This window comes from Dermochelys coriacea, chromosome 9, assembly GCF_009764565.3.
Source record: "Dermochelys coriacea isolate rDerCor1 chromosome 9, rDerCor1.pri.v4, whole genome shotgun sequence".
In the NCBI taxonomy this organism is placed as follows: domain Eukaryota; kingdom Metazoa; phylum Chordata; order Testudines; family Dermochelyidae; genus Dermochelys; species Dermochelys coriacea.
Window position 1 is genome coordinate 100,228,647 of NC_050076.1, and position 63,587 is coordinate 100,292,233.

Consider the following 63,587-nt stretch of genomic DNA (forward strand, 5'->3'; position numbering starts at 1 on the left):
TCAGGGCTGAAAATTTAAAATTCAAGCTGTTTCAACTGGACACCTAAGTCACACATTTTCTTTCCTGCCAAGGATACCTTGGGAATGTTTATGCACAAATTTTCACTGTTTTAGTTAAACTGGTGCAACCCTGTATGGGCACGTCCATTTCAGTTTAAAGAGACATATTTAGTTTTCGCTTAAACCAGTTCCTAACCTACTTAAACCAACTAGAGGAAGCTTGGTTTAAACCATAACAGGAGCATCCATACAGGCTTTTGCACCAGATTTAAAAAAAAAATCACATCTTTAATTGAATCAGTGCAATTCTGCATGTAGACACCCCCTTAGGCTCAGGTGTCTGGTGCAAATACTTACATTTAAGAATCTAAAATTCACTTCCATTAGTAGTCTCCAATATTCACTTTAAATTCCATGTTTTTGACAAATGGTCCTGCAAAGTCATATGCTAGAATATTTGTGGAAAAGGTGAAATTCTCTCTCTGCAGAGAATTAGCACAGGTTCTATGTACTAGTTACACTCTATTTTGAGTGGAACTTAATTGGCCTTTTGCAGGGGTGAATTACACCCAAAGTGAACACAGTAAGGATTCGTACAGAACATTGTTAAATACTGCCTGTTTAAAAATTGGAACATGTATTTTCAGAACACTTTTGTTCGGGTTCTGGTCAGCTCTAGCAATGGCATCTCCCCAACCCTGAACCTGTACAGCCCCATGCCAAACCTAACGCAAATCCACGTCATTGATGTTCATGGGACTGAGAGAGAGAAACAGTTGTTAGCTGTATGCTGCTCCTGGCCTAGGGAAAGTGAGTAATGCCTAAGCTTTCTTGAGTGCTGGCTTGTGTCGTAATATTACTGGCATTTCATGCTCACGTAAAGATCACAGTTGGACAAATAGTGGAAAAATTTAATAATGAATTATTATGCAATGAAAAAAAATGCCAAAATGTGCAAGGAGCATTAATCACAACAAATTATACAACCAGCTCTAATCAAGGTCGGATTCTAGAGGCTTTTCTATTGAAATTCACACAATATTCCGTCTCTGTTCATTGCACATTAAATGAGCCAAGACTTCTTTGCTGTATGGATTCCACAGTGTCTTTGGAGACAGTCACTGCTCTAGTGCACCCAGAGCAGACCTTTCTCTAAATAAGGAGGTTCACAGGAAATAAGAACACAGTTTGCATGTGTCAGCAATTTTATCTTTACTGTCAAATCCAAGCATGACTCATGCATATTCCTCACATGCCATTCTCTCCAAACTGCTCTGTTAGTTCAGTCCTTTTCCTTCATGAGAAATTTTAGATTACCATGTGTGTCCTGCTAAGACTGGAGTCACACACGTTGTTTAGTTTTTGCTTACAATCAGTTACACTTTGTCTTCTTTTTTCATGCAATGCAAAGAGGGCAAGTGTCAGTGTGTACCAGCATTGAAACACTAGCATACCAATCTCAATGTCCTAAGAAGGATGAATTAGTCTTCAACCTGCAATGGTAACTAGTAAGTATTTGCAGTGTGTATTATCTAGAGGAGGGCCCAAACCAATGCCCTAGATCTGCATACCCTCACACTTTGGGGAAGTTTAGATCTTGATTGCATTCCCTGTCCCTAATCCCAATTCTGAACACCCCTGAACTTTAGGGATGTTTGGACTGGATCCAAACTTTGTGACTTAGACTCATCTATAATGTTATCTAAACTCTGTAAATACAGAATGTTTTGGGGTGAAATCATCATATAGGAAATATGAGGAAAGGGTATGATGAGCACACTGCATAGAACACATTGATTAGGGAAGCTAGAAAGGCGTGCTGGTAAACTGGTAGCTGAGGGGAAGACTCCATAACTCTAAACTGCATCTGAGTCACATAGAATATGAAGAGCTGGTCTTGTAGTTAAGACACAGGACTCAAGAGATCTGGTTTCAATGACGATGTTACTGTGAGCAAGCCACTTAATCTCTCTGCACTTCAATTTCTCGTCTGTAAAATGGGGACAATATTTCCTAACTATGGCTGTTTTTGTTTAGTTTGTATTTTGTTCAGGGCAGGGACTCTCCCTTCCTATGCGCCTAGAATAGCAATCTCAGTTGACTAGTTAATCATCATTGTGACAGAGCTAGAAGGAGTCATGCTAATGTCTCGATATAATTTAATTCCTGGTCTGGGATGAACACCACCCTGTTATGCCAGTTTCGCCGCAATAGACTCTAGATATCTTTCCATGGAAATGAGAGTCAAACCGTGCAGCGGTTCTGAAAGAAACATAATTGGGACTAGGAGGAAGCCATCAAGCACGTTTTATTTTTGACTTGCACAAGGATTTTAAATTCCTCCCAAGAGGTTGAAGGACAAGCTAACTATGTGCAGGTCTGCTTTTGTAAGCACTACTTAGCTTAAGCAAGGGAGTAGCTAAACCGCTCTCAGAGTACTTTTTTTTTTTAAGACAATTCTGCAAAACATTAGTTGGGACTATTTGCATATTTTATTTGTTCAGCATTTAGGGAAGTCAGTTTTAATTGCTCAGTTGGTTTAAGATCTGTACAAACTAGGGACCCACATGCAGGTAACCTCAAGTGAGTAACGACTGCAAAATCAGGCCCTACACAGGAATCACATTACAAAAGGAGTACTACATACCGTAGTTAATAGAAACACAGAACCACTGCAGTCTACATGCAAGAACAGTTTTCCTCAGTGTGAATAACCCAATAGAAACCACAACATATGGAATCTTTGGTTCTTGGAGAACAAGCAACACATCAGAGAAGGAAGCTGCTGATTTCTCTGGTCTATGACACAGCACAGAGAACGGCTACACTCTTTTCATACAATTTGATGGCTTGTCTGCTTCCATTCAAACATAGTATGATATATTAACACTTCATTATGACACATCTGCAGACTGAGCCGCCAATGAAAGCTGTTTTCCCATGTGTGGATACTGAAGCCCTCTCTGCATGGTGTAGGTGGGCTACACTGTAAGCACATCATTTCTGACCAGCAGCGCAATAAGCCTGACTTGTTACCTCTTTCACTTCAAGTTCAAAGGCATAGACTGGAATTGTGTTAGGAGGGGATTATTTGTTCAGCCCAACAGGGCCTTTAGCACTGCACAGAATGAGGAGAGACAGGCCCTGTTCTCAAGAAGATGACAACCAATCCAAAGAGCCAGCCAACATCACTCCAGTTTGACGCTGATGTAACTCCCCTGAAATGCTTTACAGTCAGAGAAATACAACAAATTCACTAAAACATACAGATCATTTTCCTAACACACAGACAGTACAGACAATTTTCAGAGTAGCAGCCGTGTTAGTCTGTATTCGCAAAAAGAAAAGGAGTACTTGTGGCACCTTAGAGCATAACAAATTTATTTGAGCATAAGCTTTCGTGAGCTACAGCTCACTTCATCAGATGCATTCAGTGGAAAATACAGTGGGGAGATTTATATACACAGAGAACATGAAACAATGGGTGTTACCATACACACTGTAACCAGAGTGATCACTTAAGGTGAGCTATTACCAGCAGGAGAGCGGGCAGGAAAAAAACCTTTTGTAGTGATAATCAAGGTGGATCATTTCCAGCAGTTGACAAGAACATCTGAGGAACAGTGGAGGGTAGGGGTGAGGGTGGGGATAAACATGGGGAAATAGTTTTACTTTGTGTAATGACCCATCCACTCCCAGTCTCTATTCAAGCCTACGTTAATTGTATCCAGTTTGCAAATTAATTCCAATTCAGCAGTCTCTCGTTGGAGTCTGTTTTTGAAGTTTTTTTGTTGAAGAATAGCCGCTCTCAGGTCTGTAATTGAGTGACCAGAGAGATTGAAGTGTTCTCCGACTGGTTTTTGAATGTTATAATTCTTGACATCTGATTTGTGTCCATTTATTCTTTTACGTAGGGACTGTTCAGTTTGACCAATGTACATGGCAGAGGGGCATTGCTGGCACATGATGTCATATATCACATTGGTAGATGTGCAGGTGAATGAGCCTCTGATGGTCTGGCTGATGTGATTAGGCCCTATGATGGTGTCCCTTGAATAGATACGTGGACACAGTTGGCAATGGGCTTTGTTGCAAGGATAGGTTCCTGGGTTAGTGATTCTGTTGTGTGGCATGTGGTTGCTGGTGAGTATTTGCTTCAGGTTGGGGGGCTGTCTGTAAGCAAGGACTGGCCTGTCTCCCAAGATCTGTGAGAGTGATGAGTCGTCCTTCAGGATAGGTTGTAGATCCTTGATGATGCGTTGGAGAGGTTTTAGATGGGGGCTGAGGGTGATGGCTAGTGGCGTTCTGTTATTTTCTTTGTTGGGCCTGTCCTGTAGTAGGTGACTTCTGGGTACTCTTCTGGCTCTGTCAATCTGTTTCTTCACTTCAGCAGGTGGGTATTGTAGTTGTAAGAATGCTTAATAGAGATCTTGTAGGTGTTTGTCTCTGTCTGAGGGGTTGGAGCAAATGCGGTTGTATCGTAGAGCTTGGCTGTAGACAATGAATCGTGTGGTGTGGTCTGGATGAAAGCTGGAGGCATGTAGGTAGGAATAGCAGTCAGTAGGTTTCCGGTATAGGGTGGTGTTTATGTGACCATCGCTTATTAGCACGTAGTGTCCAGGAAGTGGATCTCTTGTGTGGACTGGTCCAGGCTGAGGTTGATGGTGGGATGAAAATTGTTGAAATCATGGTGGAATTCCTCAAGGACTTCTTTTCCATGGGTCCAGATGATGAAGATGTCATCAATGTAGCGCTAGTAGAGTAGGGGCATTAGGGGACGAGCGCTGAGGAAGCGTTGTTCTAAGTCAGCCATAAAAATGTTGGCATACTGTGGGGCCATGCGGGTACCCATAGCAGTGCCGCTGATTTGAAGGTATACATTGTCCCCAAATGTGAAATAGTTATGGGTGAGGACAAAGTCACAAAGTTCAGCCACCAGGTTTGCCGTAACATTATCAGGGATACTGTTCCTGACGGCTTGTAGTCCATCTTTATGTGGAACGTTGGTGTAGAGGCTTCTACATCCATAGTGGCCAGGATGGTGTTTTCAGGAAGATCACCATTGGATAGTAGGTTTCAGAGTAGCAGCCGTGTTAGTCGGTATTCGCAAAAAGAAAGGAGTACTTGTGGCACCTTAGAGACTAACAAATTTATTTGAGCATAAGCTTTCGTGAGCTACAGCTCACTTCATCGGATGCATCCGATGAAGTGAGCTGTAGCTCACGAAAGCTTATGCTCAAATAAATTTGTTAGTCTCTAAGGTGCCACAAGTACTCCTTTTCATTGGATTGTAGTTTTCTCAGGAAGTCAGTGGTGTCTCGAAGATAGTTGGGAGTGGTGGTAGACAATGTTGCTGACTCCTTTGCAAAGCACTTTGAGATTGTGGATGAAAAGCGCTATATAAAAGCTCTCATTATTATTAGTGTATATAATATAGCAGGAGTAGGGTAGAAAAGGCTTTATTTGCACTCATTTTGCATGATCTGCATCACTTTCTCATGGCTTGTGAATAAGTAGCCATGATAAATGTGTGCCAGCAAAACAGTTATATACTAAAAGGAAAAGGAGTACTTGTGGCACTTTAGAGACTAACAAATTTATTTGAGCATAAGCTTTCGTGAGCTACAGCTCACTTCATCGGATGCATGTAGTGGAAAATACAGTGGGGAGACTATTTTCCACTGAATGCTTCCGATTAAGTGAGCTGTAGCTCACGAAAGCTTATGCTCAAATAAATTTGTTAGTCTCTAAGGTGCCACAAGTATTCCTTTTCTTTTTGCGAATACAGACTAACACGGCTGCTACTCTGAAACCTGGAGTTATATACTACATCATCTTATATTCCATTTTACACACACACAAAGACACACACACCTGCCTCACTCAGACATTAACAAATCACAAAAAACAGCTGACTCACTGTGGATCTGAACTGCAGGTCTTATGCAGGCAAAAGTCCCTTTGAAGTAAATGGGGCATTAGCCAGCATATGGACTGTAGGACTGGGTCCCATATTTATAAGTAGCTACGCCTGTTGGATGTTTTGTGCTCTCGTGCTCCCTCTTGTGCTCTCATAGTTTATTACCACACTGCAGCCAGCCATCATGGATCTCAGAAGGCTACATATTTCTGCTGAACTCATCTGTGATGCAATTGCATTCACAAATGGCGTAGTTAAAAAACAAGAAGTTAATTTCAGAGCTATTAGAGAATGCAGGAGAAAATATTAATATCTGCGAAACAGGAAAAAGACAGAGGGGCATATCCTGGCTTCAGTGCGTGTTTCACCTAACAACTGCAGGATTAGGCCCTAAATCAACAGGGAAGGGTTTCTATTTCCAATCTTTCTAGAAGGGCTAAAAAGTGAGCTAAAAAAATTTAAACTGGCAACGTCCCAGGAAGAAGTGTAAGTATGAAAATTAAACAAACCTCAAAATATTGGCTGGAGAATATTTGCATAAAATTATATAGCTTAGGGACACATACAGGACACTGGTTACTTATTGACTAGTAACATATCAAGCCCAAATGTGTACCGTCTCACAGCTTATGTTGTCTAATATGTTGCTGTGTTAGCATGGAAGTGCTTTGCACAGGTATAAGGGACGCTATAAAGGCACTCGAGTGGAGAATCAGGCCCTTTGTATGTAAAAGTAACAAAGGCCCAAATTTTGTTCAACCCCCCAGTGAAGTCAATAGGAGCTGACAGAATTTGGGCCCAAGAATTTGAATACAAGGTCTAATTTGAAGGAGCACAGATTGTACTCCCTATTCTGCACCTTCTCATTTTGTCCATGCTGATGAAGTCACTTGCTGATAAAGTCCTGCTGCTTTTTGTTCTGAATTAAATATTGACCCGTTTTAGCTGTTAAGTCTAAAAAAAAAAAAAAAAAGAGCTACTTCGCTGCAGACACCGTTAACTAGTGACTGACCTCTGGGGAGTTCCACTCTCCGTTCAGCAACAGACAGCTGCCAAGATGCCTCGTCTAATGACCAAGGTAAAGCGCTTTTATTGCCGGAGTTCCCTTGCCTCAGCCAAGCATTCAGGGAGGGGTGAGTTGGAAATGGAGATTGATCTCATGGCTAATTCTCCCAGGCTAACGTGCTTTTGAAAAATGCTTCTGTTCATTTTCCATTGTACTGTCAGGGTCTGACTCTCCAGCTCCTCCGGGTGCTGCCATTCAGATGTCTAAGCAGTCCCAGAGCAGACATATGAAGACTGTTTGACAGGACTGATTGTCTGACAACACACACATCATTAGCAAGGCGGTAAAAATAATACCTGTGTGTTTCCTCCACACACACACTCATTCTTCCCCCAAACTGGCAGCAAGCCCTAACTAGGGGACTGGCTGACACAAAATGCTGTTGTTCTAAACTCATCTGCTGCTAGCTTGTGCTCTAAGCCCAGTCCTATAGTAATGACGAGGTGCAGCGGGACCAAGAGGCAGGTGGTGGTGGGGACTGTCCCTATAAAATCGGGACATCTGGTCACCCTACATCGTGGAGCTGTGGAAGCCAGCAGACCTAGGTCAATTTATGCCGGCTGGCCCCAGGGGTCCCAAGTCACCATGAGTAGCTGTAAATACACATTTCCCCTCATTCTGGCAGTATTCCCATTTGTTGAGGAAAGGGTTTTCATTCTCCCCCCCCAAGAAAATAAAGCCCCCATCACAACCTCTCAAATGTGCAATGAGAACCACACCAGAAATGGCTTCATATTTTCTTTAAAAAAAAAAGGACCTGATCCCACAAACTCCCCCACAAATGAGCAACCCTGACTCTGGTGAGGAGTTCCAGAGAAACCAATGTACACCATCAATAGGCTACTCAAGGGCCTGAGCTAAGGCCACTAGAGTCTGTGTAAAAACTCCCATTGGCTTCGGACCAAGCCTCTAGGGAGTAAGGACCATGTGGGTTTGCAGCACTGGGCCCAGCAAGATTACTGCTTCTCACTGTTAGCCTAATCACATGCCCATTGAAATGAACAGGAGTCCTGACACTGACCGCTCGGTGTAGGGTCTGGCCCTACGATGGCACAACAGAGATTTCCAATTTGCAACGTTTCTGAGTAGCAGCACTGGCCTGAGCAGTTGCTGTTAATGGTGGCTGCACATGCTTATGCTTAACGATTCATCCTTCTACCCACATGCATTCCATTTTCAAGCTGTTTTTCAGAGCATACGGTTTATCTTTCAAACAAGTGTGGCGTGCTCCGAAAATAACTAAATTCAATGGTTCAACTGCACAACAAAGCCTGCTCTTCCTGTGCACTCATGGCTACCTGCCCACTGCACTCCCAAGGGTGGAGAAGCAGAGGCTGCCAAAAAGGAGGTGAGTAACTCCAGTTTGTCAACTGCAAGTGCTGGAACAAGAAAAATAGAAGGCTTTTGAGAAGTTACAAACTCAGCTGACGTCTCTGCAGACGTGGGCTTTTTATTACATTTCCCAAGACAAGCCCCATTAGAATGAAGGCATGTAAAACACTGACTTCTAACTCCTCCCTACCCCAAAACAGAGACAGAAAGTGATCTATACGGCCTGATTTTCATTATTAGTAACATTCATTTCATGTTTCAGGATAGCTGTGTTAGTCTGTATCAGCAAAAACAACGAGGAGTCCTTGTGATGCCTTAGAGACTAGCAAATTTATTTGGGCATAAGCTTTCGTGGGCTACAACCCACTTGCATCTGATGAAGTGGGTTTTAGCCCACGAAAGCTTATGCCCAAATAAATTTGTTAGTCTCTAAGGCGCCACAAGGACTCCTTGTTGTTTTTTCATTCATTTCATGGTAGCATTCAAAGGCCCCAAGCAAGACCTCTGGGTGCTGTACAAACCCAGATAAAAGACAGTCCCTGTCCCCAAGGTCTTACAGTTTAAATGACTCAAAACAGAGCCCAGGTGGGGGACGGGGATAGAACACACAAGCAAATGCAGAGGGAGGCGGAACTGGCACAGCTCGGAGAATTACGTAGTGTGTTACTGGTGTTTGGGTTTTAATGGGGGTTAGGGGTAAAGTAATGGAAGGCAGGCATAGGGGAGTTAGAAACGAGGAAGGGAAGGGGGTAGCCACAGCTCACCACCTAGCTCTGGGCAGCAGGCAGCGTTTTGTAGGTGTCGTGACAAAGGTGGGCCTTAAGGAGGAATCTGGAAGCTCAGTGTTGCCTACCCCAAGTGCTTCAGAATGGAGCCAGGACCCGCAAACTCAGTTTTAAAAATAATAAATGTTTGGCTCATTTGATTTGCCTCCTGCTTTTGCCCCTTTAGGGTGAACGTGGATGATGTGTTCAAGCTTTTCTCCTCAACCATGAAAGCCAGAACCCTTTCTTAAAAGGAAAGCTGAGATTCTCATCTATTCAGGGGCTTTATTTTAAAAAAATAAAATAGCCAAATAACACCAGGCCTGTGATAAAAATGAAAGAACTGGCAACACTGCTTTTCTAGTTTTACCAGGGAATTTTTCCCATGCACAAGGGAAGGCAAAGGACACAGCATGCAGGTGTTCATGGGTGAAGCTGACCAGGGAGGGGGTAGAGGCTGCTGGAGCAAAGTTGGGGTTGATGTTGTGCTGGGTTCCTGGAACACCTAGGTAGGGCAGGGCTAACTTGCGTGAAGGGTCTTAAAGGTACAGCCAAGAAGCTTGTGTGTGATGCAGAGGTAAACGGGGAGCCGTTGCAGGGACTCGGAGAGGGGGCTGATGTGGTCGGAACTGCAAGCCAGGAATATGAGCTTTGCAGCAACATTTGGAAAAGACGTGAGGGGGCCAGGCTGCAATAGTCAATGCCAGAAAGGAGGAGATGGCAGTAGTCAAGATGTAAAACAGTGAGGGCCTGGAGGAGAGTTTTAGCTATATGGCCAGAGAGGAAAGCCAGGCCTCAGAGATGTCGCACTAGAAAAAAAAACCGCTGCCTGGATGTCTGGACCTAGAGATGTCGCTTCGGTTCTAGGCCGAGTGACTGGGAGGATGGTTGTCCACAGTGACAGAGAAATGGGGCAGAGGGGAGGGCGTTGAGGGGGGAAGCTCCAAAGTGCATTTTTGGCCATGTTGAATTTGAGATGATGCCTGGACATTCACAACAAGGTGTCAGAAAGACAGGCTGAGATGATGGATTGCCTGGAGGAAGGCAACCCATGAGGGGTTAATGGAAATAAATCTGCCAAACTGGATATTTAAAGTTGGTGATGTTTTTAAATGGTCTGATCCAGAAATAGTTTTGAGGTTAAGTTCCCTTCTCCATCCCCATTCCCGGGGAATAGGCATATCCACTAGAAGAATGTATTTCAGGATCTGTGACTGACAAGCGAGAGTGAGAAATCAATGATAGCGGTAAAGAGGCAAGATAAGGGCTGGCTGTCACTCTGTTACCGAGTTATCTGCCAGAGAACTACAGCTCACTCTAGTTGTTGCCACTACCATGAAAGATTAGCTCAGAGCTGTCACAGTAGAAATTCAGGGTGTGTTAACATTTCAGCAATAGATCTTCAAATGCAGTGAGACAGAAAAGATATTTAGCACCTAAGGAAAAATCAACGACTGCTTCCAAGTGTGGGTCCTTAAGCTTTGTTTTTTTAAAGATGAAAAAAATACTAAAATGTAAAAATACATTAAGGTTAAGGCCATAAAAAAACCACCCACACTTTTTGAGGCAGGGACAGTCTCTCTCTGTGTTTATACAACACCTGGCACAATGGGACTCCAAACTCAGTCAGGGCTTCTAGATGCTATTGTAACACAAGCAACAACAGCAACTGAAAATAAAGACCTTGGCACTGACTAGGCAGTGGCTGCTTCTATATATCAGTAACTCCCTTTGGTTGGAGTTGCTGATATATAGCACACCACTGCCCAGCATCTTGTCATTTACAGTCAGGCAAAATGGGCCAGATCATGTTGTTCATATCAGGGGGGCTGTTATTTAATTAGAGCTGGACTAAACTCAGCAAGGCTTATGCAAAACTGCTCTGGTTTTGATTCATATGGATTCCTATCTTAGTTCATGCTATGGAATTTTTACAGATGGTTTGGGGTTCACATCATGCAAATATGCCCTGCACAGAATGACTCCCAATGAAGTCAACAATGAGGATTGCACATTCAGATAGTTTGGAGAATCAGGCCCTTTTAAAACTATACTGATTTATAGCAGGGAGGCATAGAAATGCAAATTAGGAAAAGGTTCCTTTGCCATGACTGGACAGCTGGCCTGTCAGTATCATGTTAGCTAAATGGTACTGTACAGGGCAACAGTACAGGGTGAGTTCATATCAACCAGCCTCTCTGTTAAAACTAGAAAGTTCAAAGTTCTTCCCTTTGAAACTGTGGTTGGTTTCTCTGCACCATAATGCAATTGCCATTACAATAATGCCATTTGCATTCTAAGTCTTCATGAACTGTATTTATTTTGGCTCAACTTTTGGTTGATTATGTCTGCTCTTGTGGCTCATTGGCACATGCGGCTACATTTTTTTTAGCAACCAAGACTGGAGTTGCATCTGTCCTGAAAGGGATCCTAGCTCTAATGTATTTGGCTAATTGTTGTTTGTCTAGAAGATGAAACATGACATCTGAACTATGTAGAAGGGGGTCTTTACCAATTACAAGAGCCAGGCCAGCAACCAAAACAACAGTGATGTTTCAATAGATTTCAGATTCAGGTTAGAAATCTAAAACTAGTTTTATAAAACCCGGACAAAAACGTTATTTTCTTAAGAAGACTGCTTCCCATAGCAGACTTTTAGAGCCTGTTTTTCAGGGCTGGACTCCTGGGTTCTCTGGCATTATTTTGCAGCTGTAAATACATATTTTTTTAAATAATTTAGTTTTCTCCTAAATTATCTTCTTTCAGCATCATCAATAGCACAATAGTAATGAACCGCTTTCACTTTTCCGTTTTTTTTAAATAAGGACCTCAGATAGTGCAAGAAACCACAATGGCTGAAATAACTGAAAGTGTAAAAGAAACAGGTTTCAGAGTAGCAGCCGTGTTAGTCTGTGTTCACAAAAAGAAAATGAGTACTTGTGGCACCTTAGAGACTAACATATTTATTTGAGCATAAGCTTTCGTGAGCTACAGCTCACTTCATCAGATGCATCCGATGAAGTGAGCTGTAGCTCACGAAAGCTTATGCTCAAATAAATTTGTAAGTCTCTAAGGTGCCACAAGTACTCCTTTTCTTTTTTTAAAAGAAACAGGGCACTGATGGTAAAAGTTTTCCAATTAAAGGCTTATAAACTGAAACAATATATGCTTTTTACATCCTTTAAAATAGCCCCATTATCTCTTAGGGAAGTACACCTCAGTTTCATTCTTCCAAGAAGCAAGAAGAAGTAAGTAAGTACTTATCCCTAAATCAGCAATCAGACAGCTATACTTTCCTTTGTTTTATGTTCTTTGGACCTACATTTTCCTGCTGCTTTTTGTGGTAAGATCACAGGGGAAAAAATTATATATTATGACAATATTGCTGTATATTGAGTTGAGAGAAAGAAACAAATAACTTTTGGGGTGGGGTGAGGGGGGATTCCGCAATGAATTTCTTTCTCCAAAACTTTCCAAAACCAGACGTAGAAATGCTTAGCTACTCCCTTCTTTCTCTCCTCCACTCCATCCCCATCTCCCAGTCCTGTGCAAAGTGTCTCTAAGTGGATCAGAGAAAAGGGAAAGGTAGAAACCCTGTCAGGTTTCAATGAAACTTGTGATGGATTTCTCAATTCATAGTATCATTTACTAACATCGTGAAACTAATTAGGGCTTTTCCTTTTGTCTCTTTACAGTTAGGTATTTCCCCCATAAAGCTAAAATCTGTCTTTAAGACAAAATTGGCTTTCTTTCCTGTAAGATGTAAAGAAATGCAGATCCTGTTCCCAGAATGTTTCATTAATTATTTTTTATTAAAATGTTTTTATTAGGAAGTGGTCATAGTGCTCTTGCAAAAAAAAAACCAGCCACTTTGGTAGGCTAGCTGGCAGGCACTGTATGTCATAAATTGCATAATCACATGACAAAGTTATTCCATACAAAATAAAAGGGGGTTATTTTGTGTCAGTAATAATCTTTGTCACTTAGCACATACATAGTGTTATTTGTCTGTAACTTTCAAAGTGCTTCCACCTTGCCGGCATATTCTTAAACAGCCAAGAACCTTTTGGAATAGAAAATAAAGGCTTCTGCTAGAGGAGTACCCAGTTTCCTGTAAGCTATGAATGCCTGTAATAGCCTACCGTAGCCAAACCAAAACCAGGCTTGGGATTCAACAGCTCCGCATGCGTGTGAGTGTGTGACAGAGCAAAAGAACACGAGTGTGTGCACAAATGTATGCTTTCAGTTCTGTCTCATAGCAATAGAATCAGATCATTCTTGTACAGAGTTGCAAGTTATAGGTCATTAAATGCTTGACTATATGCCCACGTGGGAAGTAAGAGGGAATAGTGCATCTCCGACTCCTTCACTTCTGCATGGGCTGCCTGGACCTTGCTATGCACCTACATACTTCCCATGCCCCTCACCTCAAGCAGGAGGGGCAAGTGGTCTTAATCTTAGCTCCACCCTTCCACCACACTGGCTAGTACGGCTGGGCCACTGTAGGGGGTGCCATAATTTGCTGCTGTTATTTATCCTCCTTCTCTATGTTATTCCTCGTGCGGAACAAACTATCCTTTGTAAGATGAAAAACTACTAAAGGACGCAAAACTGACTTGAGTTTTGGCATGCTGACTTTATAAGGCCAGATCCCGCTCCACTGAAGTCAGAGGAACTTGTCACTCACTTGGGTGCAGGATTGGGCCCACATCATTGCTCACTTAACTAGCAACCCGTGTGTGTGAGTCATTTGTACCAGTGGCAGCGAAGTTCAGTTATTACAACTGAGTATTGCAGGGCTGAGGGAAGCCACTGGATGTTTTTGACAACATTCTTCATGAATCTGGTTCTTGTACATTTCGAAGTCCTTCAAATTTCACTCCCTCCCCATCCCCCCCCCAGTGAAATTTCAAGAGCTCACACATCTTTTGGAACTTGCAAAATCCACTTCCAAAGCACCCTGCGACATCGGACACTGGAAATCTTATGCACAACAGGAACGCCGGGGAAATGATCTTCCACAATGTGTGGGTTGAGTAGACAGGCAGCAATAGAGCAACAAACAGCCAGCCACATACACAAGCAATTATAACACTAGCACCTGCGCCATACACAAAGACACAGGAAGGAAAACAGCCAGGGGAATATACGTTCAGGTGCCACCTCTAGAAGTAGCAAGGATTTGTACAGGCCCTTAAATCCCTCACAGCATGATCCGGTCAGGGCAGAGTGCCAACCTGAGGCATCTGCAGCTGTAAAGGCAGGAAAGGAGGGGCAGCAGCTAGCAAATCTTTCCAGCAAGGGTATGTCTACACTTACTGTAGCATGTAGAGTACCGACACCGCATGCCCAGCTAGCACGGGTATAAACAGCAGTGTAGATAATGAGCCATGGCTTACGCATGTAGACTAGAGTGCCCAACATGGATCTCTACCTGGCCAAACGGTGCCTTCCACGTCTACACTGCTGTTTTTAGCGGTGTACAGTCCTGCTGCTGGAGCCTTTCCCCACACAGTGAAAGACTCTTGCAACAGGGAAAGAAAAGCACCTGCAGCTCCTTGCTGCCTCCGTGTAGCTGAAGCCTGTTACTGCAGCACGTAGCTACACGACGCAGCGACAAGTGTGAACGGTGCTTGCCTTCCCCTGCGGCGTGTAGCTACCCGTGTAGCGCCTGTACTCCACATGCTGCTGCAAGTGCAGACACAGCCCAAATAGGAGCAGACAGTGGCCTCAGTGAGGTCACGGTGACTTCCGGGCTGCTACGCTGGAGGATTGTGAACTGGCCAGGGAAGACTGGGAGCTCCAGTTGCTCAGTGGGAAACAGGCCTATCCTGCTGCTGTGCAGACAGAGGGTGAAACTCTGCCGCTAAAATCCATGGCAGGCCTCTGCTTCCCAGCCAGTAGCTGGCTCCCCCTCAGCCCTGCCACTTTGAACTCCCCCATGACTTTAAACTGGGATTTGGACAGTGCATAAAGTGGCCAGAAAAAAGTGTGAGGGGACTGAGTGGGGGGAGGGAAACTACCATCATCTGTCAGAGTAGCAGCCGTGTTAGTCTGTATTCGCAAAAAGAAAAGGAGGACTTGTGGCACCTTAGAGACTAACAAATTTATTAGAGCATAAGCTTTCGTGAGCTACAGCTCACTTCATCGGATGCATCCGATGAAGTGAGCTGTAGCTCACGAAAGCTTATGCTCTAATAAATTTGATAGTCTCTAAGGTGCCACAAGTACTCCTTTTCTTTTTACCATCATCTGATAGCAGCAGCTTTGGTAAGACAATGCATAAAGCGTGGCCCTCAGCAACCTGGCTCGAGTTTTCTTTTCTTTTTGCTGGGTCTGCAACCCCTTATGGCCCCCCCTTTCTAAGCAGTGGGTGGGGGGCAGCCCAGAAGAAGGTCTGCAGCTGAGGGGCCGCTGTTGAAGACTGGCAGTGCATTATCACTGCCTGCCTGATGTGTCCCTGAGCCCTACACCCTGGTGGACACGGCCACTGCAATGGGAGTTAAATCGTTGCAGCCGGCTGTCCTCCACAGGTTGACTGTGTTAAGCTGGCCTCAGCAGGGCCCAAAGGACCACAGCGTGGCTGCAGCTCCAAACTTACGCAGGACACCACTGGGCCACGTAGCTATTGGCCCCACATGCCACCCCTCAACCTGCCCCACCACTCCCTACCTGGTAGCAGGTTCTCACGGCAAAGGGGTGGGGCCTCTGGTATGTTGGGTAGCTAGGCTCTTCCTTGTCCATGGCACTCAGGTGCCACCAGACATGGTGGTCCCTGAGCCCCACAGATGCTGCGTTGTCCTCAGGAGAGGGTAGACATGAAATGAGTCCCTCTTCCCCTCAGTGCCACAGGGAGCAGCCCAGAGCCATTCCCTCCTGCTGCCCCTGAGAGCTTTGCTGATGGCCAGAGAGACATCCCATAAAATGGGGCCGCTGCTCGAAAGGGGAATCCAAAATGGCTTCTGCCTGCCCTGCTGACCCCATACAATACGTTTAGCCAGGAAGGGAGCCAATCACAACCAAACACCCCACCCAGCATGGAATCCCCAAAAGTAAAACTGCCCCAAACGTAAAAGTAAATTTCATATAAACCATTCAAACATTTTTGCGGTATGGGGCAGAGCATAATTTTTTTAAACAAACAAAAAAGTTCCTGAGCGATTTAATTACAAAATGTAGAATGTTCATTACATTGCTCCGATTTCATATGTGTTTTGCAAAATGAAAAAGAGAAATTTTTATGAGGGGGGGAAAAACCCCAAACAAAATGAAACTTTGTTATAAATATTTCACTCAGCTCTCATATTCAGATATTTGTAGTTAACAGTCAGGAAACCTGGGCAAAGATCTCATTGTTAAGGGACAAAGCTGCATTTACAGTTATTTCGCTACATTTTTGTGCTATTTATCAGCATTATTTCTTATTGGTATTACAGCATCCAGATCAGGGCCCTGCTGTGCCAGGTGCTGTAGATATATATAGTAAGAGACAGTCCCTGTCTAGAGGAGCTCACAGTGTAAATCAACTAAGGGTGAAAGAAAGGAATTATTATTCCCAGTTTATAGAACCGGAACTGAACCACAGCAAGGTTAAATTATTTGCTAAATGTCACAGCGGGAGTTTGCATCAGAACCAGGAACTGAATTAATATTTCCTGAGTGCCAATTTAATCCTTGAGCCATAAGACCAACTCTCTTCCCTAAGAGATTAATATATGTATTAGCTATATAGTATCAATTTCTGGTGTTCATTACAAAACTAGCATTTTTACTATCTAGATTCCCCAAACAACAGAACAATATTTCAGGTACATTATTTTCAAACTAGCCTGAGCTATTGAATCACTGTGACATTTCCTTTCTTCCCTGCATTCTGTTGTAAAACTGTAATGTTCAAGTGAGTATTTCATGTACACAGGCTCAGGTAAACGATAGCTTCCTACTCTGTGTATCAGACCCTGCTCGTGCAGCAGGAATGGCTCATTCTACCGCTGACGACAAAATGAAATGTCATTTTTGCTGGAGAGGAAATGCAGAAACCCAGTGGGCTGTTTCAATATGTGATTCTGCTGGTGAAACCACAGCAGCGCAGAGCCTGGTGTTTGCTTCCTTACATTCGCTGCCTCTGAAATGACTTCAAGAGATAAGTTAAGCGAACAAGAAAAAAATACAGTGACATAAGCATGCACTCCCCAGTAGCCTTTCTTACAAGTTCCTGCAGCTGACCAAAGGCAAAATTCTGTCCCTTTGAACTAGATGTGGATCCTAATATTTTTCTCTACTGTTGGGAGAGCCAGGCAATGGGATGAGAGAGAGCACACCAGAGTTTTGATCTACGGCATGCATCTAAAACTAGTAGATAGTCCCAACATGGCAGCTGCCCCTTCCCAACCAGCCGTACCTCCTTCCACCCTTCTGGTAGGTTTCATGGTCTGACTTCTCCTAGCTTCTTAGGACATCCAACCTTTGACAACCTGCTTGCAGGGTCTAGCCATTTTGTTGGGTCCCAACCATGCTTCTGTGACCCTAGAATGTGCCAGATTTGAATAAATTTAATTAATAGCAGCAAGGCCTAGAAAATAATTGACTCTGAACCCAGATTCTCTGACTCAAGTAACACCGCTATCCCCTCACATCTTTTCAGATCTGCTGCAGCCAACACAGTGGCCACAAAAATCACTTGGGGACCAAAATCCCACAATCCTTTGCACTCACACAGGACTGTGGTAGATAGAGAGATGATTTTTCAGCTGTTTTGGGGGGGCATGGACAAAAATAGGATTGAGGCCCATGGCTGATCACAGCTTCTACAGAAGTATCCAAGATGTGTTCCTGGATTCATTCACCACTCTCTTCTGTGTTTTAGTCTTTCCACACAGTGACTTAGGGCGCAGTGTGACCAGATATCCCGATTTTATAGGGACAGTCCTGATTTTTGGGTCTTTTCCTTATATAGGCTTATATTTCTTATATTACACCCAACCTCCTGTCCCGATTGTTCACATTTGCTGTCTGGTCACCCTATTAGTATTCTTGACACATTCTTGAGCTGCATCACCATGTAATAAAGGGTTTCAGAGTAGCAGCCGTGTTAGTCTGTATTCGCAAAAAGAACAGGAGGACTTATGGCACCTTAGAGACTAACAAATTTATTTGAGCATAAGCTTTCATGAGCTACAGCTCACTTCATTGGATGCATCATGTATCTTATGCTCAAATAAATTTGTTAGTCTCTAAGGTGCCACAAGTACTCCTTTTCTTTCTTTCATGTAACAAAGGGAACTCAACCCTGAGGCAAACACCATGGCTGTTCTCACTCTCTGCCTACCCAGGCTGAAGAGCCAGCAGCTAACCACAGGCTAAAGATAGTAAGAACAAAGCTGAATCTCAAAAGTGACTTTCACATGAGACCTGGTTCAGGGCTGCCCTTGTCACTGCTCTGTTCTCTCTTTTTTTAATTAACTAGGTGAAGACTATAGGATGACAAGAAATCCAGTCAACATGCTCCCCATCGCTATCACAATACCCCAAATTGAAGCAAGTTAGGACCATAAGCAGAAACTAACAAACCAATGTAGAGAAGTCAGGAGTGAGCCTCCTTGCTGGTATTCTTTTCATTATTTTTCAGATATAGCTGAGTGCAATAGAGTCTCTCTATTTTTAAACATGCTTATATTTTTCCGAGCGGCAGTGAGGAAGGGAGTATCAATGGCAGTCACACTGTTCTGACTACATGATTATAGATAGCAATCATATTTCCTCCCGGGATGGTCAAGCTATTCTAATCCAACAACTTGGGGCCTGCACCTGCAAAAACATCCATGCGCAAGTTGGGGGTACTCATCCGAGTAAAGCAACTCACGCAAGTAAGGGTTTGCGGGATTGAGGTCTGAGCAGCTCTGTGCCTGGTTCACTGGTGATGTGAAGGGGTCCTGTCTTCCCATGGGGCATGAAAGTGGGATAGCCAGTTCCTACACCACCTTCCCCCAGCCCCTGGTGTAGGGCACATGCTGGCGGGAGTGGGGGGGGTTAGGACTGGTGGCTGGGGAGCTCTGTATTCTGGCTGTTTGCAGCTAGGCTGTGCCCAGTTGGCACATTTTAGGGTAGGCAGAGGAGCTAGGCAGAGAATCAGAGAGTTGTCATTGACGATGCTATGGAATCCAATGGCACCTTAAAGACTAACAGATTTATTTGGGCATAAGCTTTCATGCGTAAAAAAAATACTTCTTCAGATGCAGAGAGTGAGAATTACAGATGCAGGCATTATATACTGACACATGAAGAGAAGGGAGTTACCTCACAAGTGGAGAACCAGTGTTGACAGGGCCAATTCGATCAGGGTGGATATACTCCACTCCCAATAACTGATGAGGAGGTGTCAAATCCAGGAGAGGCAAAGCTGTTTTTGTAATGAGCCACTCCCAGTCCCTATTCAAGCCCAAATTAATGGTGTTAAATTTGAAACTGAATTTTAGTTCTGCAGTTTGAAGTCTTTCAGAGTAGCAGCCGTGTTAGTCTGTATTCGCAAAAAGAAAGGGAGTACTTGTGGCACCTTAGAGACTAACCAATTTATTTGAGCATAAGCTTTCGTGAGCTAGAGCTCACTTCATCAGATGCATTCAGTGGAACCATCCAATGAAGTGAGATGTAGCTCACAAAAGCTTATGCTCAAATAAATTGGTTAGTCTCTAAGGTGCCACAAGTACTCCTTTTCTTTCTTTGAAGTCTGTTTCTGAAGTTTTTTTGTTCAAGTATAGCTACTTTTAAATCTGTTCTAGAATGTCCAGGAAGATTGAAGTGTTCTCCTACTAGCTTTTGTATGTTACCAGTCCTGATGTCTGATTTGTATCCATTTATTCTTTTACGTAGGGACTGTCCGGTTTGGCCAATGTACATGGCAGAAGGGCATTGCTGGCACATTGCTGGCACATATCACATTAATAGACATGCAGGTGAAGGAGCCCCTGATGGTGTGGCTGATGTGGTTGGGTCCTCTGACGGTGTCGCTAGAGTAGATATAGGGACAGAGTAGGCAATGAAGTTTGCTATAGGGAGTGGTTCCTGGGTTAGTGTTTCTGTGGCGTGGTGTGTAGTTGCTGGTGAGTATTTGCTTCAGGCTGGGGGGCTGTCTGTGAGGACTGGCCTGCCTCCCAAGGTCTGTGAGAGTGAGGGATTGTTTTCCAGGATAGGTTGTAGATTGCTGATAATGTGCTGGAGAGGTTTTAGCTGGGAACTGTACGTGATGGCCAGTGGTGTTCTGTTATTTTCCTTGTTGGGCCTGTCCTGTAGTAGGTGATTTCTGGGTACCTCTCTCGCTCTGTCAATCTGTTTCCTCACTTCTCCAGGTGGGTATTGTAGTTTTAAGAATGCTTGATAAAGATCTTGTAGGTATTTGTCTCTGTCTGAGGGATTGGAGCAATTCGGTTGTATCTTAGGACTTGGCTGTAGACAATGGATCGTGTGATCTATCCTGGATGGAAGCTGGAGGCATGAAGGTAAGAAGACTCTGGCTCTATAATTTTTGGTGTCAATAGAGAAAGCAATTACAGATATTCTCTCTTCCAATGAGGACCATTTGCAAATTTGAGTTTCCCCAGTATCATTCCTTTATTAACTGTCTAAAAAGGATGATCAGAATGGTCCCTTCTGGACTTAAACTCTATGAATCTATTAAATTCCTTCTATGTCTATGTTTAAGTGACCGTTCAGTTTATCAGGCAGGGATAAAGATATGCCCCTCCAGAATCATATCAAGTCTGAAACCAATCCTCCATTGAAGGTGATGGGAGTTTTGTTTACAGTAGGATTTCAGGAACAGGTCTTCCCTTTCTTCTGTCATCTGTAACATCTGTACTGGAATAAATTCTCTTCTTGCAAGTCCAGCAGCAGCCTCCCGGCAGGCACTCCATACAGTCTAAACGTTTTTGCTGGTTGTTTTAATCTAAGACATAGTGCAGATTTTTTGTTACTATTCTATATCTTTCTCTTGTTTTGCTGTCCTTAGTCACTGCCTCAGGCACATAATTCCTTACTCATCTGTAGAGCATGTACAGTAGTACGTGATCATAGCCATCTGCAGATTGATGAAATTCAGTCTTTGGTTTTAAAGCAGAGGTGGGAAACTATAGCCTAGATCCGGCCCGTGGGACCATCCTGCCCGGCCCCTGAGCTCCCGGCCGGGGAGATTAGCCCCTGGCCCCTCCCCTCCTGTCCCTCCTCCCCCGCAGCCTCAGTGCACCACACCACCAGCGCTCTGGCCCACTGCTCCTACCAGGCAGTGCTGGTGGCATGGCTGCAAGCTCCTGCCTCTCTGACCGGCATGGTAAGGGGGTAGGGAGTGGGGGGGTAGATAAGGGGCAGGGGGTTCTGGGGGCAGTCAGGGGACAGGGAGCAGGGGGGTTGGGTAGGGGGTGGGGTCCCGGAGGGATGGTTGGGGGCAGGGGTGTGGATAGGGGTTGGGGCAATCGGGATGGGGAACAGGGTGGGTTGGATAGGCATGGGAGTCCCAGGGAGCTTGTCTGGGGGCAGGGGTGTGAATAGGGGTTGAGGCAGTCAGGAGACAGGGAGCAGGGGGGGTTGGATGGGTCAGGTGCTCTGAGGGGGGCAGTCAGGGGGCGGGAAGTGGGAAGGGGAGAATAGGGGGCCAGGGTCAGGCTGTTTGGGGAGGCACAGCCTTCTCTACCTGGCCCTCCATACAGTTTCACACCACGATGTGGCCCTCAGGCCAAAAAGTTTGCCCACCCGTTTTAAAGGTTTTCTAATCGTTTTAGAAGTTAGCGTTGTTTAGTAATCTCATGCTATTCCATAGCCATTTGTTAATCACCTGTTTTATCTCTGAGCACAGTCACTGCTACATTCCCCCTCACCCATCCCAATTAAAAGCCTCTCTTTATTTCAAAAAGGGTGTCACACATTCTTTTTGGACTGTTCAGTGAATGACTATCACACCTCTGGCCAAGGAAGCCATTGGAGATCTAGAGATATATTTTTAATTTTCAGTGTCAAAAGCTGGTTTAATTCGGACTATGACTTTCTGCAGATAAAAGCCAGATTGAATAGCTCCCTATATTTCTAAGCTTATTTAACATTTGTACATAGCACCCTAGGTCTGCATGATGATTTACAGAGGGACAGAAAACATTGGGTAAAATTTTCAACAGTGTCTAAGGGACTTAGGCATTGAAAATCAGTGGGAGTGAGGCATCAAAGTCATGTAGGTGTTGTGAACAATTTACTCACTGTCCCTCTTCAAAGGCGCCTGCAGAGTGGGTTAGACAGAGAGGGAGAGAGACAGAGAATGAGATGACACCAGACAGCAGAGCGGCAAGGGGGTTTACACCAAACAAGGCTCTGAGGTTGCTGATTTCCATAAGATAAGCATCCTATTAGTTCCTTTTTCATCTATTTTTTAACAAGTTGGGCAGGGCTGGGAGTGACTGTAACACTGGCTGCTTCATGCAGCAGAAAGGGGAATTGTTCTTGCACATTTTTCCTCCAACCATACCCACATTTTGTTCTTTAGCCCATTCACAAACGGGCTGAGAAATAGTAGGTGCCTATGTTATTTTGGCCCATTTCTGTTTTTTTTAATTGACAAAGGTGACAGAGAAGAGTTACAGAGTAGCAGCCATGTTAGTCTGTATTCGCAAAAAGAAAAGGAGTACTTGTGACACCGTAGAGACTAACACATTTATTTGAGCATAAGCTTTCATGAGCTACAGCTCACTTCATCGGATGTAGCTCACGAAAGCATATGCTCAAATAAATTTGTTAGTCTCTAAGGTGCCACAAGTCCTCCTTTTCTTTTTTTAGAGAAGAGTTAGTGTGCTTGTGTGCTGCCCTGTATGTTGCGTAGTCATTTGTACCCCTGTAAGATGAGTACAAAACATTATCGCATCAGAGTGAGAGCTTTATACTCTCTTTGTGCAGGTGAAGATCACGATAGAGTCGGTGCAGAGAAATATTGATTGAGGGCTAATGTTGGAAGGACACTTTGAATCATAAAGTGTAATACAAACACTAATTAATTAAATATGAATTAGCATTAGTATTGTGGGAAATCCCATTTGCTGTCTCTCCCTCTGTCTCCCACTGCTTCTCTTTTCAGCAGTTTCTCTCTTTCTCCCCCCCTTGTCCCACCCAACTTTCTTGATTTTGCCTGTATCTCTATTGCTTTCTTTGCAGGGGACTTGGGTGTGAACACCTGTGGGACCTTCTGTCTGGGTCACAAGTTCTGGTAGCCCCATCTTATGCCATCACTCTTGCAGGTCAAGAGTTTAACCACTTTAACAAAACCTGATTTTTTTTGGCTGTTCTACCTTCTACTCTGCCTCTGGAGGCCTGCATTCATAATAAATATAGACTTCAGTGGGGTCACATCCTATGCATGAGCCAAGTTTGATCATGTCCACAGAAATACAGAGGCATCACAGACGGAAGAAATGACTGCAGCTCCCCAGAGACCGATAAGGTCCCACAATTAAGTTAAAACAAATGATTACTGGAAAAGCACAGGGCTTTTATAGTGCCACATTGCTTTCTTATGCTTATGTTCTTCTTATGTTCTTTCTCTATAAATATTGCTATAGTTTGCGTTTGCAGTGGAAAAGTCTGAGCCTCTTATTAGATTTCACTGGAACTAGGCCAGTTTGCACCAGCTGGGAGTCTAGCCCCGTATTCCAACCTTACCATTTGAAACTGATTTGGAACATGGTATTTAGCGTGATAAAAAGAAACCTCAATGTGATATATGGTATAGAGTCTCCTCCTCCCCCTCTTCAGGGTTCCTTATGTTGCTGCTTTTCTCTGCATCTGGGCAATATGCAAAATATGTTTTTATTTATGCCTTGCTTTATTTCTTTATTGTGCACAGGCCAAAAGTCATTCCTGGTATGAGTCAGCAGACTCACATTGGGGAATGAATTTGGCCCGGTGGGGGTTAAACTCCAGCTCATTCCTTACTCAGGGTAAAATCCTGGAGGCCACAGCAGGCCCATAGCACAATGGAACTCCTGATTCTGCTGTTCAGAGAGGAGCCAGGATAGAGAGGGCATGCACAAGCTGTGTGCACAGAAGTACTGGCTCATCTGGTATACTCCAGAGGTGAGTTCTGCAGGTGCACGGAAGGGAAAGGGTATGGAGCAGCTAGCCAAGGTTATGGTGACGGGTGAGTAGAATGCAGGGATGCACTAGCCCACAAAGATGCCTAGAGGGGATATAGCAGGTTAACCTGCAGCAGTGGTCAGGAAGAAGGTCTGCCAGAGTCGCCTGCTGGTTAAGGTGGAGGTATCTGTACCTCAGTCCCTGCGTGGGTGCATGAGAACACAGCCCATTTTCTCAGTGGTGAGTCTTTTGCTCTTTATACAAACAAATGTAACTGTACAAAGTGGGGCTCAAATAACTACGGGTGATGCACAAGATCTAGCTCCCCACACACACTGCTGCTTTGGCCGGGTTTCCTGAACACAGTGAGCACCACTGGAAGGCTCATAACAATTTAAAGGGATAGTATCCAATTTCTATACACTACACTCAGGCTGGGTGCTCTTCTCACTCAGTCCTTAGTCAGGCAAAACTTCACTGAAGTCACAGCAGCCTCCCCACCAATACTTAGGGGATCCACGTTTGGGTATTCATAACTATTGCATTTTCCTTTCCATCTGGAAGATGATTTTCCTGCTGGGGTGGGTAATGAGAGACCTGGTGGAGGCTGCTGCCATGTGGTTTTTCTTTTCTGTTCACCTGGTAGGCCCCTTCATGCCACTAGAAGATTTGATTATCTCCGCAGCTGGAGAGTCCCCTAGTTTGGAAGAGGCAGCATAGGTGCAGGGAACATGCAGGACAGGGCGGGAGCAGCACTATGCTCTGGCTAGCCTCAACTGGCAGATGGTCCCTTGGGGACCATTTCCAGCTGGCTCATGTTCGAGCAGCCTCCAGATGGCAAGCGCAACTTGACATGGTAGGTGAATTTTGCAAGTATGTAAGATTGTGGCTTACTAGGGAGGAGGGCTGTGGCCTGCAATCCTGGAGTGGCTAGCAGTTGCGATTCACTCCTCCCGGGAATCAGAATTAAGTCGATCCCCAGAAAGTGATGGAGGTTTGTCCTAGGAGAGTCAAGGTTCTCACCCCAGACATGGACCACATTCATACCAGTCCAATAAGGGATTTTACCATGAATCTCCCAATGTTTGGTGTTTTCATCAAGTCCCAACTGATGGAATCAGGATTATGGGAGAACCTCTATTTTCTTTAAAAGAAAAACAAAACTAAACCCCCATGGAGACACACCTGAGCCAAGCACACCCCTGAAACTCAGAAACAAGAAAGCAAATAAAATGACTCACACAGAGAGTTATTTTTAAGCCATTCTTATGACTTTGGGGACCTGACAGAAGATTTTTCAACACTTGGGGTTGGCAATACTGTGTCTGGTAGTTTAGTAGCTGCCCAAGTGTGGTGTGCCAGGAAGGAGCTGTTCTTGGTAGATGTAAAGGGAGAATGATAAAAGCACCCACAGGCACTGACTGTTGTTTTTCCTGGTGGGTGTGCCACCCCTACTCCTCCCTAAGGCCCCACTCCCGCTTGGCCTCTTCCCCCGAAGTCCCACCCTGTTCTGCCTCTTCCCACCCCACTCTACCTACTCCCTCAAGGCTCCCCCCAGCCCGCTGCTTCCTCCTCTCTGCCCCCAGCTCCTCCTACCCAAACCCCTCCCACTCACTGATACAGGGCCAGCCCTGGGAGCTGCTGAACAGCTGATCTGTGGCCAGTCCCAGGGCCTTAACCACCGTGGATGATGGGTGCTGAGCACCCCCTATTATTTTCCATAGGTGCTTGAGCTCCAGAGCACCCATAGAATCAGCACCTATGAAAGCACCTCCCCCCACAACCATTAGTTTCCCAGGACTACCAGTGTTAGCCATATATACCATGGCTGGCCCCAGATAAATGGAATAGGTCCAGTGCTCTTATACTAGAGTAACTGCTCCCACTTTGACCAATGAAGAGGGTGAAACAGCCTCTGGGGGGCTAAAAAGGATCAGGGAACAGCTGGCTGGGAGAAGGTGTCTGAAGACAGCCAGGAGAGAAAACAGAAGGGGGCAGCTAGGAACTGCCAAAGACCAGGGGATGGTCTAAGGAGGAGAGCAGTTGGGGTGGGGCTTGCTGGCTGATCTCCCTAAACTGCAGAACCGAGGGCTGAAGGCAGAAGATCAGCAGAGGAGCTTACCAGACCTGACATCTCCAGAGCTGGACCCAGAGGAACCATAAGGGCCAGGTGGAGGGAGAGGTGTTTCCCTGGCCTGGATGTTCTTAGCATGTCAGGGTTCCTGCTGGGAGGAGCAGGGTTGTACCCTAGTGAGAAGGGGTAGGGTGGCTGTCCTGGTCCAAGACCAGGAGAGGGGTGTGCAGTGGAGCAGGGGTCTAGGAAGGGATGGTGTGGGTCTGTATGTTCCATGTACTGTTTAGATTATGCCAGGGCCTTCTTGCACTATGGCATTTGAGCTCAACCATAGACATGTAGGGCTAGAAGGGCCCTGGAGAAGTCATCAAATCCAGCCCCCTGAACTGTGGCAGGACCAAGTAAAGCTATTTCGCTATAACTCATGTACATGGGACTTTGGCAATAAATTAACCCCTCTGGGGGTATTTCTGGGGAGACTGCAGGAGGGAAAGTGAGGCAGGTGTGCCATTATGCTGTAGCCTGTTGCGGAAGGGTACTCCAGGTGGGGATGCCCTGGGTCAATACTTCTGTAGACACTGTGTCTAAGAAGACATGAGCACTGGACTGGGACTTAGGAAACCAGAATTCTATTCCTGGAATTGCTACTGGCCTGTTGAGTGACCTTGGGTAAGTCACTTCACCTCTGTGCCTCAGTTTCCCCATTTGTAAAATGGTGATGATGATACTGATCTCCTTATTAAAGTACTCTCTGATCCGCTGGCACACACTGCTATGCAAAATCCCTACAAGGTGGGAGGAACCTGAAGAAAATCTCTGTGGAGCTTGAAAACTTGTCTCTTCCATTACCAGAAATGAGTCCATTAAAAGATATTACCTCACCCACCTTGTCTCTCTCATCCTGGGACCAGCCTGGCTGCAACATCGCTGCAAACATACAAGATCTAAGTACTATATGTTATCATGCTATGTGAGTAGGGATGAATGTATCACTTCTTCCTCTAAAGCTTGTATGTCGCATTATGGCAGGAGCAAATACGGGAGGGGAGGGGGCTTCCTCATGTGGTGCACCCTCTCCCAGCCTTAAATTCACCACAGGTGCACACAGAGTAGTGAGAGATGGCTGCCAGCATCAGCAGAATGAACTTTGTACGTTAACTGAAATCTCAGTGCAGGAATGGAACAAGTGATACACTCCCCTGTGAGCGGCTGGGCTGCCCTTGAGTGTGAGGGCCCACTCTGCCACAAAACACTTTACTCCTATAGACGTCACAATAACCAGCTCCTGGGGTGTGGCTAAACTCCAGAGAGCTCAGGTTGGCATCTGTGTGCAAAGAGGAATTGAAAGCTGATCTTCCTGCCCCCCGCAATGCTGCCTGGCTATGAGTGTGGCTGTTCCCACTGCCACAGGTCCCTGCGTGGCTGCGCTACCTTCCAATGGCCAAAACTTCAGCTAAGGCTTGCACAGAAGGGCGCAAAAGGGCGTTGCAACCCAACCTCTTTCCCCTACTATGCCAGCTACAGCTGGAGAAGTCCTTAGACTGACTCTATGCCACTAGGAGAGCCTCCTTTCCCTGGGAAGCTCCTCCCAGCACTGGTTAAGCAGTAGCTTTAGAATACAAGGGTGGTGCATCACAATGCACCCATAAGACAGTGGAGAATCTGGCTCAGACCCTCAAGTTTCTTCAAAAAGAAGTCTTCAGCCTTGGAGCAGGGCCTGTCCTTCGTAAGGGCTTGGAAAGCATCGTGCATGCAGTAGGCTCATCAGCACATAAATCATCAAAAAGAGGAGAAAAATACATGGAAATTATGGTGCTTACTGGCTCCATTGATACTGCAATGGAGTTTTCAGAAAATAGATTGTTTACAATAGGGGAAACATTTGTATACTTCTTCCTCTCTGTTGTCTTCAGGCTACGAGAAATGACTGAACAAGGGGAAGGTAGCAAGGACTAATTCAATTTTAGTTCCAAGTCAAAACTAAGGTACTTGTATGTCCCCCATAACCATAATATCTGAGCTCTTTGCAGTGCTTTTAGCCCCATGTTGCCAATGGGGAAATGTGGCACAGCCACTAAGTGACTTGCCCAGGGTCACAAATTCAAGGCTGTGGCAGAGCACAGAATTGAAAGCAGGTCTCCCAACTCCTAGACTAGTGCTCTAATCCCTGGCCAATCCTTCCTCTCAAAGCCTCTTTAAGTTATCCAAGCATTTAAAAATGGCCTTCCATGTTAGTTGAATTTTTGCAAAATGAATTTGCTTGACCTGAGCCCATGCATGCCACAGCTTTCACCTGCAGCTATTTATTTTTGATGATCAGAACCCTTCCCCACTCTCAACAAAGGCTTTCTAGTGGAAATCCTGATACAATGGGGCTGCTCTACTTCAGTGGGAAAGGCATTGTTGTAGAATAGGTATGCCATTAAATCATTTTGGAAAAAAGGCATATGTTTATTACAGAGGCAATTTAAGATTATTTTGCATAGCAACTTTCATCCCAATTAACATTAATCCCTGAAACCAATATTTGATTGCCTGTTAAAATTACGATAATGAGTTGACTGGCTCAGAGATGGCTTGTTCTTTCAGGTTTGTGATTTCCTAGGGTTATTTTAACATAAGAAGAAAACAACTGGGCTCAGATGTGTTTGCACAAAGTAGCGACAATATCTTAGCTACAAGGCTTATTTAAATCTGTTAGTCATGTGCACCGATGCCGTACCTCTCCTTGCAGTAAAGGGGCCTCAATGGTGTAATACCAAACAACTGAAAATGGCTAAGTGGGTGCCATTTAAGTCTAACAGCTGCACTGGTCGCCATTTTCATCCTCAGAAGAGCAAACGACAACAAGCTGCCACCTGACTGAAGAGACTCTGGTGGGAGGGAATATGTCACAAAGCTGAGGTAGAAAAACAAATGGTGGCTGTACAGTCAGAAAGTCTGAACTCACAAGGCAGCACACAGAACACATCTGCCACTCATTCCAGCCAAAGTCGCCACACAGTCCATTGGCTTCTGGCCTCCAGTCCTCCCAGATAATGGACTCGCTTGAACAGGGCAGCTCAGCAAACTGGTTTGTTATAGAAGTGGTTCTCTCCAGGAAAATTTAAGTTGCAAATGAAAAATTATGCTTTAGGGTTTTCAAAGGCACATAAGGGAGTTAAGTACCCAAATCCCATTTGAAAAAATATCAGTGGGCACTTGGAGTACAATTTTCAAAGGTGGCAATGACTTAGGCTGCTAAGTCTCATCAAAAGCCAGTGGCACTTAGGCACTTTTTAAAGGTCTACCCCTACCTTCCTTAGGCTGCTTTGAAAACCTCACTTTTATACCAGTTGTATTTCTACTAGGGCCACTGTTTTCCTGAACTGGCTGAACAAACAAATGGATTTGCAGGGATTAAGTCACAGGCATACAGTTTGCCAGAGATTTACAAAGGTTCCCCCTACTGGATTTGGGCACCTGATTCCCTGCCCTGATGGGTGGCTTTGAAAGCCTTTATTTCTATAGCGCTCCTCTGCCACAAGGTGCTTGAAGCATGAGCCAACAGTGAGAATTTACAGAGTGCAATGAAAGATCCCATCAAAATGAAAACATGCAACCGTTAACCGAGGAACAGCAAGCAAGCGATTAGAAGTGGTAGCTTAGGGTTAGGATGACTGAGCCAATGACTGAAACCATGTCAAGGAGGAGTAAAATTCCAGGCCTTAAAGGCTGACACAGCAAAGGTCCAATCACGTGCTAACGTGAGGCATGAAGATGAACTCCCCAGAAGACCCAGATGGTGCCCGGGGGCAAATTGCAAGCTTGTGGGGGCAGGGCTGAAGTTGAACTAGAGGATTTTGCCACCTGAAATTAACGGAGAGTGGGTGGCTATATTTCCTAGTTGTTTTTGCTAGTCTCAAGCTCAGCTTTTGTGGGTGCCTTGGCGTTTAGGTGAACAGTGCCTGAAGGAGCTTCCCTGCTCCACACGGCAGGCTCAAAAGGGGTGGGAAGAGGCAGCCATTGCTCTGGCTGGCATTCCACAAACCAAGCAGCACAGCTGGAAGGCGAGCAGACAGTATACTGCCCTTCTCAAAGGGGTGCAGCTCAGTGAACCCAGAAGACCAGGGGCATCTTTGGCAGAAACTGAGTTGAACTCATCAGGGTGAAAGTGAGCAAGGACAGGACCTAGCCCCAGCACTCCATCTTCACCTTGCCCTCCTCTTGTGCAGATGCTCTACAGAGAACATCTTAGAGCGCCACAGCCAGGGGCTGAGCCCACCACGGTTTAGGAATCCTTTCGTTAGGGCAACTCATGTTGATTTATGCTAATAGAGATTTGCTCCTGCTGATCCTTGCCGCTTAATTTCTGCTCAGTCACCCCACCACATTATGAATCCCATGTGAACTAATGGCTCTTCCAGGTACAAGGCCTGGAGCCTACTTACTTGCAAAGAGTGCAGCAAACTCAGCCATTGTTTATCTATCTAAGGCACCTCTCACCATGCTGCCTAAGAGCCTCCCATGGGGGAATTGTCATGAAATGCACAACATGTGCCCTGTTGTATAACATAGTCTAATATTGCATGGTCTATAGTAAGAACCTTTGGGCTGGGCCAGGAATGTGCTACAAGAAATATTAAATGAAAATATGTAGCTACTTTCCTACATCAGCATAATATGGACGTTTGCAAAGGTCTAATGTACATGTTGATTTGTATTGCAGATATTTCTGTCTTATCAACAATACCTTATTAAACATCATACTATAATGGTATTTTGCTTTGCCAGTAGAGTAGAATATTTAAATACACATGCTCATCATACTGTATTTCTGACAGGTTCCCATATTAACTACAACTTGTAAGTTGTGGTAGCAAAACACACACACACACACACAAAAAGGTTTTAAACTACAGGCTTTGGAGAAATGATACGAAACTGAAAAAATTATAAGGGTAGATCAAGTTATCACATACTGCATAAATAATGTAAATTTTGAGTGCAATAAGTTATAGCAGCTTCACAATTAGAATAGTAGGACTAGTGTATTAGAGAATCTCTTCATTCTGTCCAGCTGTCTCTCAAAAGTAAGGCTGAAAGTGGCCTCCAGCTTCTAGACTTTAATCCACAGTCATTCTGCTGGCCTGCCCTTGTTTCAGCTTTGCCAAAGACATATGCTTGAGTTTTTGAAGTGATTAGATTTGTCTGGGCTAGAGCCTCAAGGGGAGAACGTGAGGTTTCTGTGTATATTTCTTTTTACACTTCTCTACTGTTGTTTTAACCATGTTTCTGTGTTGTTTAAAGGGATAGTACCAGGATAAAAAACTCCCTTGCAGAATTCTTGCTGGGCCTTTTATGAATGATTTGGCAAGAAGAGAGGCCAGCTGCTACCCCCCAACTCTGCAGAACTGGCACACTGCAGCTCCTTTGTGCGGCTGCTGCAAATCTACATAGCTCTGCTGAAGACGGTGGAGCCACGCTAATTTACACCAGGTGAGGATATGGCCCATCATGCCCAAGAGGCTCGCTGTAGAGGGGTGATCTCACCTAAGATGAGGCTACAGGAAGGGACTGGTAACTATCGCAGGAGGTTTCAGAGTAGCAGCCGTGTTAGTCTGTATTCGCAAAAAGAAAAGGAGTACTTGTGGCACCTTAGAAACTAACAAATTTATTAGAACATAAGCTTTCGTGAGCTACAGCTAACTTCACTTCATCGGAAGTAATGCATCCGATGAAGTGAGCTGTAGCTCACGAAAGCTTATGCTCTAATAAATTTGTTAGTTTCTAAGGTGCCACAAGTACTCCTTTTCTTATCGCAGGAGGTGGATGCCTTCTCTGTATGATTTACAAGTTTGGCCTCAAATAGGAAACTGGTTGGTTCTTAAAACTGCTGTGCTAAGAACTCTTCCCAGGCAGTAATTTTCCTTTTAACTGTTAAGGAAGTGAGCAGCTTCACACTGAAACATGAAGCCATTCTCCTCTCTCCTGCAGTCCCACCCCGTAAGCTCAGGAGAGGTCCCATCCTGCCCCCACTGCTGCCAGCGCTAAACTCCCCATGGCTTCAATGGCGTAAGATTGAGCCCATTGTTTAGGGCACTACTTGGTCAGTTCAGACAGAGCTTAACACAGACCGTCCCCTGACCTCCTCCTAACTCCAGCTGTCACAATGCCTACAGGGCTCAGGAAGCTGGTGGGCTGGGATGGCTGCTTATCATGCTGACCAGCAGTGTCTGTTTCCCTGTGCTCCCCTGTCTGTTTTTCGTATTCACTTGTGGTCTCTCATCTTCCACTTTGACTGTAAACTCTTTGGGGCAGGGACTGTCTTTCTGTTCTGTGTCTGTTCAACATCTAGAGCAGTGGGGTCCTGATCCAGGAGAGTGGGCCCCTGTGCACATTGTGCTCGAGTGTAATTTTCCTTGCTTGTTGTCAGCTTTGGGGGTTTAGGTTTGTAAAAGGAATCCAGTTCACGCAGAAATAAAACATTTCAGTTCACACACATGCAGCTTGTTCCCCTCCACATTAATTGCTGGGCAAAAACCATATTCATGAGTAATTCTGTTTCCCTGTAGCTCAGACTCCTTACAGAGTGGAGTGTTTGACTTGCTTGTTGTGGATTTGTTCGGTTGAAAGAACAAACATCCAGCAAAACCGTGAAAGTTGTTCAGTTTGAATTGCTTTCCCCCCCTCAACCCCCAGACATCACATGCTATCTATTGAGATAGATTATTTTTTAAAATAGTTTCTGGAATTTGGCCAGATCCTGTATATTTGTCAGAAATTGGGAGAACCAACTCAAAAGCGTTGGGTACCACTACATGACCAATTGGCTGGGGGGGGGGGGGCGAGGGGGAGGGAGCATTGACCAAATTAGAACAGCAAAATTTGGCTCTTAATCAGTTCCCTGTTTGCTTTCAGTAGCAGCAGCCGATTTATTCCAACAAAGTAAAACTGACCTCCAGCCACACTGCACTCTTGTGCTCACCTCACCAAAGTATTGACTTATGCCTTGTTATTCCATGAACTATCTTCTCCTTTGGAAGCACTGAGTAACTGGACATTCTATATTTACCTGAGACAAAAACAAATGAATTCAAGTATTAGGTGAGGACCGTTTGCATTAGGACAAAAGCCAGAACAGATTTCCATGCTCAGTGAGATTGTGCTGTTGTTTACCCTAAGGAGAACTGCAGGCTGACTTCTGCTTTGTGCTGCAAAGAAAACAAAGTACAAAATGCTCTAGCCCTTTTCTCTGTGACCTTGAAGCGTGAGCCTCCTTCCCCTCCCCCTCCGCTCTGTTTTTTGTATCCTGCCACTGTCCCCTGTCTCAAACTGGCTCTAAACCTCAGAGGTACTTTCATATCTCAGCTCACTCAGTAGCACTTCCTCCTTTCTCCTCCCTCCCACTAGATGCTGCAACACTCTCCTCCACAGACTCAGTTTAAGCTCACGGGATTTCCAGCTATTTGGGAGGTTAAAGTCCCTCCACTTGTGACAGATCTCCACCTGCCCATAACCATGCCCCCCCCCCAACTTCCTCTAGGACCCTCAGCATTGCCATAGCCATCCTAGCCCACGGCCATCTTGCTCTCTGCTCTGCATTTTTGCAGGGTTTGTTCTCTATCAAATTCTTACATTTGTTCTGTGTGTTGGGTTTGGTCCCTGCCTCCCCCCTCTTCTTTGCAGTTCTTCATCTGCCTCTTTTCCCCACCCATTTCCTTGCCTTTCCAACCCCAACCCCACTCCCTCCGCAGTTCCCTTTCCGTTTCCTCCTCTGCACGTTCTTTCCCCCTTCCTTACCTGACTTTGCTCTCTTCTTGTCACCATGAAAGGTTTTCCTCCCCCCCCCCCGTTGCTGGTGATGGCTCATCTTAAGTGATCACTCTCCTTACGGTGTGTATGATAAAACCCATTGTTTCATGTTCTCTGTGTGTGTATATCAATCTCCCCACTGTATTTTCCACTGAATGCATCCGATGAAGTGAGCTATAGCTCACAAAACCTTATGCTCAAATAAATTTGTTAGTCTCTAAGGTGCCACAAGTCCTCCTTTTCTCTCTTCTTCTGTCCCACTCCTTTGCTGGCTTCCCTGCTCTGCCCCCCTTCATGCACGAAAGAGGGCCTGTCACTACGTCTGTGCCGATTGTATGCTCTAGTACGTTGGGAACTGGACCTTAAAGCCAATGGGCATGTTTTGCCACCAGTTTTAGTGGGAGCATGAGCCAGTGGTAGATTCCTCACCTTTTATCTGGCCTCACTGGGAAGCAAATGAGACATGCACAGGTGCCATCACATTCAACACCTGCCCGCTGAATGCTCACTAAATCTTAGCTCCTGTTACCTCTTAGAAAACTTGGTCCTTTTACTCCACGGATGGGTAAAAGGAGACAGTGATGCAGTCTGTAGGAATGGTGCAATAGTTTCCTTCTCTCAGACTGGTCCTCAATACAAAGAGAGGCTCCCATGGGGAAGTACCCACCCCACTAGAACTGAGCACAGGAGGTGAAAGTATGATCCCTGACTCTGCCTTGGTTGATGATCTGGAATTTACTAAGCCTCTGGGTACTAAACAAGGGTAATTTTCATGGTGAACTCTCAATTTTATTAAATGTTTCCCTGTGTCAGTATTATATGAGAGATGAACCTAAACTGAAAACCCGATAGCTGGAGCCAGGCAGACAGATACTAATGGGCCGAACATGATGTCAACATGTACATTGGCAGATCCAAACTCACACAGATTTCAAAAGTTGTTCAGGTCAGGGACTCCAGACAGGCCCAAGATTGTATGCAAACTTCGAAAAGGAGTTGGGTCTAACGCTAGTTAGGAAATGGGGGTTTCCCCTCTCTTTCCCTCCACCCTCTGAAATGTTTGAAGAAAATGAAAACAATTTCTATGAATTACTTGTGTGTGTTTTTTTTAAATCAAAACTCCTCCAAAAATTCAGTTTTACGCAACCACAAGTTTCAGCAAGTCAGGCAGAAAATTTCAGTAAAACCAAATTTGTGGGTCACCCCCCCAAAAAAGACAATGGTTTTTTTCTGTGTATGGCCAAAAAAATTATTTTACCCCCAATTAAAAAAAAATGGACATTTCACCTAGATTTTTTTTTCGGTAAAATAGCTATCTTCCATTAAAATAAATAGACCTTTTACAGAAAAAGGTTGACCAGCTCTAGTTAGATCTATATTCTTGGCTCAAGCCCATTTCTATTTTACATGTAGAACTCAAAGCACATTGTATCAAAGGGACACAATGCTCCACTGAAATGCAACCACTTCTAGGGTAAAGACAGGCAGCCAACCTCCACCAACATGTGGCACAACTGTAGGTGAAAACACAATGTTGGCCAAGGACACATGAAGTTGATCTATGTACCAAACAAGTAGCCTGTATATGAATTGCCTGGGAAATGCGACTTCAGTGAAATACAGAACACATATAAAATATGTGTGACAAATTACAATGACAAGGTTGTGTTGGCAGATTGTGCAGCCGGGTAATGAAATCCCTGTCCAGAATTCATTGAGCCTTGAGAGGGAAGCAGATGTGGCCAAAAAAGGTCTGCACTGTGACCATACCCAGCTTCTGCACTCAGATTAACAATCAAGACCTTTACAAGCAATAACAATGCGTGAAACCCAAAGGCTGAGACCTCTACACAATGTACAAAAGTGAAATACTGTAAGATGTTGAGGCAGGTGCAAAAAGTCACCAGTGAGAGGACTATAACTTTGAAGGAGGCCTGCAAAGAAATGGAATATGAAAACAAAACTTGGATCAGGCTATAAGGAATTGAAATGCAAGGCCAAGAGCTAGCTACCATACAAGAGGCAACAAAAAGCTGGGTGTCCAGGATGGACACAATTTTACTGTGTCTATGTGGGGGTAATGCAAACAAAACAACCCAACTCCCCTCTACATCCTGGGAACCAAGAATTGCTGCATTGAAAACAAAAAAAAAAACCAACCAACCAACCAATTGATATGGCAAACCTGAAAAACATTTCAGCTGCAAAACTTTCAGCTTCTCTGCACTTACTCAGGCAAAGCTCCTGCTGACGACTGGAAATTTTGCTTGTGCAAAGAGAGCTATATATTCACAAATTTGCTCCTTCCACCTTTATTGGCAAAGCCATCCATCCCCCCTGCCTCCTTCAGGCATCTGCTCAGCCACTTTCCCTCTCCCACCATTTCAGGTCATAATCCTTAACCTGTGAAATCAATCATTTCTCCAGCCATCAATTCTGATGTCACAGCCAGCAAAGGGTCATCACTCCAGACAAGGAATAAAGGAGCAAGAATAAGGATGAACTCTCAAGAAGCAAAGATCCTGTTTTTCATGCAAATGTGCCCCAGCACAATGCTAGGATCTAGTGTGGGAATGTGTTCATTGGACCCACCTTTTAATTAAGAGCTCAAAAACTGAATAAAAGCGTCCAAGGGACTGAACTAGCCACAGCATCCTGGGTAAAAGTCAGGAACTGAGAGGCCAGAGAGCAGACACAAGAATTCCCCTCCTCACAGAGAGATATTGTCATTAGAGTGCAGGATAGCTGTGCTGTACTAGCAGACTGCCTATTTTCAAAAATCCACCCAGCTACCCGGCAGAAGTGATATTTGTCTTCAGGGTCACTGGTCCCTCCATTATCACCTGTTCCATCCTCAGCAACCTTCACAGGTGAAATAAAGTCACAAAGAGTTTTGCCTTGTCCTTTTCCCACCTGCTGATAGAATACATACACCCACTCTCTGGGCTGACACATTGGCAAAATAAAATAATGCCTTAAATAAAGGAATGTTTCATACACTTTTCCAGGAGACAGCAGCACTTCAACTTAGCGCTGCTTGAGATCAGGAGTTCCAGGAATTGGTAGTGCTGCAAATGTAGCCACCTAACACACACACAAGAAAAGTTATACCGTTACTTCAGAAATTAGTCTGGCATACAAAATTTCATACAGGCTGGTCACTTCTAAACTATAAACTAATGCCACGACATTTATTGGATAACCACAGTTACATTTATAAAGATGGCAGATGGATCACAATATTATGTTATATATAAATAAAGATTATTTTATTCAAGACCTAGGCTTCAGTTAAACTGCCATGCCCAGCGGGCATGCAAAAAGCGTGTTTGAAACTATATTTTAGACCTATCATTTATTATATAATGCCCAGGACCACAATCATGAACCACAACCTCATTGTACTAGGTGCTGTACAAACAGAACAAAAAGATCTAAAGAGCTTACAGACCATGTTCCTCTAGCACCTGATGGCCAGATCTCTGCCGCTTGTACCTCTACGGTTCTTTACACCTGTGGAACCGATACCAGAATGGTTCCCATACAGTCATGTATTTCCTGAATTTCTTCCTCTTTAAATGCCCAGTTGGCAGAAGGCTCTGGTTTCAGCGTGTTCCAGGTGCCAGCTGTTAAGAGATGGAGCAAGCTACATTGAAAGGAAGGACAAAAGACTGGTACAACCCTGTCACTCATGGAAGTGTCGTTTGAGTTGCAGACAGTGTTTGTAAAGGAAGGGTTGCTGAATGCGGGGAACTAAGCAACAGCCTGGCTCAATTTGTATTCTCCAGGGTAGGAAAAACCAGCAAGTCTTGTGCTACATTTTCAACTTTAACCGAATGAGAAACTGCAAGGTGCCAACCGTCTCCACACAAGGATAGGAGAAGCAATTCAGCTTTCTCACCATCCATACAACAGTCAAACCAGTCCATCCCAGAGCAACAAATCAAAACCCAAACAGGTGTATTTGGGGTGATGGACCAGGGGAGAGGTTAATATTTTTCCTTGGTATTTTGGATTTTTTTCAGCTTGAGCAATCTGTAGCTATTCTCTTTGCTTTAGGTCAACACTCATAGAGCATCCACTTGAAAAATATCGTTTCAGACATTTCCCTCTTTCTTCTGCTAACAGTATTCATTATGCAGTCTCTTTGTGAATACCATGTGCCAAGTCCTTTCTCCCCAGGAGTATTCTCCCTTTACAAAGCAAAATCATAACATGGTGACATGATTCAAGCTTGGCAAACTCTTTTGCTGATGTTAAACCAGTGCCTTTCAGGGCTCTCACTGCTGCTTTTTAGCCCTCAATATAGATGGCGCACCCAGCTGACCACATGTGCAGGAACCTCCCACGATACCATTACATATGAAATGCTGACATTTATATTTGATGTCCCAATGGATCTGCGTGTGTATTTTAACAAATGTTAGTACTTGCAAAGGCTGCTGGATTGACAAAATGTATCATGTTTTAGCTTATGGGATGTACAGACTCTTTTTTAAAGGGATAATTCTTGCTATTAACTTAATAAAAAAGTTTGTATCAGAAAACTCTGGGTGTAAGAGGCAGAAATCCAGAAATAATTAAAAAAATAATAGTACACACCCAATAAGAAAAACATTATTGGTTTAAAGTAGTAGTCCCACCAGAATTCTTGGTAGCAATTGCATTTCTTTCAAGAGGGAAAAAAAGATCTCTAAATAAAAAGCAGCAGTGGTCCGCCTGTTACTAGAGCTTGAGTAGAAAAAGCACAGAACTGTAATACCCTTTAGCAGGGAGACTTTTTCCATCTTCACTGCTGTTATCAGTTTTTGTAGTTGCAAAATAAAAATGCTTTGCCCTTATATGTTGTCTAGCAGAGGATTTGAAAGCTTTGCAAAATGTAATATGTTTAGTTTCACCGCTCAGTTGGGCGGCAGGTAGGTATAATTCCCATTTTACATCAGTAAAAACTGCAGCAGAGAGCTAAGGGGATCCAGTGAAGTCTCACTGAAGTCAACAGAAAGACTTCAGTAGCTCACACAGGAAGTCTGTGGCAGAGTTGCAAGTAGAATCCAGGATTTCTGACTTCCCATCCTTTGTTCTAACTACAAGCCCCATTCTTCCTCTCACTTAATGGGGCCTCACAGAATAGGCCCCAATGTCTGTAAAGTGCTTTGGGATCCTCAGATGAAAGGCACTATAAAAGTGAAAAGTATTGTGTACATATAATAAATGCCTCAAAGCAGCCCTGTCTACATTCTTCCCACGGCATATGGGGAAAAGGCTTCAGAGAGATTAAGTGATGTGCCCAAGGTCACATGAGAAGCCAGTGGCAAACCCCAATGCTTGAGAACCCAGGAGAACAGCTCTAACCACTAGATTAGAAGCTCCTTCAGGCTTTCCCAGTCTCTATGTAACAACCCCCTTTCAAACACATTAACCATTTGGAGACATCTTCTTTACCATGAGGCTCACAGAAACATAAATTCCCTCCTAGCCTCTTTATTCCTTAGGCTCCCTTCCCCTCAAATTCCACAGTTTCCCCTAGATTTCTCCTCCTTCAGTCCCCAAAGCCCAGTCATCCCTCCTCAAAAATCACCCACCCAAATACCTCACCTTTTACTTGATCCTCCAAAGTCTCCAGGTTTCTCTCTGCTTCCTTCAAACTCCCTCTGCCCACCAGGTCTCCCAGAAACTGACATTCTGTCCCTCCCAGATGGTACTTATCTCCCAGTCCCTGACACCCTGCCTTCATTGTTACTCTTTCACTCCCACTCTCAAGACTCCCTTTGACTTCAGTCAGCTTTGGATCAGGCCCCCAGCCCGGAGCGTGCACGTGTGGGGGTATGGAGCTGGCTGCAATTCCTGGCTCTGCCACAGACTTGCTACATGACCTCGGGAAAGTCTCTCTGTGCCTCTGCGGCCCATTTGCAAAGTGGAGACAATATTTCCTGAGCTCACAGGTAGGGGGAAGGAGGGCTAGGAGGCACTCAGGTACAAAGCTGATGAAAAAAACAACAACCCTTATTCAGGGCAGGGATTGGTCTGTAAATGAAGCACAGGACCACACACTGAATGACAAGAATAAAACAAATCAATATTGAATGGCTGTCTCATTCACTAAGCACCATCCATCCCTGTGCACCTAGTAAGGCAAAGGTTCTGTGGGGGGAAAACAGCATACAATCATATCAAAATTGGCTGTGCTGTAAAGCAGACACACAAGTGGGCAGAGTTAAGGCTACATAGCCAACCTTATTTTAATATAATAACTTCTGAGTTTTCAAACACTCTGCAATCTTTACATTAGTTTCATGTAATTTTTTGGTGTGCAGCTATTTGTTTATTCACTGAGACTTCTGGGCTGTGAGAAGCTGGCAATTTTTAAATCAAGATTGGATGTTTTTCTAAAAGAGCTGCTCTAGGAATTATTTTGAGGAAGTTCTCTGGCCTCTCCTATACAGGCGGTCAGACTAGATGATTACAGTGTTTCCTTCTGGTCTTGGAGTCTACAATTCCTTGTACACTTGCCACACTAAAATCCCAGGAAACCCCATAAATAAAACTGTCATTTAGAATGAAGCATAAAATCCTTCCGCCACAACTCAAACCCTGAAAAAAATTCAAGAAATGCCAAGTTATGGAATACCCCAACTCCCACACAGCAGTTTTCATGGACTCCAGTGACGGACTCCACTTCTTTATAAAGAACTTCCATTTGCTTCCAAGAAACAAAGAAACACTACACCCAAACACATTTACCTCCTTCACAGCATCAGATAAAAAACTTTAATTACTACCGCTTGCTCCCATCAGGATCACATGGCACAGCCCAAACTTTAACCTGTGGTACACATATGTCAGTGCTAAGTATTTGCTAATGTTGCTGAGGTTGTCATTAATGTTCTGCCATCATGCAAGTGAGATCAGTGTGTTGCGTGCAGAGTGCTGAATCATCTGCTGGAGGTGGAAGGGAATTCCTTGTGAAGCTACACAATCTGGTACTGCCAGCAGAGTATGTTCGGTGCACCTGTAGCTCTGGTTAAGAGGTGTCATATAACTTGGCATTTTCTTGCTCTTCAAAGTTTACAGTAGGTATATGCCACACTGAGACTACATGTAAAAGGAATTAAGGAATACACAGAAAAATTATTTCTAGTATCCCCTCACCCACCCAGAATACCAGCACCCAAGGTGTCATTCTGAAACAAAAATGCTTGATGTGCTATCCTTTTAAAATGTACCAGGGGAACTGGACAGCTCTGGTGATTAGTAATGGTCGGATATGGTGTTTTCATCTCTGGGGAGCTGATGTGAATATAGCCAAAGTTCACAGTAACAAGCTCATAGACTTTAAGATCAGAAGGGACCAGCATGATCATCTAGTCTGACCTCCTGCACATTGCAGGCCACAGAACCTCAGACACCCACTCCTGACCCCTAACCTCTGGCTGAGTTACTGAAGTCCTCAAACCATGATTTAAAGACTTCAAGTTACAGAGATTTCACCATTTACTCTAGTTTAAACTTGCAAGCGAACTGTGCCCCACGCTGCAGAAGGTGGTAAAAAAACCCCAGAGCCTTTGCCAATCTGACCCGGGGCAAAATTCCTTCCTGACCCCAAATATGGCCATCAATTAGACCTTGAGCATGTGGGCAAGACCCACCAGCCAGGCACCTGGGAAAGAATTCTCTTTAGTAACTCAGAGCGCACCCTAGCTAGCCTCCCATCACTGACCGATTGGGATATTTGCTGAAAGCAGTCGCACATCGGCTACATGCCATTGTAGGCAGTCTCATCATACCATCCCCTCCATAAACTTATCAAGCTCAGTCTTGAAGCCAGTTTTTTTTTTTTTTTTGCCCCCACTGGCTTCAAGACAGTCCAGTGGCTGTTGGACAGCACATTAGGTGAAATGAGCCTGTGATGTCAGTTTGCTTCCTACTGGATAAGGTAAATATTACCAACTCACTGGACCTCCGCCTCCTTGTTGGCTGACTGAGGAGGCCTAGGTACTCTCTTATCATGGCTAAGGCATGGGGGACACTGCCATTGCTGCCCCATGGGCTCTAGCCCTGTCCTGTAGGCCTGGTCCGCAAGGCTCGCACTTCTCACCAGTGCTTCCCTGTTACTAAATGCCCAGTCCACCCTTGTTGGGCCCCAGCTTGGGAATAAGGTTTGCACAGCCATGATGGGCTTTTCAAAGGAGATTAAAGGAATAAAGCATCCAGCTCGAGAAGCAGCCCGGTTCCCCAGTGAGAATGCCTTGCGCCAGGCACGCTAGGGATGAAAGCCAAGGTGCATCTCAGCACAACACCCTTCCCTCCATTCAGGGTACAGCTCCTGCCAATGCATTCCCCCAACTCTCCAGGAGGCAGCACCCCCCAATGCACAGTCCCCCCCCAGCTTATACCCCCAATGCACACATCCCAGCTCTGAGGGTGTGATACTTCCCCCCCCCAACACAATCCCCAAGCTGATCCCCCCACTGTACACCCCAGCTTTCCAGGGTAAAGCATGCCCCCAATCCACAATTCCTCCAGCTCCCCCCAGTGCAAGCCTCCCCCCCACAGCTCTCTGGGGGGAGCACTGAACAACATCCCCCCCAGCTCTCCAGAGTGTCCAGTACACCTCTGCCCCACACCCAGCACCCCAGCCCCAGCACTGAGTGGCACAGGGCCAGGTTGGCAGTCTCTGGCTCTGACCGATCCATCCACCTGGGCGCTTGGCCTGGCTCATACTGGCTGCAGCTACTTCAGGGCAACCCTCCCCCCACCCAGGGCACAGTTCCACTCCCCCCCCCAACATTGTCCACGCCAGCATACAGCCCAGCGCACAGCCCCGCTCCACCACATTACCCCTCCCGAAGAGCACAACCCCCCCGCCTCCTCCCCAGGGCATTGCCCCCCAGCCCATAGCTCTGCCTTCCCTGGGGCTCCATCCCTCCCAATTCACAGCCATGCCTCCTATCACATATTCCTGCTTCCCCTGGGGCATCATACCCCTCCCCTCAAAAAGATTAAATACTTTCCACTGCAACAGTAACTCAGAATGATGTTAAACAGCAGCTACTAAAGTTGAACATTTTTAAATCAGTAAGTCCAAATAACTTGTATCCAAGAGATTTAAAGGAGCTGGCCGAGGAGCTCCCTGGCCTATACATTTTGATTTCCAAAAAGTTTTGGAACACTGAGGAGCTCCATAGGACTGGATCAAAGCAATATTTAAATGGGATGACCTGGGTAATTATAGGCCTGTCAGCCTGAGATCTATCCCAGGCAAAATAGAGATTTAAAGGAGGGTAATGTAATGCCAATCAGCATGGTTTTATGGAAAACAGGTCATATCAAACTAACTTGATATAATTTTTTGATGAGATTACAAGACTGATAAAGGTAGTAGTGTTTAGGTAATATACTTAGACTACTGTCAGGCACTACATAACATCTTGATTAATAAATTAGAACAATACAAAATTAACATCACACGTTAATAACCTGGCTAATTGATAGATCTTAAAATGTAATTTTATATGTGTAATCATCGAGTGGATGCGTTTTTAATAGGTCCCACAGGGATCGGTTCTTGGCCCTATACTATTTAACATCTTCATCAATGACCTGGAAAAAACAAAATCATTACAGATGAAGTCTGCAGATGACACAAAGATTGGGGTGGGGGTAAATGATGAAGAGGGCAGGTCAGAGATACAGAGCGATCTGGATCGCTTGGCAAGCTGGGCGCAAACAATATGTGTTTCAATACAGATAACTGTACGGGTGTGCAAAGCATCAGGCCATACTTACAGGAAGTAAGCTCTGGGAAGCAGTGATTGTGAAAAAGACTTCAGGGGTCATCATGACGGATAATCAGTTGAATGTGAGCTTCCAGTGCAATACTGTGACCAAAAGGGCGGACGTGATCCTTGGATGCACAGAGAACATTGAGTAGGAGTAGAAATATTATATTACCTCTGAATTTGGCATTGGTGGGACCACTACTGGAATCCCATGTCCAGCTCTGCTGATCACAGTTCAAGGAAGATGTTGATAAATTGGTGTCCGTTCAGAGACTAAAACGATTAAAGGACTGGAAAACAGGCCTTTCTGTGATAGATTCAAGGAGCTAGACCTGTTTACTTTATCAAAAAACAAGTTAAGGGGCTACACGATCAGTGTATAAGTGCTTATGCGAGGAAGAGAAATGTGATGGTAGAGAACTCTTCAGACTAGCAAAGTTCTAACACCGTCCAATGGCAGGGAGTTGAAGTTAACCAAATTCAGACAGGAAATAAGGTACAAACTTTTAACAATGAGGGTACCTAACCACTGGAAAAAACTTACCGAGGGCTGTGGTGAATTCTCCATCACTGGACATTTTTAAATCCGGACTGGACGTTTTTCCAAAAGGTCTGCTCTAGTTCAGCCACAGCTATTGGACTGGAAGCAGGAATTAATTAACACCGGGAAGTCCTATGACTGGTGTCATGCAGCAGGTCAGACTAGAGACAATGGAGCCTTCTGGCCTTAGACCCAGGGCAGAGGAGGGCCACCCTTTCCCCTCCCACCAGGGCACAGCCTACTCCTCCAGGGCCATGTCCCCTCCTTAACTGAACAGCCTTCTTCGCCCCTAATTCTCAGTGTCTCTTGACCCCAGCCCCATCACCCCCCCTCAGTGCCGTGCCCAGCCCAGCTTCCCCCAGCCCCATCACTCCCCCCTCAGTGCCGTGCCCAGCCCAGCTTCCCCCAGCCCCATCACTCCCCCCTCAGTGCCGTGCCCAGCCCAGCTTCCCCCAGCCCCATCACCCCCCCTCAGTGCCGTGCCCAGCCCAGCTTCCCCCAGCCCCATCACCCCCCCTCAGTGCCGTGCCCAGCCCAGCTTCCCCCAGCCCCATCACCCCCCCCTCAGTGCCGTGCCCAGCCCAGCTTCCCCCAGCCCAGCCCAGCCCCCCCCCAGTGCCGTGCCCAGCCCAGCTTCCCCCAGCCCCATCACTCCCCCCTCAGTGCCGTGCCCAGCCCAGCTTCCCCCAGCCCCATCACTCCCCCCTCAGTGCCGTGCCCAGCCCAGCTTCCCCCAGCCCCATCACTCCCCCCTCAGTGCCGTGCCCAGCCCAGCTTCCCCCAGCCCCATCACCCCCCTCAGTGCGGTGCCCAGCCCAGCTTCCCCCAGCCCCATCACCCCCCTCAGTGCCGTGCCCAGCCCAGCTTCCCCCAGCCCCATCACCCCCCCTCAGTGCCGTGCCCAGCCCAGCTTCCCCCAGCCCCATCACTCCCCCCTCAGTGCCGTGCCCAGCCCAGCTTCCCCCAGCCCCATCACCCCCCCCCTCAGTGCCGTGCCCAGCCCAGCTTCCCCCAGCCCCATCACTCCCCCCCTCAGTGCCGTGCCCAGCCCAGCTTCCCCCAGCCCCATCACCCCCCCCCTCAGTGCCGTGCCCAGCCCAGCTTCCCCCAGCCCCATCACTCCCCCCTCAGTGCCGTGCCCAGCCCAGCTTCCCCCAGCCCCATCACTCCCCCCTCAGTGCCGTGCCCAGCCCAGCTTCCCCCAGCCCCATCACCCCCCTCAGTGCGGTGCCCAGCCCAGCTTCCCCCAGCCCCATCACCCCCCCTCAGTGCCGTGCCCAGCCCAGCTTCCCCAGCCCCATCACTCCCCCCTCAGTGCCGTGCCCAGCCCAGCTTCCCCCAGCCCCATCACCCCCCCCCTCAGTGCCGTGCCCAGCCCAGCTTCCCCCAGCCCCATCACCCCCCCCCTCAGTGCCGTGCCCAGCCCAGCTTCCCCCAGCCCCATCACCCCCCCCCTCCGTGCCGTGCCCAGCCCAGCTTCCCCCAGCCCCATCACCCCCCCTCAGTGCCGTGCCCAGCCCAGCTTCCCCCAGCCCCATCACCCCCCCCTCAGTGCCGTGCCCAGCCCAGCTTCCCCCAGCCCCATCACCCCCCCCTCAGTGCCGTGCCCAGCCCAGCTTCCCCCAGCCCCATCACCCCCCCCTCAGTGCCGTGCCCAGCCCAGCTTCCCCCAGCCCAGCCCAGCCCCCAGCGCCCACATCCCCCTTCCCTTCCTCCCCTGCCGGGCCCGGCCCGTCCCGCGCGCATCCCCCGGCCCGGGCGCAGCGCAGCGCAGCGCAGCGCGGGCGGTGCCGGGCCGGGCCGGGCCGAGCCGAGGCGGGGGCGGCGCCTGCCCCCCCCCAGCCCCTCTCCCAGCAGCCCTTGCAAACGCCTACAATGAAATTTGCGAAGTTTTTTCGGTTTCGGCGCCATTTTCGAGTGGACTCGGAGGTGAGGAGGGAGGGGGGGGGGTGCGTGGAGCTGCCGGCCCGGGGAGCGGGTTTCGGGGAGGGGAGCCCCGGGAGCGGGCGGGGGGGGGCAGGCAGCGACCCCCCCCCGCAGGTCGGCGGCGAGCGGGTTAAAAACTTTCTAGGGGAAGGAAAGAAACCAAAAAACTTTCAATTTGCAAAAAGCCCCCAAATGCAGCGGCCCCCCCCTCAGCCGGAGGAACAGGGCGGGGGGGGATGTTTGGGTCGCACGGGTCCAGCGCAGCGGGAGGTGGGGGGGGCAGGGGAGCGCTCACCGGGCGTGGGGAGTAAACAAGTTCTTCGAGGGGGCAGCTTCGCAGCCGGTGATGGGGGGGGGACCACAAAAAATCCTTTTTAACGAAAATCAGGTGCGTGCCGTGCAAAAGCCCCAATGGTGGCAAAGGGTTAAAGTGCAACTCTCCCTTGCACACTGCCCCGCTCACACCCAGCGCCCCCGGCCCCGGGCTCCCCCCCTTGCACACTGCCCCGCTCACACCCAGCGCCCCCGGCCCCCCCCCTTGCACACTGCCCCGCTCACACCCAGCGCCGCCGGGCTCCCCCCCTTGCACACTGCCCCGCTCCCACCCAGCGCCGCCGGGCTCCCCCCCTTGCACACTGCCCCGCTCCCACCCAGCGCCGCCGGGCTCCCCCCCTTGCACACTGCCCCGCTCCCACCCAGCGCCGCCGGGCTCCCCCCCTTGCACACTGCCCCGCTCCCACCCAGCGCCGCCGGGCTCCCCCCCTTGCACACTGCCCCGCTCACACCCAGCGCCCCCGGCCCCCCCCTTGCACACTGCCCCGCTCCCACCCAGCGCCGCCGGGCTCCCCGCCTTGCACACTGCCCCGCTCCCACCCAGCGCCCCCGGCCCCCCCCTTGCACACTGCCCCGCTCCCACCCAGCGCCCCCGGCCCCCCCCTTGCACACTGCCCCGCTCCCACCCAGCGCCGCCGGGCTCCCCCCCCTTGCACACTGCCCCGCTCCCACCCAGCGCCGCCGGGCTCCCCCCCTTGCACACTGCCCCGCTCACACCCAGCGCCCCCGGCCCCGGGCTCCCCCCCTTGCACACTGCCCCGCTCACACCCAGCGCCCCCGGCCCCCCCCTTGCACACTGCCCCGCTCCCACCCAGCGCCGCCGGGCTCCCCCCCTTGCACACTGCCCCGCTCCCACCCAGCGCCGCCGGGCTCCCCCCCTTGCACACTGCCCCGCTCACACCCAGCGCCGCCGGGCTCCCCCCCTTGCACACGGCCCCGCTCACACCCAGCGCAGCTTGCCCAGCGCCCTGGCCCCCGTCGCTGACTCCCGGCCTGCGAGCGATGCCCTCGCTATTGTATCTGCTCGTGACGCAGTTGAGAAGTGACAGGAGACGCTTTGTAACCTGCCTTCCCGGGGGGCACGTGCGGCCTCCCCCCGAGCGAGGGGTGGGGGAGGGTCTAGGCTACAGACCGTTACAAAGTTGCCGGCCGCCGGGAGGGGACGGGTTAAAAAAACGGGATGAATTAATTCAATCCAAGCCGTTGGAAAATTGCAACAGCGATTGGGAGTGTAATGCGGCCGCGTGTGGACACGTTCAACCCAGGGCAGCTTCAATTCGACTTTTGTTTTCGGGAACGAGTTCATGCGGAAACATGGTTAAACTAAACCTGTTCGGAGACGGGACCTGTAACGTGTTGGTATACATGTTACTGGCCACAGACATTTGAATGCCGTTCCCCCCGAAAAGGTCCATTTCCCCCCAAGTATATGCTGCTGGTTTTATTGAGGGGGAACCTCAGCATTTTTTTTTATTGGCTTGTCAACAATGCCAAAGTATCTTGTAATTAAATGCCTGGATTCAGGATCAAAATCTAATTTAAATTGTACCGTTCTGCTGGTGAAAGCTTTTAACGTGCTTAAAATTGAGTTTTATAGTATTTTAGAGCTATTGCACTTTGTGGGATAAACCCTGTGCTTCTGTTAACTTTTGTTTTGACAGGCTTTAAATGTGAAAAGGGACCCTTCAGTTTCTAGATCTAAGACTCCTACTCCCTCCCCACACTCTGTTTTGCAAAATTTGATTTTCTAATAACTTCCAAGCAGTAACTATTTAATTTCTACTGTACTAACATTTAGTTTCAAAATATTATTGTATGTAATATTTTTATTATTTGTTGAGATGTCTAGTGTAATTTTAAATGTTTAACTTATATTTCACATCTAATTTGGTATCAGAATAATTTTTTTTAAAGTATTGGATTGTTTGTTACACATTAAACTTACTAAAAATTCCAGAATTAACATTATTTTAAACAATTTATTAGTGTGGAAAAGTTGATGAAAGATACTAAATTCTCATAAAAATATGAATACATGAATGTATATAAAGTACTAGATTATTATCCATTTTTTTCAAGTATATGCTTCTTGTTTTATTAGGAAGAATATTAAGACTGTCCAAAGTGCCAAATAATTGAAAGAAGGGGGGTGAACAAAAAAATCCCTAAGTATTTAACAGTTTTCTACCGACCTGTTTCATACAGGAAATATGAATATCCTGGCAAGCTTGTGAACCTCTAAATTATATTTTGGTTAGATGAGTTACTGTCTTTCTGTCTGTCTCCAGTGAGGAGAGCAATGTGTATAATTTGTGCATATTTTTAGGAAAATAATTTTCCAAAGCTAGAACAACAAATGTGCAAAATAAATATATATATTTTTAAATGTACTGTTACATATACATACGTAGGTGTGCCAACATCTGTCTATCTTCAGCATAATCTGAAGAAATCAAAAGAACTCCATTCCTCACCATCTTTATGAATATTTAGTAACCCAAAAGAGCCATTTTTATAGAAACCTAGTAAAACAGTGAACTGCAAATACAGTAAATGCTTACAGAATATAGGAGGGAAGCTTTAGGTGGGCTTTAAGGAAACTGATCCAAATATGAAGAATATATTTACTGCATGGCTCATTATGCTTTGAATGAATATTCATCTGACCAAAAAAAAAAAATCCATAGTTTTTCTTTCTGTTCTTAACAAATAAACATTTTAGGAGTTCAGGTTCCAGATCCTTACCGTATTATTTAAAACTGGATGAGATGATGGTGGAAAAAAATGGAACCAAAAAGCACCGTACTGTTCTTCAATTCTGCAGTTTTGAGGAAAAACTGGATCCTGGGAATTTTATTGACGTTCTGAAGTACAGTAAGTTAGGATCTGATCTTACAGGCCTTGCACAAGTAGACCTTTCTCACATGAATAGACTCATTTAAATAAATGAGACTAGTCATGTCAGAGTTTGCAAGATCAAGCTCTTACTTTTGTAAAGCTAGAAGCTTTAATATTGTTTTTAAATCAAATGATTATGCACTTTATTGTAACAGTTTAGTATCCAATTTTCTGTTCCATTCTCAATACTACCTTAAAAGAGAAGTTGAGTACTTAATCATGTAACTTTTAAAGGTAGAATATGCCAAAGCTTAGGTTGCAGCTCAAATGTATTTATGTTCATATAATGCTCTTTATTTTAAGAGAAATAGTAGAAGTTAATTTGTGGTGGCGAAAGGATAGATTAAGTACTTTCAATACAAGTGCACTGGAAAAGATTGATATTTTATCTTCACCCAGTTTTGTATATATAAAAAAATTTAAAATTATTTTATTTTGTTCACTTTTATATGGGTACTTTGCTACCCAGTAAAGAGTGCTTAGTAATGATTGTTGCACGACACTTTGCATGCAGATTAGTTTCACTTGAGATGTTGGTGCAAAGGAAAACAACTTCCCTATGATACATCTATTAATAAAGTGAGCTGTTAATTTAATAAATAGTAATTTCTCTTTACACATCTTCTGCTCAATCTTGGCAGTCTGCAACTGCTTAGGAAATTTAATAGTGAAAAACACGTGGCGGTTGTCAATAAAACATAGGCTATGTTTCTGCCTATTAACCACATTTGTGAATATTAATACCTTACACTGTTTAAATTCCATTGTTCAAATTAAAACAGATGAAAATGACTGACTTACGAGCACAGTCAGCTATGAACTATTTAAGTGGGTGGGACTTGCCACTTTAGGTTTGTTTCATCACCATAGTCAAAATGAGTGGTGTCTTATTTGTTGGTTATCTATTTTCAGATTGCAATGAGGATGACTAGCTCTAAATATTTTTTAGAAAGTAAATGCCTTGTCTGATTTCCCCTCCCCCCCAGATGGCAATATTTTAGTGTTTCTGCTGTGTCAAATGTCTCCTAAATAGCCATTCAATAGCTGATCTTTTTTTATCCAGAGTATATAGGAAACAGTGTTTTCTTGGTTTTGGTTTTGCCTAGCACTGAAATGTAGACTAAGCAAGTTAACGAAGTGGGGTGGGTGTCCATCCATCCATCCATCTGTCTCACCCTTGGTCCTAATACTTATACCTTTCAGTCCTTTTCTTTTAAGAGGTGCCTTCTTGTTTTGAAAGAGAATTTTCATATAACACCCCATTGTACTTTGACAAGAAGCCACTGTATAGGTATTATCCTAGGGACAGCATTACAGTGCACTTCTGCATATCCAAAATGAAGTGCTCAAAAATGTTAGATACATGAATGAGCTTTTCCCTGTTTGACTAACTTCTGACTGGCCTGTCTTGCTCACACAGCTGAGGAGGACTGTATGAAACTAACGAGACAATAAATGCTCTTCTGCATTGCTTGAAGGGTGTTGCGAGAGCACTGTGTTGTTCACTCTGTTTCTCCCCCTCCCTCAGTCAGTAAGATGAGATTACTGCCAGATGAAGGCATGAGGTACCTAGCCTCAATTTCTGATCCCCTTCATTGCAGATGAGATGGACTGTATTTAATGTTCTTGTTTAATGGTAGTATATCTTTAAAATCAACATAAATAAGGGTTTTTCTTTTCTTCTGGTCTGTCCAACAAATCTTCTTCTATTGCTGTTGTGTATGAAGCAAATGTATGAAGTGGTGACACTTCCTTTTTCATCATATTTTTGTGTGGTATTTTTATTATGCATTAGGTTGTAGAGCCCAACTCACCCTCATAACTGCCATTTCTTCCAATATGAATTCTACATAGAGAACTCATTGCAAACAACCTTCCTAATATTACTGTTCCTAATGCCATTATGCGTAATAGTATGGATTGTGTATAATTCCTAATAAGCAAAATCCAGGCAGTCTTCAGTGATCCTGGTATTATATAAATTATAGTACAATGATGAGAGAAGGGATAGATGTGCTGCAGCACTGTTTAAATACTTATCTTTGTATTAGTGTATTTTGGAATGAAAGCATGAGTCCCCTCGCTCCCCTCCTCTCCCCCCACCAGTTAATAGGATGAGCACACATTGAAGCCTTTAATAGTCTTTGTCTTTAGGCCTAACTGGCAAAAAAAATTGATTGCTGTTTGATTAGTCAGTGCACTATAATGTGTATCACCTGTCTAAGGCACAGTCTGTTGGAACACTTTATAAACTCTGCTTTGTTGTTTTCTAGTTCATATTGAAAAAGAAGTTAAATTGTATCCCAAGAGAGTCATATTTTCAGAACAAACTGATGCATCATTGCGTTCAGTCAAGGTGAGTTGGAAAAGTGAACCTGGTATAGCCAATAACTTTTCAAGTACCCTTAGGGCAGAGGTGGGCAAACTACGGCCCGTGGGCCACATCTGGCCTGCTAGCCATTTTAATTTGGCCCTTGAGCTCCCGCTGGGGAGTGGGGTCTGGGGCTTTCCCCATTCCAGCACTCCAGCCAGGGAGCAGGGTTGGGGGCCGCTCTGTGCGGCTCCTGGAAGCAACAGCATGTCCCTTCTCTGGCTCCTGTGCACAGGGGCAGCCAGGGGGCTCCACTCCACATGCTGCCTCTGTCCCAAGTGCTGCCCCCGCAGATCCCATTGGCCAGGAACCGCAGCCAATGGGACCTGCAGAGACAGCACACAGCAGAGCTGCTTGGCTGCATCTCCGACAAGCCGGAGTGGGGACATGCCGCTGCTTCCGGGAGTTGCTTGAGGTAAGCGCCGCCCAGAGCCTGCACCTCTGAGCCACCCCCCTGCCCCAGCCCTGATCCCCTTCTCCACCCCCCCCCCCCGAACCCGTTGGTCCCAGCCTGGAGCACCCTCCTGCACCCCAAACCCCTCATCCTTAGCCCCACCCCAGAGCCTGCACCCCTAGCCGGAGCACTTCCCCTCCCACCTACCCTCCACAGCAACCCAGAGCCCCCTCCCGCACCCCAACCCCAATTTCATGAGCATTCATGGCCTGCCATACAATTCCTTTATCCGAATGTGGCTCTTGGGCCAAAAAGTTTGCCCACCCCTGCCTTAGGGTCTAGTCCGGAGGAGCTGGATATATGGAATTCCTACTGAAGTGAACTGCAATTAACAGCAAGAGAGAGTCCTTCGCCAAAACTTCCTCAGGGAAGATGCTCTTAACTTACAGTCTTTACTTCAGTACTGACTTATGCGAGGTTTATTGCAGAAGTGGGTGGGTGAGATTCTATGGCCTGCATTGTGCGGGAGGTCAGACTAGATGATCATAATGGTCCCTTCAGACCTTAATATCTTTGAATTTATAAATCTATGCAAAGTACAAAACTGGCTATTTAAACAACAAAACAAAAAACCTAATTATACTGCATGAGATGATTAACAGCATTATACCCTTTGAGAGAATTGTTCTGATGGCTTGCATTGGTAAGAATATTTTCTTATATGTATTATGTTGTACATCTCTACTGGCCTCGTGTTCCTCTCCCAAATAACCCTATTGACATTGTGAAAACTGACTTCCTCTTTTCTCTAAGTAAGAGCTTGGTGGTAATAGATTGGCAGTGGCTTGGAAACATCACCCTTCTTTTTAAAAGGCAGGATCTATTTTCCCTCTTGATTTAGAATCTGATTTATTTTAAGGATTTTGAGAGTTCTGCACACCCAATCCCTTGAGATCATCATTCTATAACTTGAATCTCAATCTAGAATCAAAATAGAGTTCTAGAACCGAGGGCTTGTTTGTTTTTGCTTATTAAACTAAACCACTTACCCTTTTGGGTATTATTTTATTTCCTCTCTCAAACAGACTAAGCAGATACAGTCAAGCAAGATATTGTTAGAGAAACAGTACAAAAAAGGGTTAATAGCATTCACCCTTTGAGGAGTTTGGCCGACAATGCCAGTATTAAAGTGAGAAAGCTAGAAAGGTCTGCTAGCAAAAAAGCAGTAGTGTAAATTTTCATAAATTCAGCACAAACTATTAGAATTCCCATTTTAAAGTTCTGTTTAAAACGGGGAGGGATAACATGGACCCCAAAAATATATTCAGAGTGCTTAGCCCAGGTGATAGGATACCATTGGTGGGAGACCTCTCAGTGCCATATGTCTAACACTCTTCCTGTTTTCTTCATGATGACAAGCCCTAAGAAGATGAGTTGGACGAACATATATACCTGTTAGTACTGCTCCTAACTTATTTATCACATAACTGTGAAAATGTCAAAAAGAAATGCAGATATGTCAAGCCATCTGTACAGGTGCTTAGGCTAACTTGTAATTACATCTTAAGGTGCCACACTGTGAAGTCAGGGACCCCACAAAAACCTACTCGTAATCCTTCTCTTCTGCCTCCTTGCCTCTTCCAAAAGTGTGGTGTTCCCTATCTGCATAGGCCGGGAATGCTCTGAAAAATTTCAAGGCATTTCTCTTTGCTGATTTAATTCAAATTTGAAAGGGGAAATCTGAGCAGCATGGACCCTAAAAACAAACAGAAAAAGAGAAATATTTGCTTCAAATTATGTCCTGAAAGTGAATCTGAGGAATCTGGATCATCTAAATTGAAATACTTCAGGGAAATGGCAAACAAATACTTTAGAACAGGGCTTCTCTAACGAGGGGTCGGGACCCCTGGGGGTCACAAGGTTATTACATGGGGGGGGTCATGAGCTGTCCGCCTCCACCCCAAACACCACATTGTATCCAGTATTTCTAATGATGTTAAATATATTGTGTTTTTAATTTATAAGGGGGGGGTCGCACTCAGAGGCTTGCTATGTGAAAGGGGTCACCAGTACAAAAGTTTGAGAACTACTGCTCTAACACTATAACTATTTCTTTCACAGCTGTCACTGCTTGTAAGAGCTCCTGAGCCCAGTATATGCAGCGTGCGCACAAAAAACGCTGTAGACCCGGGGTGGCCAACCTGTGGCTCCGGAGCCACATGCGGCTCTTGTATAGGCACCGACTCCTGGGCTGGAGCTACAGGCACCAACTTTCCAATGTGCTGGGGGATGCTCACTGCTCAACCCCTGGCTCTGCCACAGGCCCTGTCCCCACTCCGCCCCTTCCCGTCCCCTCCCCTCAGCCTACCATGCCCTCGCTCCTTCCCCCCCCCCCCCCAAGCCTCCTGCATGCCATGAAACAATTGAGCAGGAGGTGTGGGGGGGGGAGCTGATGGGGGGCTGCTGATGTGTTACTGTGGCTCTTTGGCAAAGTACATTGGTAAATTGTGGCTCCTTCTCAGGCTCAGGTTGGCCACTCCTGATGTAGACTATTCAGATTTCCCAATAGCCTATTTAAAAAGGCCGGAAAGGTAGTATGGAGCGGGAGCAGGAGACCTGGCTGGTCTGAAAATGTAGTTACCTGCAACAAGTCTACTGTGTATTTTGGGCAAACGAAGTAGGTTTTTTTATTTTTTATTTTTTTTTATTTTTTTTTTTTAAATGATTGCAGTCATGATACACTTGTATAACTACTTGCTCTCTTTTTTAGCAGCAGACTTTCTGGTAGAACAGAATTGAAGAACGTTTAATGTTTTATAATAAGTGAATGTTACAGATGTCTTCATTGGATTGGATTGTGCTCTTCAGTAACTTATATCATGTTTAAAAATAGTCAAAATACCATTTGGAATTTCAACATTGTTGGGCTTTGAGGAGATGTAGCAGCACATCATGGTTTGTAGGGACAAGGAGATACAGACCATTCTGGGCTGCCTCATTACCTCAAGGATAGACAAGAAAGGGAGCTTCTGGGTGTCAGCCGTGGAAGCTACCACATTCTCATGTATCTCTTAGATCAGTTGAACAGGTATGTTTAGATACATGTTTGTACTGCTTTTACATGTATGCTTTCTTTCCAGCCTGCAAAGGTGGAGTATTGGTTTTATGCCTTTGGTGAATCTGCCTAAAACAGGGTCCAGGGATTTGCATTATTCTAAACTGTTGCCCCGATCACAGGCCATGTGATTGTTCAATATTTCATTACCTTCCAATATCAGTAATAGTGTATTAAGATGGAGCTAAGTCATCTTTAATGTTGTGTCTTCAGTTGACTTACACCAGTTGCATGTTGCCTGAAGTAATCCTGCTTCCTGTAGTGTTCAACATTCTTTCCTCTGGTTAAGACAAATGACAAATTATAGGTACTGTGACAACCAGCAGGGATTGTAAAAGAGGGGATCTGGAAGTCAGAGACCTCTTTACAGTGGAAGCATGTCAGCAGTGCTCTAGCAGCACGTAAATACTGGAGTTTAGGATTGCCTAGCTGCTCTCCAGTATTGCATTGCTGCTTTAGTGAGGCTGGATGGTCGTGCCTACGGCAGGAACCAGTGCTGTTGCTGCCAGCCTGTGGCGCCTAGGGCAACAAAACGATGTTATTGCACTGTTAAATTTGGAGAGATGCTGTATGATCAGGTTTTTAAGAGGGGTATTAAGATGTTTCCTGGTCGGTAGATCTGACTTAAGAACAAAATAATATGAAGGTGGGAAAAATTGTTCTTGAGCTGTGTATTATTTAATGGACTAGTGCCGCCGGAGACGGAAGCAAGAGGCATTTGAAGGATGGGTAGGGAGAGATCTGCTCGCAGAGCTCTCTGCACCCTAATCTAGCCCACACGTTCACTTCACTGTCTGAATAGCGGGTATCTGAAGTCGGTTTATTCGCAGCAGCCCCCAGATTCCGAGTGTGCTCCAGCTGCCACTGGTGCAGTAGAATAGGAACAGGAGCGTTGGCTGGGTAGGCCGTGGGCCAGCTACATGAGCCCAGGACGAGGGTTGCGAGGGCAAGGGCCAGCTGCTGGGACTGGCTCGTGTCTCACTGAGGGTGGGCAGAGCCGTTCCCTGAGATGTGGGGCTGGTGAGTCATCACAGACCCTCCTCTCGGCAAGTGGGGGCTAAGCTAAGAATAAAAGCTGTAGTAGCCAGGGCCCCAGCCTGGCCTCGCTCTTCCTTGGAGGCGCTGCTGGGGGTTAGACTGGGCAGTAGCCCTGTGGGAGGGTAGGGTCCATGCTCTGGGGCGTCTCAGCAGGGGCTTGGGTAGGCATCAGCCGCTATAAGGTGGGGTGGGGGGCTGAACCCTAGAGCTGTGCCCGGGCGCCAGCTGCCTGGGCTTGAAAGCGCCTGCGGGGGCGGATGCTGAGGGGGGCAGCCACCATCTCCTGGGCGCAGTGACCTGGCCCACTGGGGAGACTACCGGGGTAAACGGGGCTGCGAGCTCCCCCGGAGCCGCCCCGCAGCTGGGGGGTCCGTACTGGGTTCGGTTCCTGGCCCGGGCTGCTAACGCCAAATGCCCCGAGCGGCCGGGGGGTGGCTGCAGCGCCCCGGGCCTGGGGCCGCTGGTCTCTCCGCGGGGCCCTGCAGCGCCGCCCGAAGCCGGCAGGGGGCCGGGCGGGCGGGCGAACACGTGTCCGGGGAGCTCGGCCCGGCCCCCCCCGAGCTGCCGGCTCCCGGCCCGCTCTGCCCATCCGAGCCCGGCCGGGAGCTCCAGGGGTCCTGCCCCGGGGGCGCTCGGCCAAAGCGCGGGCCCCGCTCCCGGTGGGCGCCGGAGCTTCGGGCAAAGGCTCTGCCGGGGGCGGCTGGGACGGGCCACCCCGGGACCAGGCGTTCAGCGGCCTCCCGCCGGGGGCCGGCCCCGGCTCCGCTCTGCCCGCGGGAAACGCCCCGGGGGCCTCTCCGCGCCCGCGGCAGGTCCCGGGTCCGCCGCCCGCCCGCCCGTTCACACTCGCCACGTGCTCGCTGCTGCCGGGCTTCGGAGCGGGGAGCGGGCGGTCGGGGTGCGCGGAGCCGCTTTTGCGGGCAAAGCGGGCGGAGATTTGGCCGGAGACGGCGGCGTGTCCGAGGCAAAGGTGCCCCCCCCCCCGCCGCCGGGGTTCGAGCCCGAGCCGACGCTCCGGGGGGAGGGGCGCCGCCAGCAAAGCCGGGCCCGGGCGGGGGGACACCGCGAGGGACGGGACGGGACGGGACAGCCCCGTTGGCAGAGACGTCGGGCAGGATCCTGCTCAGGGCGCGCCCCTGGCGGGGAAATCTTGAACCCCGAGCCGCACGGTGCGGGGACTCGCTCCTCGCCCTGGAAGGGCTGAGCCCGGCGCAGGCTCCGACCCGCCGGCGGCTTGCTCCGGGCGCCACCGCCCTGATATGCAGCAGCCAAGGCGGCTCTCGCCTCGCCTCGCCTCTCCAGTCCCCCGGGGAGCGGCCCGTGCTGGTCCTGGTGCAGCCCGCTGGAGTCCGACGGGCGCTGCAGACCCTGCTGCGGGCTGTTCTCCGCGTCCGCGTCCGCAGAGCGAAGCAGGGGCCGGCGCTTCTGAGGTGCGGGCGGGTGAAGCCGGGAAGTTTCTGTCGAGGAGGCGGGAAGGCCCGGGCAGCGGAGGGTTTGGGTGAGCAGCGCGTCCGAGGGAAAAGGCAGCAACCTCCTCCCAAGTGCAAGCCCTCAATAGCAGTCAGGGCTGCTCAGTGGCTCTGAAAATCGGGGCCCCCCGATTTGAAAATTTGGTCAAAGTGTCCTGTCCTAAGAGCCCGTCTCTGGCAAACTCCTATTCAAGTCCATGGACATTTTGCCAGTACAAGCTGTGTGGCTAGAGATGAGGCATAAGTAGAGAATAACTCAGCTTGGCTTTCAGACCCCAGGTAATGTTTGCTGGGCTGGCAGAAAAATACCGTTTTTCACAGGGAGTATATGAGATCTGGAGCCAGATCCTGCAACCTGCCTTCTCAAACCTGTTTTATGTAGCTATTTTTTGAAGCACCCTAGCCACTCGCCTTGCAGGAGCAACTTGTTGCAGTCTTTCACCTTCAAGCTACCAATACCTTGCCCAGCACCTCTCAACCCTCCATGGTTCCTAGGCTCCCATCTGGCATGTTTCAGAATCGCAGCCGTGTTAGTCTGTATTTGCAAAAAGAACAGGAGGACTTGTGGCACCTTAGAGACCAACAAATTTATTTGAGCATAAGCTTTTGTGAGCTACAGCTCACTTCATTGGCATGGTGCTTTTATCTGTAGCCAGCAGGGCAGTATCTGAGCACTTCCCATGAGTGCATTAAGTAATGTGAGTAGCACCTGTGATTGATGGTTCTTTCCTCTCTTCTTCCCATCCTGTCTGTCGGAAAGTGATTGGTCTCAAGAGGAGCTGGTCCCCTTGGTGGTTTGCGGCTCTGAGAAGGGATCTCCCCTTGCTAAGGTGGGGAAAATCACAACTAGATCTTTAACCTCTGGGCTGGGGTCAGCAGACCGTTACCAGTGAGAGGTCCAGCAGCTACAGGACTCTCGCTCAGTGCAGTTGCCCACTTGTCCTCAATTATCAAAGACAAATGTTCCCTGCTTCTTTGTTGCAGCATGGGTACATCATTCCAGCAGAGCAGCTTTGCCATTCTGACTTCTCACAATTCAACCATTTCTTTCTCAGGTTTTAAGATGGGTTGGCTAAGTTCTAGCTTTGCATATTAACATGAGAAAGAGAACGGGGATTTTCTAAACCTCCCACAGCTTCCAACAAACACACACTTATGACAGTTTTGTAAATTCTCTTTGCTTTTTCCTTTAATGATTTTTGAAGAAACCTAGCCCCATACTAATCATGAAAGTCAAGGAAAGCAATGCAGTGGGTTCCATAAGTGAAATTGCTAAGGCTGTTGAGTATGCAGAGGATGGCTCTTCTGAACTGGGTCATACTTTCTTGATGTGTATATACCACAGTAGCACCCAGACTTCACCATCAGGGTTGGGGCTTCGTTGTATTTGCTGTTGTACAGACGGACAAAAGAAAGAGCCCCTGCCCTGAAGAGCTTATGCAGTCTAATCTTTCCTGCTGGGTTTAGATCTGTTATCCACCGTTCACATTTGGTTCCCTCTGCAGAATATAACCCTGAAGCCAGCCAAAGAACCCATTCCTACAAATTATCCATATTTATATTTAGTGCACAGGAACGCAGAGCCTGCAGTGTAGCTGAGAGCTAACTGATGTTACCCCTCCAAAGGAAATGGTGATTTGCTCAGTGTCCTCCTTTGTGGGAGGGTAGCTGCTCTTTCACGCTGGCTCACAATCTGAGGGGCTTCTTGGAGCTCCAAATCCTATGCTCAGACTAGCATTTGCTGGAGCTGCTCTTTAATCACCTGCACTTGGCAGGGGGGTTGCAGCCTTTTCTTTCAGAGGCACCGCTTGTCCCAGCCGCCATCCACTCCTTTTGGGAGCGTGAAGCTGAAATACAGCAACCTTCCAGTAGAGAAACAGCAGAGAGCAGGGTTCTAGTGGCTTGAAGGGAGGGCCTGTGAGCCTGGATAGGACCCGGTTTAAGTCCCACTGTGGAATTGGCTCATGGGTCTGAGGGTAAAGCCTCCCTAACCCTTTAAGAAAGCGTATGGACGTGTCGTGCGAGAAGACGGATCTCCCGCTTGCCAGCGGATGGAACGCTGAGATCATCACTAGATGAAACTTGTTAGAGGCGAGGGCCAGATCTTGTTCCTTCAGATGGAGCAGGTTTTCCAGCATAGATGGAAGGGAAGATTAAACCGAGAAACGTTTCCATTTAGCCAGGTAAGTAGCCCTGATGGACTTGTTCTGAACAGGCTTGCTCCTCTGAGTTCAGTCATGGAGCTTCCACGTGGTCAGGTCAGGGCCAAATTAATCTTTTGTGGGCCCCAGTGCCCAGACCGTGGCCCCACCCCCTGCCCTGCCCAAGCTCTGTCCGTGCTCAGTCTCTTCCCCCCAGAACCCCGCCTGCTGCTTGCCCAGGAGGGGAGGGTGGGGAGAAGTAAGCATGGGAGGGGGAAGAGCAGAGCGGGTTGGTGCCACAGTCTGGGCGCTGGGGCCCCTTCCGAGTACTGGCCTGGCACCACTGTAAACTCGGTACTGGGTCAGCTGAAAGGCCCCGAGGTTTGGGTGAAGTAAACGTCTGTGGTCTTGAGAGATCAGATCCGGGTGGGGCAGCAGTGGCAGCGGGGGTGCTACTAACAAGTCTAATAGCCGGCCGAACCAGCGCAGACAGCATGGAATAATTAACTTTCATGATTTTGACAGTACTGATGCAATTCCACTCCTGGAGAATCACTCTGGAAAGTAAGAGATAAATGGGAGAATTTTCAAAGGCATAAAGGGCAGTTAAGCACCCATCTCCCAGTAGAAGTCGGTGGGATCTAGCTACCTTACCCTTCTGTGACATTTGAAAATTCCCTTTCAGTCTACAATGAGGCAAAGTTGTGATATAAATGTACCTCTATAATGATGTTAGATTATTAATCAGAAACTGAGGGAGTTGCTGTAATATAATCAGTACTTGCAAGGCTTTCATATGAAAGCAACAGCTCGATCGTTCTTCATAACACCCACCTCTCAGGACACATTTACGGGGGGTAGTTAAGAAGTGCTTGTGAGAGAGTCTAAATATTTAATTTTCTGTAAAATAAAGTTGAAAAATGCAAGTAGTTCAAACTGGAAGACCACAATCACTAGACAGGTTAGCAGTTAAAATTCAACATGTCAAACATTGGGTTAAAGCTATGTTGATAACTTTAGAATCCAGTTTCAAAGGCAGAAAATTGGCTGGGAGCCATGGCAGGTACCGTTATGGTAAGAGATGCGTAAGTGTAGTAGAGTGGTTGGCAGTGATTTCACAGTAGGTGAATCATGCCATAAAGATAAGGGGGTTGACTCTTCCTCACAGTGCACATGGGAGAAGTCAACAGGATTACTTGCATGAAGTAAAGTGGTCTTTAGTCCAGGCTGTAATAATCTTTAGATATATTTCCCTACTCAGATTTGTGGTTGAAGTGAAATAGCTTATTCTTTACATACAACGTCTGACTGACAGAAATAACGTAATACCACATTCATTATTTAAAAGCTTTAGTTTAAAGCTTGTAAATTACCACCCTAAAACACTTTTCAAATATTTGGCATTGTGTTAATAACTCAAGTTAAATAATGGATAAACAGAAGCCTTCATAATGGCAAAGGGGGATGTAATTCTCTTCGTTACACACACACGCTCTTCAAGTATTATAATTTAGATTAACTCTTTCGCTTTACATTGCTAGTCTTAATACTATTGAGTGTAAACTCTGGTAATGCCCCAAAGCTGTAAGTATTGCTTATAGTACAATAGCGAATCAAAATAAATGCACAGTTGGACTTGATTTTAAAGGGGCCTCACCTGACAATTTTACAGGCACAGTTTTGTGCCCCAAATTAGTCGTCCACTACTAAAGGATCCCCCCCAGCCTAAGAGGGGAGTCCACAGGACCTGGAAAGCCAAATAATTACAGGGGACAACTAATGAACAAGAGGGACAGGAGTGCGGTCAAAGGGTCAAATGAAGGGAACCGGAGCTAAGGCAGGCTACTGCCTACCTGTTCCGACACCGCGCGGTGCCCTGGAAGTGGCCAGCACCGGGGCTGGCCCCTAGGTGGGGGGGCCACAGGGCTCCATGCGCTGCCCCTGCCCAAGCACTGGCTCCACACTCCCTTTTGTCTGGGAACTGGCCAACCCAGAGCCCCTCCTGCACCGAACCCCTCATCCCCAGCCCAGAGCCCTGCCCCCCTCCCACACTGCAACCCCCTGCCCCAGTCCAGAGCCCCCCAACCCAGAGCCCCTCCTGCACCGAACCCCTCGTCCCCAGCCCAGAGCTCTGTCTCCTTCCCGCACTGCAACCCCCCTGCCCCAGACCTGAGCCCCCCCAACCCAGAGCCCCTCCTGCACTGAACCCCTGTAACCCAGCCCAGAGCCCTGTCCCCTTCCCGCACTGCAACCCCCCTGCCCCAGACCTGAGCCCCCCCCAACCCAGAGCCCCTCCTGCACTGAACCCCTGTAACCCAGCCCAGAGCCCTGTCCCCCTCCCGCACAGCAACCCCCTGCCCCAGACCTGAGCCCCCCAACCCAGAGCCCCTCCTGCACCCCAACCCCATAACCCAGCCCAGAGCCCTGCCCCTCCCACACTGGAACCCCCTGCCCCACACCTGAGCCTCCCAACCCGGAGCCCCTCCTGCACCGAACCCCTCATCCCCAGCCCAGAGCCCTGTCCCCCCTCCTGCACTGCAACCCCCTACCCCAAACATGAACCCCCCAACCCAGAGCCCCTTCTGCTCTGAACTCCTCATCCCCAGCCCAGAGTCCTGCCCCCATCCCACACTGCAACCCCCTGCCCCAGACCAGAGCCCCCCCCAACCCAGAGCCCCTCCTGCACCCCAACCCCATAAACCAGCCCAGTGCCCTGCCCCTTCCCGCACTGCAACCCCCTGCCCCACACCTGAGCCTCCCAACCCGGAGCCCCTCCTGCACCAAACCCCTCATCCCCAGCCCAGAGCCCTGTCCCCCTCCCGCACTGCAACCCCCTCCCCCAAACCTGAGCCCCCCAACCCAGAGCCCCTTCTGCTCCGAACCCTTCATCCCCAGCCCAGAGTCCTGCCCCCTCCCACACTGCAACCCCCTGCCTGAGCCCCCCAACCGAGCCCCTCCTGCACCAAACCCCTCATCCCCAGCCCAGAGCTCTGCCCCCTCCCGCACTGCAACCCCCTGCCTCAGCCCTGAGCCCCCCCAAATACCCAGCCCAGCCCTCTCCCCCATTCCAACCCCCTGTCCCCCCCAACCCGGACCCCCCTCCTCCACGCACCCCCTCATCCCCAGCCCAGAGCCCTGACCCCCTCTTGCACCCCAACCCCCTGCCCCAGCTCTGACCCCCCTCACCTGGAACCCCTTCCTGCACCCCAACCCCTCATCCGTAGCCCAGAGCCCTGACCCCCTCCTGCACCCCAGCCCTGAGCCCCCCAAATCCCCAGCCCAGAGCCCTGACGCCTCTGACACCCCAACCCTCTGCCCCAGACCTGAAACCCCCCCAAACCCAGAGTCCCTCCTGCAACCAATCCCTCATCCCCAGCCCAGAGCCCTGACCAGTCCTGCACCCCAACCCCCAGCCCTGACCCCCCGCATCCTGGAACCCCTTCCTGCACCCTTGGCCCCACCTCAGAGCCTGCACCCAGAACCCTGACCCCCTCCCACATCTCAACCCCCTGACCCAGCCCAGAGCCCCC

The 63,587-nt window shown here is 47.2% G+C and overlaps 3 long non-coding RNA genes across 5 annotated transcripts; 2 read left to right on the forward strand and 1 right to left on the reverse strand.

Moving 5' to 3' along the window:
* The first annotated feature begins 30,777 nt into the window (after positions 1-30,777).
* LOC122455756 lies at positions 30,778-32,974 on the forward strand. The gene is made up of 2 exons (XR_006274213.1): positions 30,778-31,833; positions 32,066-32,974. It is a non-coding gene; the product is annotated as an uncharacterized LOC122455756 (long non-coding RNA).
* Positions 32,975-35,355: 2,381 nt separating this feature from the next.
* Positions 35,356-44,681, reverse strand: LOC119861228. The gene is made up of 4 exons (XR_006274212.1): positions 44,376-44,681; positions 43,839-43,956; positions 37,504-37,678; positions 35,356-37,136 (listed from the first exon to the last, which is right to left on the reverse strand). It is a non-coding gene; the product is annotated as an uncharacterized LOC119861228 (long non-coding RNA).
* A 1,567-nt stretch (positions 44,682-46,248) lies between these two features.
* On the forward strand, positions 46,249-55,731 carry LOC119861229. Of its 3 annotated transcripts, none has more exons than XR_006274208.1 (5): positions 46,249-46,301; positions 49,354-49,505; positions 50,950-51,094; positions 51,803-51,885; positions 54,817-54,996. It is a non-coding gene; the product is annotated as an uncharacterized LOC119861229 (long non-coding RNA). The 3 variants fall into 3 exon arrangements; XR_006274211.1 differs by lacking the exon at positions 46,249-46,301 and adding an exon at positions 55,065-55,731 and having other exon boundaries at positions 48,900-49,505; positions 54,817-54,971; XR_006274210.1 differs by lacking the exons at positions 46,249-46,301; positions 54,817-54,996 and adding an exon at positions 55,065-55,731 and having other exon boundaries at positions 48,911-49,505.
* Positions 55,732-63,587: the final 7,856 nt, after the last annotated feature.